The following is a 64,241-nucleotide window of genomic DNA, read 5'->3' as shown; positions in this document are numbered from 1 at the left end:
TTTTAATGGACTGTTAACATGACCCTACTCTAGACCCCTAACAAGTTTCATCATAATTTATTCAACACTTTTCAGGCTATGGTATTTACAAACAGAATAATGAGACACATCAAATGCTACCAAAATCATGACCTCCTTGACAGAGGAATTTCACTCCAGCACAGACTTCTTGAATGGTATTTACGATATAATAAACTGAGTAACTAAAATCAGTCAGATAATCTATTAAAAATGCTCCAACACAGTGAAAAGGACTACGTCAGTGACTTAAATTACCAAAGGCGAGCTTGTTCTACATGCCTTTGAATCAGCTAACTCAATTGTACGGGTGAATGAGTCATAAAAATATTAATCCCAGTCTAAGTTAGATAAGATAAGAAGATAAGATAACTCTTTATTGTCATTGCACAGTCATACATAGTACAATAGTACAATGAAATTGGAAAACTGTCCTACGTCGGCACTACATATAACACAACACGACACGATACGACACATCACAACGCAACACAAACAACACAACACAGTATAATAACTTAGTAATAAAAAAGAAGAATAAGTGTATTTGTATTGCACACTGTTATCATTGCACATTAATTATTATTGCAACTTGTTATAAATATAAATATTATTATTGTTACTGTTTGTTATGAAGTTGTTATGAAGGGAAGAAATTATCCACAGATGTCAATCCGGTTGTTCAGTGATGACGCGACGAATCCTACTTCCGGGCCTAAAGTAGTCTGCGTTTAATATGGCTTTTGTGTTGTTAACATGTTTAATGCTTTGTATTTTCTTCTATTTAATCTCAAAAAGCTCCTAAAAACATTCAGTGATCACCGTTGACCTCCCTTGGCTTTTATTACCGCTATTTAAGCTCAGTTTTAAAACCTTACGATGTAACTACAGCACAGCCCATGCAGCAGTATATGAATAACTAACCTCGTATTGTGGATGGATTATCCCACTTGTTCTCCTGGCTGAAGTTTGGTCCGTTTACAGCATCCTGCCATGCGATTACATTTGTTCCTGACCACCGAGAACACTCACGTTAACTTTTATCGAGTGGAAAAAAAGTTAGCTTGTTTATATTATGCTAACATAGCTGTGTCGCTAGCGGTCACGTAGCACATCGTTATATACCAGCTAGCCAAACTTCAGTAACCCTACAAACGTCACTGCTGTTTAGTTTTCTGTCTTCATTTATGTTGGAAGTGATAGCAGAGCTGTACGTTTGAATTTGTTTCTAAACCCCTGCAGTCAGGACATGCTATATTGTATTTAGATGGAAGCTAGCGAGCTAACTTCCTGCTAACTTCTAACTCCGTTAAATGTCATAAATTCCATTTTCATGGATGCCTGGATGTTAAACTCAATTGTTACACCTGGTAGAGAAGAACGCTGATCATTTTATTAAAGATGAAAGACTTTAGACAGTGTTTTAACTCTCAGTAATGCCACAGTGATCATTTGATATATGGACCTGCAGCGGAGTTTAGGCCCAGACACGGCCAGTGACGTCAGACTGAACAACCGGATACAGCTTTTGAACCATTCTGTAAATATGTAAATAATGGTTGGTGTTGTAAAGATGGACTCACACAAATCAGAGGGGATTGATTCCATTTTGGAGCCAGCCTAAAATGGCACCAAGAGTTTTTGCCAAATCTGCGTTGGCTTCATTTTTCTTCTTCAAAGGTTGCCTCTTAGCTTCAACATGCCAACAAAATCACATCGTGTCCTTTGTTTACACTGTAAAAACATTTCCAGTGTTTTTACAGTGCACTTTTAGTTAAACTCTCATTACACATTGCAGTTGGCAGACTTTATTTTGAAACTCTAAGAAAATGCAAAATTGAAAGGATAAAAAAAGATAAAATGAAAATGATTAAATTGATGTTTTTTAATATACATACAGATGAACAAAAAGGAGGAAAGTTGACACTTTTAAGGAATAAACTATAACGACTGCTCCAACCTTTTAGAATAAAGTTACACAACACAGGTTAACACATAATCTCTTTTTACTCATATTTGTAGATAAACAATGTAATTTAGCTTAACTACTTCAGAATTAAATAATCATCTCTCATGAAGTCCTAACTTTCAGTTACTGCCAAAAGAAGCTTTATGCACTCTCCCCTGACCGCTGACGTGATGTGTGACTTGACACCGGGCGCTAGCTGTTAATAGTTAGCTTCTATGGTAATTAAATTGGCAGCAGGCCAAATGGCAGTGACAGTGTGTCATAAATTATGGTGGCGTGGATGGTCGACGAATGTGTGCAAGAGCAGGGTGGCATGAAGAGATGAGTGGAGGGGGATGTAGATGTTTTACTGCAGGGGCAAATCAGAAAATACAGCAGTGTCTGGAGTGTTTCATCAACTTGACTTTATACCGAGGGAATAACAGCTGCTAATGTCTGGTCTGTTGGTTCTGCGTGTGTCCTGTAGAACCAAAACATACATCAGAATTGAATGCACAAAAAGTTGAAATACAATTTAAATAGGACCATTTAACCCCTCAGTTTGGCAAATAGGTTAAGCAATTAAAGGTTAAAAATGAAGTGATAGCAGAATGTGGGTGTAGGCCAGAGGAACCTGGGGAATAAGACTCAGCTGGAGGTAATGTCTCAGTGACATATTACAAAAACAGGATTTTAGGTCAAAGGGTCACGAGAATAGAAAAAGAAAAGAGAAAGTCATTTAATAGATCAAATGAGCTGATAGCGACAACTCTTGAGAACAAGAAGTGGTTTTAGATTGTACTGAAACTGAAATCCCATTTTATTCTTATTAAGATGGCAGCTGCCAGCGTGTTTTTGCATCCAAGAGTTTTGGAGCTGAGGAGAGCACTTACTGCAACAGCTTTCAAATCCAAATGTTTTCCAATTAATGTCTGATATACTCCAGGATTTTAGCATCTCAACAGTTTTGGGTCTAATATTTTAATTTCATAAAGCACTACATGTTTTTGTTAGGTGACAGGTCTGGTCAGCAGGCAGCTTAGTTTAGCACCTATTTCATCTTTATATAATACGACATGCTGTTGACATACATGCAGAATGCGGTTTGACATTGTGTTTCATCGTGTCACCTTTGGACTGGATGTTGCTCTAAAACCTGTAAATATTGTTTCATATGAACTTTACAGGTACAAAGGTTATCCATGCCATTTGGACTGGTAGTAACCTGATTGTTCCCTTTCCAGGAAAAAATAATTTTAAATTATTATCCAATAATCAGATTATTTCAGATTATTTGAGGCCCATGCAATTTTGGACCTTGTTTATGTATGTTTTTTTGCATTATAGAGCTTTATCTTATTTTGTGGCTACAAAACTGGCTTCATTGACAATGGTTTTCTGAAGCAGAAAACCAAAACAGCTGAAATGTCATTCTGTCAACTGTCATTTCATACAGGTTTTCTGTTTTCCCCCCACGATTCTCAGAATCTCTTTTAGCTTTACAATTACATAAACAGGAATCTGACTTTTTTGGGAGGGTTTTGGAATTATACCAGAAATATACCAGAAAATATTATACAAATTTTTTGCATATAAAACCTCACAAGAATTTCTGCCAGTTTACTGCACACGTGTATCCCCAACCCCTTCCCCAAAGCCCCCACCCCTTCCTGGAGGTAATTGGAGCACACAGCAGCTGGTATGGCTGGTCTGACTGACAGACAACAACAGTACAAACTGAGTACTGACCAAGTCAAAGTTTAGCTTTAGAGTTCCGGTGACCTGAACTGGTAAAGAAAGCTAAGCAGGGAAGAAGTTTGATTCATTCATTCAAGATCTATTTTCGGGGAGGAGAAGAGTTTGGTTTTGGGCCTCACCATGAAAAGCCTGGATCTGTTCCTGCTGGCATGTTGCCTATACAGCCTGAGCACATTGGGAGGTAAGTACAAGCTGACACAGTATACTAATGTAACAAAGCGTTAGTTGTCATGCAAGGCCAACATGAATACTCGTGTAGTATCTAATGAGATCATAGAATGGAAAGTACCAGAAAAGAACAAATTCATAATAGAAAACTTTACAGTAATACTTGAGAATATGATTTCTCTGTGACACAATGTCAGTTCCTATTGGAATACTGTACAATAGAAATGTTTTATTAGTAAATTTTGACGTAGGTAGGCTAGACATTAATACAAGCCCAGCAGTTTATGTGTTTTCTTCTGCTCGTGTGTTTCTAGATTATGAATCTGGTTTGAGTGTTTAATGTCTTTTCCCATGGGCTAATTTAGAAAATGGCAGAAATCACAGTGAGTCATTTATCAAGAGAGACATGTTGCATATCGTGTTGGTGTAACTGTGTAAAGAGCACAGAAAGAGCACAGAAACATGGTCATTAAACATAAAAATGAGAACCTTCAGTGGCTCTGTGAGGCTGTACCTCTTTGATCTGTTAACATTAGCATGCTAGCATTTGAAAAGCAGACAATATAAAAGATGGATGTGGCTATTGTGATGTCGCTCACTGGTTTCTGAAGTCCCAATTTGAAGCCTTGAGCTAAACATTACTTCCCTCTTGGCTGCAATAAATGATAAAATATGTAAGAGTTTATTTCCAGATTGACAACAGGAGGAGGTTAGTCTTTGGCTGATTGGTGAGGGAGGAAAACTGTGAGAAGTGTTGTGGAGCAGGGTGTAATGGAATGTACTCAGATAGCAACAAACGTTTGCAAACTTCTTTGGGCCACAACAAGTCGTGACTGACGGCATTGGCTCATTGGGTAAGTCTGACTGCCTCTAGGCACTCACAGGTCTACCTTTGGTGGGTCACATGCAGGTACTGTTGCAGGTAAGTTGTAGCTTTTGGGCCACATTATACTTCCTGTAGCCCATGTTAGGTCCCTTCAAGAACTTTGACTCATACAAGTTTACCACTACTGTACAGTAATGGCGCTGTGCGTGCTGGAAGTGGCCCTAGTTAGGTCAAGATGTGTCTGCTATTGAGACAAGTGACAAACTTATTTCATTAGTAGACAGGAGCTGATGTACAGCTAAAGTTGATGAGTTTAGATGATCGAGGTGCAGCATCCACACGAGCTCCAGAGTGAGAAACGTGGCATACAGGGACAGTTAAGCACAGGGATTATATCACGTAGGGAGCCATGACAGATTTATGATATGTACCTCTCATTCAAATTGCATCTCATGGCATCAACAAACTAATAAAACTCACTAATGAATTTATGCCGAAGACATTTTTGAAAGATAACAAGAAATGATGAAATAGCAAAACAAAATACTTGTAACACAATGACAGATTTCATCTTTAAGGACTTGTGTTCACAGCAGTTGTAAACTAAAGAAAATACGATCAGAGACACGACAGTCGCAGAGAATCACAGCCAGTTAAGTTGAACACATTTCTTCAGAGAAATCAATAACTTCATTTTTTCATACAACTTATTTGGTAAGTTGCCCAGTGGTTACTGGACAGTGTGCTCAAACCACTCTGAGAAGGATGTAGTGTATACTGAACTTTATTGCAGTCAGTTTCAATTTTAGACCATGTTCATCACTACTGAGCCACTACTCACTCGGCGAGTTTATGAGAAAAAAGCTAAATAACTGGGTCTTTTCAAGCAGATACTCACATATTCTCTCCATAAAAGAAGTTTATTTCTAACTGGTTACACAACCATCCAGTATTTTAGTTTTAACTAATGTTTTAGTCAATCTTGCTATTTACCAAGTCATCTCAGCTGGGTAGTGAGATAAAAAATGCTAAATTCTAGCCTTCAACAGTCACCTCCCGTTCCACTAGCAGCCATGCTTCCTTGTGCCTAGCTAATGGGGTGCCTTGCTGGGTGATCGTCATCATTTATTCCTGTCAGGTCAGATCCTGCTGGGGCCACAGCAATGCCAGACGTGATGAATGCTGCGTCACAAGAGCTGCTGATTATAAATGCTTCTAACCTTCCAACACCAAGGAGGAAAATGTTGCAAGTAAATCAGGGATTACGCATGAAAATGCAGTGGAATGCAAGTGTTTGAGTAGGTTTGCGATTATGCAGACCTGAAGCGAAACATTTAGCATTGCTATAAAACGGGACCTTAGAACCTCAGGAACTTATTTGAAATACATGTCTTTTACTTATTTTTATTAGAGAAAATAATGTAGGAATGCACTACTACTACACATGCTAAGCCAATCCATCTGTCAATCCTGAATTCCACTTAAAGCAGTCTCCAATAGCAGTACAGCCACGTTTTTCTGACTGAAAGGTCTGACTGATTGATTCTGGACTTGAAAGTGGTAATTGTCATCCCAGTCACGATTTTGGGGGGGCATAGTTTGGTTGCAAACTATCCCAAAACAAGCTGGCATAACAGCATAACATAATTTGCAAAAAGCAGAAAGACATAGACCTGACCTTTCACCCCTTGGCTGGACTTCGGAAATTTGTCTTTAAAAGCAGTTAACAGAATTTTTGGTATAAAACAATCAGCAACTTTACATTGAATCATTATAGTAATCATCAAAATGAATAATCAATCAATTTTTTATCAAACATCCACTTGTTGCACACTATTGACTTCGGTATTGAGATAGTCGTTGATTGATTATATTTTGATGCACAGCACAGCTTGCTCGGCGACACAGTGTCACCAGTGTGTTGGGTTTTGGGTTAGCTAGCTAAATCTGAGTGAATGACTAGCAGTTATTAAAGGACTTCAGTTTGAAGCCTGCCAATACAACTGACCTCTGTCAATGTGTATTACAGGTGCAACTGAATCAGAGAACACTCTGATGAAGAGCCTCTTCTCCAAATACAACCTTAAGGTCCGACCAGCTCGTACCCCTGAAGAGAGGGTGGTGGTCCGCGTGGGCATGATCCTCACATCCTTCGTTGGACTGGTGAGGCCCAAAACCCCAACACAAAAGTACACACAGTTAACAGCACTGCAGATTTTAAAAAATAGTCAAAGGACATTGATTATGTGTTATATCACTCATCAAAATTCTAGCACAGTAGAAAAAATTAAAACAAGGGCTGATTTTTGAAGAGAGAGAAAAAAAGACGCCTCAATTTTGGATTAAAAAAGCACAAAGAGAAGCTGTTTTTCTTTAGTCAGCTGAAGAGCCATTTCAAGACAGAAATAAAGTTACTAATAACTATTTTCCACCAATGTGCAGATGAAGCCAGGTCTCCATCGACCCCTTTCGAGAACCCAGGACTGAATGTAACCTAGCATGATGTAACAGAAGTTTTGACCAGTTTAATGCGGATTCCCATCACCAAAATGTTTGCCATTAGCTGACAATTCACAAGAACAATCGGCTTAAGGTGCTTTATGTTGTAAGGCATAGGTGACGAACTCCAGGCCTCGAAGGCCGGTGTCCTGCAGGCTTTTGATGTGTCCTTGATCCAACACAGATGATTTAAATGTCTAAATGACCTCCTCAACATGTCTTGAAGTTCTCAAGAGGCCTGGTAATGAACTAATCATCAGGTGTGTTGACCCAGGGTGAGATCTAAAACCTGCAGGACACCGGCCCTCGAGGCCTGGAGTTCGACACCCCTGTTGTAAGATAAAGACCCTACAGCATTTGGGAGAAAACCTCAACAAACTATGACCGCCTATGAACATGTGCTTTGTGACAGTGGTGAGAAAAAAACTCCCTTTTAACAGGAAGAAACCACCAGCAGAACCAGACCCTGTCTCCCAAATCCAAACTATCAGCAGGATAAGGACCAGATAGCAGAAGGCTCTGCCTCCCACTTTCAAAACACTATGAATCATAAGTAAGACTGAAGTCTGAACAAAATGAACAGAGCAAAGCACTCCATCGGCTAATACGTTATGAGGTCATGAAGATAGAATAGAATAGAATAGAATAGCTTTTTTATTGTCACTGTTACAAGAACAGTGAAAGGCAGTTTGGCATCTCTCCATGTGTGTGAAGTACACAATAGCGTAAGTATTTACACAATGACAAATTTACATTTAGTAAAAGTGAAACAAAAATACACAAAATAAAAAGAAAACCGCTAAGTTGAGGAGAGCGCCGGGCCGCTGTGACTGCTCGCGCCGCAAGATACAATGGAGCTTAATTATTCAAGGAACTTTATATGAGAAGGATTTTAACTTCTAGTCTGGATTTAGCAGAAATCCAGTGAAGAGAAGTTAATAGTACTAGATGCTGTTACTACTCTTTATGCAGTGTTCTGAATTGACTGACGGCTTTTCCAAGAGCTTGTAGAACAGCCTAATCATAACGAACTGAAACTGTCTAGCCTAGAAGCTACATTCCTTTAATATCTTTTCCGAGATCTGAAAAGATGAATCTCTCATAATCGGACACATCAAAGTCTGTGACTATGCTACAGTAACTTCACATGCTGGAACTCTTAGCCAGAGAGACGATGGTTTTCCTGCGGCTTTGCCTCTGAAATGTAAATGTAAAGCTTATCTTCCATATTCTCCACCATGAATGAATCCCAGTGCCATCTGGATTTAAATTCACAACCAGATGGCAAAAATGAGTACTACTACTGAGGTGTGGTGAACTGAAGTACTGTATTTTTATTCATTCATGCTGGGAAATAGTGTTTTAGTGGCATGCACTGACTGGGCTGCTGCCTGTGTGACTGCATTAAAGGATAAGCCGTACACACACACACACACACACACACACACCGTCACTTTATGAGTTTCTTATTTTCCCCTTTATTCTCTTCTCCACGGCAATCGAAAACCAACACACATAGTGCATCCACACCTCCACACTCCTTACACCTCCACTCAAGGTCACGCTCCCTCTTTCTCTCTCATCACGTGGACCATCTTAAGTTCTGGAGTTGACCTCTCTTGAAAACTAACCCACTTGGATTCTTATTTTGACAAGTAACTAGTCCAGCTGGGTAACTACAGGGTTATTATTAACACTGGGCCTGAGGGGTAGTGATATGTAGGCAATGACATGTGTGAGGTAGCAAGATGTGTTTGCATGAGGAAGACATCCAACGTTTGCTGCCCCCACTCCTGCTTCTGCTTTGGTCCCAGCTGTCCCAGTTGGGGTTTTAAATAGCAGGCCGAGGAGCAGAGAAGCTTAGCCAGAATTCATGACTTGACCTTCCCATCATGGGCACGACAGTCCCACAATGCAATATGTCGCATTTTGTACATGCCAATCATGCAGCAAATCCCATCATCTCTCTGTCTTTTAGTCCTTTTTGTAAAAGAGTTGTTTAGAGACTACATGTGTCCCCTGCTTGTTAAGCTAAACTAATATCCCAGTGGTTCCAAAAAATCCCAAAACATCACTGCACCATCATGTCCCCTGGCCTGTTGGAACAAATGGTTTTAACTATATAAAGGCGCTTACTACAAAGTTCACCACTGGGTGCATGTCATGGCTGTCTGATGACAGTAATGTCACAAAAACATTTCCAGAGGCAAAAAGTGACACAGGCATTAATATTTTCAAAACAACAATGAGGAAAATACTACTAAAACCTAACTTTTAACCTGTTTTTTAACCTGTATGTGTTTTTTAGATATCTTTTAGACATCAGAACAGCAGAAAGCTGAGAGCCTCAGTTCACACTGTATTTCATGTCTTTCCATCACAGGGTTTAACGCAGAAAGTGGAACAAATAATAATAAAAAAAAAATCCATGGTCAATTTAGAATCACACTGAGGTTCGATTAACCTCAGTAGAATGTATCCGGGCTGTGGGGGGAAGTCCATGCAGTATGCACACTCCACACAGAAAGACCTCAGCTGGCAGTATAGTCTAAACCAGGGGTGGGGAACTCCAGGCCTCAAGGGCCAGTGTCCTGCAGGTTTTAGATCTCACCCTGGGTCAACACACCCGAATCAAATGATTAGTTCATTACCAGGACTCTGGAGAACTTCAAGTCATGTTGAGGAGGTAATTTAGCCATTTAAATCATCTGTGTTGGATCAAGGACACATCTAAAAACTGCAGGACGCCGGCCCTTGAGGTCTGGAGATGCCCCACCCCTGGTCTAAACCAAAAACCTTCTTATTATGAAGCAACAGTGGTAACCAAGTCTTGCAATTAAATGCTTGCAACAACCTAAAAAGCTAACTTTTCATGCAAACAGAAGGCTTTTCATAGGCTGATGATTGACTAACCGGATTTGTCCATTAAACTGATGGATGGTGTTTGGTGGGAATGGTACTTACAGCACTTTTCTACTCTGGCTGAGCACTCAAAGTGCTTTCTTATTATAAGCCCCATTCACAAACCTATTTCTACATCTAAGAGCTGTTTCACACTTCATTGAATGCTTTGCAGGCAAATTAGGATTCAGTATCTTAACCACAGATATGTTGACATGCACCTTAGAGAAACTGAGGATTGAACCACTGACCTTCTGATTAGTAGACAACCTGCTCTGCCTCCTGTACCACAGCTGCCTTGAATACCATTTTTTAAACTCTCACCACCACAAAACCTGTAATGCCATTAGGGTGTTCTTTGTGCATAACTCTGTATCTGCATCCCTACAAAATGAAAAACGAGCTGAAGTAAACAGTTATGAAGTACATACTGAAATACATATTTTCGCATTTTTATCACAGAATATGAAAAATGAAGAAATGAGCACCACTGTTGTCATGAATCTGGTGAGTCTATTTGCATGCCTGCTCGTCATACTTGCAAATTGAAGTAAATCTTAAGCCGATAGAATGAATTATCCAACAGCTTTCTGAGTGTACTCTAACTGAAAAACTCTTTCACATCACACTGAGTAGCTCATCCGTGACTCCTACTCCAGTGGCAGTATGTTTATTAACACGGGGCCTCGTCTTTCGAGTACAGCTCAGTGCCAATGCACACTGTGCATATAATCAGTAGAACAGTTGGAGTAGTCATAATAGCAGTCAAAATGAAAAAATATGCAAATTGTGTTTTGTTATGCAAGGACAAATGCACAGGGAAGCCATCCCTGTGGAATCTAATTACAGAAGTGGAGAAATGAAAGATAAAGTGATACAATGACAAACTGGTTGCATTTGTTAAAGCAAAGTTTCTGCTTGCTGTCATTTTCTGCTGTAATCCCAACTCTTTTCATGGACTTGTGGATAATAACCATCCCTATGTAATAAAAAAAAAACAACCTTTTATAAAAATATTCAAACAGGAATGGACAGATTATCGGTTGTCATGGAAACCAAAGGAGCACAATGGGATTCAGGTGCTACGCATCCCCTCTGGGAAGGTTTGGCTTCCTGACATCGTCCTCATCAATAAGTAAGTATCAGCATTGCAAGTCACATTAGCATTAGCGTTAACATTAACATTAACAAAGACTTGAAAGGAGAACGTTTTTGATCTCTTTGTTCCATTTTTGTATTTGTATGCAGTGTTTACAACCTTTTGTACTTACTAATTTACCCCCTACCTGAGTGAAATAAACAAGTATTGCAATATAGTAAATATTTTCATATCAAATCCATATCCATCGTGCTCTATTGTTTTGAAATTGGACAAATTGCATACCCTTGTAGCTTATAGCTGCAGGCCACTGGAGACTAGGTGATGGGCCAGGTAAATTATAGTAGTGCTCATGTGTATTGGAAAAACTATATATCACAGCATTAAATTAAAGATTTAGATACTCAGAACAGCAAGTTTAGTCTTTTCCCCATATTGGCACACACAGACACGCTCCCATTAACACCACTGTAAATATCCCCACTGCTCCATTCATCAACACTTTATAGGCAATTAAGCAGCATGGCTCCCTAATAACTGAGCTGATAGCACCGCTCAGCTACTTCAGCTTGTGAGGCGTTCATTTGGAACCGCACGGATACACACAAATATGCACGTCCGCACAAATGCAAATTTGCGTGTGCTTCTCTTGGGTTGATCAATGCCGGCCATTTTAGCAGCAGCACTTTCACAGGGACAGATTTTTAGGAGAGCCCGGGGTAAAGACACAAACTTCTCACTGTTCAATTATCAGAGACATAAAACTCAAACACTGTACACTGGCAGAAGGCTAAATCTGTGTCTAATTGACTTGATATCTTTGTTGTGCATTGTGTTATGAGCCCGACAGCTTAGTATACAAACAACATTAGCGCTGCACTTACAGTCAAAGTGCCCCATAAAAAGTGTGCAAAGAATCTCCATTTAATGCCAATTACAATGTTTAGATGTGGGGTCTTTAAGTGTGGGAGTGAAGCTAAATGTTCATGTTCTGCACAGCCGTGGCTTTGCCTTGTCGACTAAGCTTTGTCAGAGGAACTGAGATGATAACAAAACAAAGACTACAGTTGAGATGCAAACTTTGATCGCTGCTATTTTGCAACTTTATAACTTAAGTCAGCAGCATAGAGTGTTGTTATTGCTTCAGCACACTAATAATGGCTTGGTGGTGCAGCTGCAGAAAAGAGACACCTCACTGTTTGTCACATTTTAGTTTATGCTGGCTGGATTTCCTCACCGAGCCCTCTCAGCTATCTTTGTAAAAGCAAAGTCACAATAAACCATCCATCTCCAGCACAAAATAGATTACTTCCCATAGCACGGAGAGGGGGGTCTCTGACCTTTACAGAAAAGTGAAACCAAAAAGTCATTTCTTGTTACAGTTTTACTCAATTGCTCTGTCACATTTTTGAAGTTTTCAGTCTTAAAAACACAGTTTCCAAAGCAGATCATACATGGAGCAAAACAAGACCTGTGATAAAGAAAAGAGAAAGTTTTTACAGGACTTTGTGGAGTATGTTCTTAGGGCATCTACAGAAATTAAGAGAGTAAATAGCAGCCAGATGTTACCAGCCTAATGCAATTGAGGAACTGATCATCAGCAAGTGTCACCGTGTCTCTAAAAAGTAGAAGTTTTGGCAGTTTGCAGGTCTGGAGTATTCAGCTGTGTGTTAACACAATGCCAAGGAGGTGAAACATCAGCAACAATCTTAGAGAAGCAATTGTTACAACACATATAAGTGAAACTAATGACCAATGCAGGGACTTTTCGTCTAAGAACAGTCTTATTTAACTGTTAGACAACAGAACAAATGTAATTCATTTGATACAATACAATTTGGGGTATGTTTCAAGATACGTTATGGAATTCTGTGATATGTCACCATCCATAACATACTACAGATTACCTCAAAATATGACATGACACCTTGTACAATATAGTGTACTTCAAATTTTGATTTATTAACCAAAACTGGCTAATTTGTATTTCATGTTTTGTTTTCAGTAATGATGGACAGTTTGATGTGGCCCTGCATGTCCATGTTCAGGTTTATAGTAATGGCAGGGTAACCTGGACTCCTCCTGCTCTGTACCTCAGTTCCTGTGGAGTCAAGGTAATTTACACAGATCTACTATGCACTTATCTTCCATCCAGTTTCTTCTAAGCTTGGACATTGTTTCCGACTCGTTTAAATGCCGTTTTTTTGTGTCTAGGTAACATATTTCCCGTTCGACTGGCAGAACTGCACCATGCAGTTTCGCTCTTACACATATGACTCAACAGAAATCGACCTGCAGTATGCCCTGGATTCAAAAGGCAAGGAGATTCGGGAGATCCAGCTGGATGAGTCTTTCAGTGGTGAGCACTCATGACATGACACATATTCTTAAGTACAAGTACTTCAGATGTATTTTTGTGTTATATTCAAAGCATCGCATTTTTGCATAACCCCTTCTTATGGTTTGCAAATGTGTTGCTAGTGTAATACGATTACTAAATGCGCTAAACTTAATAGAAATCTAAGCTGTGGATGTTTCTCTAGAGAGTGGTGAGTGGTACATCAGACACAAGCCAAGCAGGAAGAACACATTTGATGACGAATACGAGGAAGTGACTTTCTACCTGATCATCGAGAGGAAGCCTCTGTACTACATCATCAACATCATCATCCCCTGCATCCTGATTACTATCATCGCCATCTTCAACTTCTATCTGCCTCCTGATGCAGGTAAACACTTTACAGAAATTGCATTCAGATCACTTGATGACTTTATGAATTAAAGCTGTCTTTATGTGACCACTAGGATTGCAAACAAGCTCCACCTTGATGTAAAACTGCTAATACCATTTCCCATATGAGTTTGTGTGGTCGGTTTAAAATGGGCAATCAGACATTTAGCTAATTATAAAGGGATCCAATTTCAGATTAGATAGGTGCTTCCTGGAACACAGTTGAATTGATAACCTTTAAAATGAAGGAGGTAGAAAAACAGCTTAGAGCAATCGGCTTGACTCTGTCCTTTCCCTTATACGGTTACCTTTATGTTTGGACAAGCCTGCTCATTGGGTACATTGATTGATTAGGACACACATATGCAAAATACAGCCTGAGATATTAAAGTTTGACTTAGCACAAAACCCACAGATGTGCAAATATGCATGAGTCTCAATAAGGTACACAGATCGGAACATAACATAACATACTGCATTCCTGCATAGCTGTATTAATATTCATTGACATGATACTGTCATTATGCATTGATCTAGACATGTATTTTAGTATATAAATATATTAAACATTGATAAAGTTTTTATTTTCTTGAACAATGATGTAGGCCTATTTTTAGGAGTTTATAATAGCTATAAAAAAGTAAGTTTTTTTTACATTTTTCGGAATGTGTGGGAGAAAAAGTATTGCAGAAAATGTCTGATTAGGATAACTGCTAAACGTATCATAGTTTACTGACCAGTGTGTGCCATCTGCTTTGTTCACTGAATAAAGCAACCATGCAAGTGACCTTTAAAAACAACCACTTGCAGTCTTATTGGGATGATCAAGCAAAAGCCTCTATTTGCTGCTCCCGTATTCATAAGTGGTCGCCACCAGAGATGTATCTGCATATTTGATTGGCGGAACTTTCTGCTGAATCGCCTTTCTGATGCAACCCTCACAGGGATTAGTGTCTCCTACGAGTCTTGAACCAGGGTCATATGAAATGACTGATTTGAACACACAGTAAAGGGACACAAACAGCACAGAGAATCATAGGCTCCTCCAGTTTTACATTAATTTTCCAGTGATGCAGAAAGAGATGCTTTGCTTCTCAGTGAGAGGCCACAAACTGCTCTTTTAACCTACCAGCTCTAACCCTTCTGGGTCCTGTACTATGAAGCAAGCTCAGCATACCCAGGATGTCTTTCTGTTATCTGGATTCATTTACCCCAACACTGACAGTCAAGATAAGCCGTCACACGGAGTTGGTTAGCAACTTGCTAAATTAACCCCGGGTCTTGGTGTAAATTGTTTGCAGCCAACAGAAATAAATCCATCCATTTGCTTCCGCTTATCCTTTTCAGGGTCGCAGGGGGCGCTGGAGCCTATCCCAGCTGTCATAGGGCGAGAGGCGGGGTACACCCTGGACAGGTCGCCAGTCTGTCCAGGGCTAACACACAGATAAATAAATTAAAATTAAACAAAAAGTTGTCTCTAAGAAACACAGAGACAGTAGATCCTACTGGAAAACTTTAAATCTTCCTACTGCATGCACACAGAGGTCTGAGGGATCTACCAGGACTGGTAACACAATTCTTTTGGAGAACCAAGTTGATCTCTAATTGGGAAAGAGGTTAGGTTCGCAGCATAATTTATCATGTGATGTCATAAGAAGTGAACCACTTTTGCAGTAGAGAAAACCGAGGGTTAACCCCGAAGTTACCTTGGTGACGAAATCTTGCTTCGTAGTACAGGCCTATGGTCACTTACAAACACAGTTCGTACACAGTTTGTACGTGACCACAGAATGAACTAAAGAGCCTGTGCTGTGTCACCCAATCAGCCTCACTTAGAATGGGAGATGAATTTTTCATTAGCATCATTACTAGTAAATTACATTCACTAGATGCTCCTCGAATCTCAGTGAGTTGAAAATGGAACAAACCTTGGCCCGGTAAAGCTTAATGAGTCGTAACACAGGAACAAGAAATGCATTGTGTTTCTGACTTTCCTAAATAATTGTGTGTTTTTTTTCTTTGCAAGGTGAGAAGATGGGTTTGTCAATCAATGTGCTGCTCACCCTCACCGTGTTCCTGCTGCTGCTGGCTGATAAGATCCCCGAGACCTCGCTGGGTGTTCCCATCATCGTCAACTACATCATGTTTACCATGGTCCTGGTCACATTCTCTGTCATCCTCAGCGTGGTTGTCCTCAACCTCCACCATCGCTCCCCCAACACCCACATGATGCCGATGTGGGTCCGCAAGGTGAGCGTACATTTCAGGGTCACACAAGCTTAATTTTCGCCTGCTTGGCACATCATCACATACAAGACTTCTGAAAGGAAATAATATCTGTGTCTCTTAAGAAATAGTTTTTGTCTTTCTAGCATGTGTTGTTACAGTGTCTTGCATATATACTGTAGGTTGTTCATTTGCGCCAGAACAGCCCAGAAGCACAAGCAATCTTTCTTTCTGTTGTCAGAAGTTTTGTCAAAATACCACCTTTCATTTTATCTGCATTGTGAAAATACATTAAGGCAAGTCATTAAGTAGCCAGCATGTCTGTGAGGAGAGCTGGAAAGGACAGGGGATATTGGGAGGCTATGTGATAAATGAAAAAAACTTGTAAACATTGAATTATCTGTCAGCAAGGAAGTAGAGCAAGAGGTAGGTTAGGACCATCAACTCCAATTAGTGTGGCAGATGACCCAAGAGACCATTTATCTATCTATGCAATTCCAAGGTGAGTTTCATTTCCAACTTCAACAAGACTTCAATATGTTTTATGTTTTGTTTAAATTACAGTCAAAAAAACACCAGATAATTCCAACAAGACATTACACGAATGTTAAAGACACTTTAAAGTAATGTCCATATTTTTAGACACACATTTTTCCATATGTATTAGAAATTGGTCAAGTGTAGTGAATCATATATACAACCAAGCTACACCTACCACCTTCCTTCAAGCATATCTACTCCTGATAGTCACAGACCCAGCGATGATCTTTTTATGACACTTTGGGCACTATGGAATTATCAAGGTCAGACAAATCTTAGAAAGTAGATTCAGTCCATTTGCAGGTTGTGTCCAGATCAACAGAATTAACTTTCTGTGAATTAACTTTGTTTTGTACTCAGTCAGATGGTCGTGAAATATAAAAGGCAGAATCTCCAAACTCATCAACAGCTTCCTCACAAAAGCTGTTAAAATGTTGAACTCCTGATTATGATATGTACAGTAAATGCACTACAAGCCAAAAGTTTGGACACACCTTCTCATTTAATGTTTTTCTTTATTTTTAATACTTTCTACATTGTAGATACAAACTGAATACATGGAATATATGAAGCAAGATTTATGGAATTATGTAGCAACGACAAAGTGATATATAACTAAATATGTTTTATAGTTTAGATTCCTAAAAGTAGCCACCCTTTGCTTTGTTCACAGCGCTGCAAACCTTTGGCCTTGTCTCAGTGAGCTTGATGATGAAGCTGAAATGGTTTTCAGGGTTCATGTGTGGAATTTGTTGCCTTCTTAATGAGGTTGGGACCATCAGTTGTGTTGTCCAGAAGTCAGGCTGGTACACAGCTGACAGCCCTGTTTGACAACTGTTAAAATCCATATTATGGCAAGAACTAATCAGCTAAGTAAAGAGAAATGACAGTCCATCATTACTTTAAGAACTGAAGGTTGGTCAGTCTGGAAAATTGCTAAAACTGTGAAGTGCTACAAATAGCTGCTAAGAAGCCACTACTAATGAAAAGCAACAAGCAGAAGAGATTTGTTTGGGTCAAGAAACACAAGGAATGGACATTAGACCAGTGGAAATCTGTGCTTTGGTCTGATGAGTCCTAATCTGAGATCTTTGGTTCCACTCGCCGTGTGCGATGCAGAAAAGGTGAACGGATGGTCTCTACATGCATCGTTCCCACCATGAAGCATGGAGGAGGAGGTGTGATGGTGTAGAGGTGCTTTGCTAGGGGACACTGTTGGGGATTCATTCTAAACTGAACCCACACAGAACCAGCATGGCTACCACAGCATCCTGCAGCGACATGCCATCCCATCTGGTTTGCGTGTAGTTGGACCATCATTTATTTTTCAACAGGACAATGACCCCAAACACACCTCCAGGCTGTGTAAGGACTGTTTGACGAAGAAGGAGAGTGATGGAGTGATGCGCCAGACACCTGACTTAAACCCAATGGAGATGGTTTGGGATGAGATGGACCACAGAGTGAAGGCAAAAGGACCAACAAGTGCTCAGCATCTCTGGGAACTTCTTCAAGACTGTTGAAAAACCATTTCAGGTGACTCATCATTAAGCTCATCGAGAGAATGCCAGGAGTGTCCAAAGCCGTAATCAAAGCAAAGGGTGGCTATTTTGAAGAATCTAAAATATAAAACATCAGAGTTATTTCACACTTTTTTGTTTACTACATAATTCCATATGCGTTTATTCATAGTTTTGATGCCTTCAGTGGGAATCTAAAATGTAAGTAGTCATGAAAACAAAGAAAAACTAATTAAATGAGAAGGTGCATCCAAATGTTTGACTGGTAGCGTACATCCAGTACATCATGATTTTGATTTGATTTAATTTCCTAACCCAGATGACTGAGTGTGCATCAAGACAGGGTCAGACTGAGTTGTGGCTTAAAGAAAAAGTACTACCTCTACCCCATACTAACTTTACTTCCCCTTTAGTAAATTAATTGGGGAATAAAAGTTTAATAATTGATACAAAGAAGCTTATGAGTAACCTGAGACTTAGGAAGTACATTTCTATATTGTGAACATGCATGATTTAACACTAAAGTCAAGACTTCACCTCAAAAATTATATTTTACTAGCAGTTGTTGGCCATCTTGAAAATGGGCACTGTCTTGTATATTCAAATGGCTAATGGGTCATCATGTTAAAGACTGTGCACCTGAAATACATGAATTAAACTTTTGCATTAATTTGGCTATGAAAGCTGTGTTAGCGTGGTCGAGGCAGACTACTCAATTAGGTCCACATAGTTCTCGACACTTAAAACGTCATGTTAAACCATTAACCTCCATCAGTTGCTGTTGCCCTCAGTGTACATTGTGTGAAGCTAATTACAGGCGTGAGCAGCAGCTCTGTGCTTTGGTCCAAGTTCTGTCGTGGTTTCAGGGTACATTCACCACAGAAAGGCTCCCACACACTGGGCAGATTTCTGTGGCCTAATTGAACTGCTTGGCGCTGGATTGATGAGGAAAAGGAGGAGCATAGATTCTGTTTCACTCCTACTCGTGGGTTATTAACGAAACAATGAAATGTGAAAGGAGGAAATTTTTGGACACAAAACATTAGAGAGAAACTAATGATTATTTTTGTATTTATTGTTTCTTTGTTTCAAAAGCCTAATTTAAAGCTGGTCAATCAGCCACTAAAAGAACAGATATTTAAGTTTAAGGAAAAAAACTTCCTGTAATGGCCACTAGTCCTAAAGTGAGTGTGTCTCAGAGCAAATGGCCAAATTTACTGTAGTAGGCCTGTTAAATGGTGTTTGTTTCCATATCTGATTTCAATATTAATCCCTATTAATGACAAGTATGAAATGTACTGGGGTAATTTTTTTTTGCTTGTATTCAGACACAAAGCAGCTGGCTCTTCAGATTTCTGCTAAGTATGCTTTTTGTTTAAGCCAATTACTGCTTGCTAAAATTTGTTGCACATTTAATATCACAGTTAATTACTGATGAACCTGGTGACACAGCTAACAGTGACACTCCAAATATGGTCATATCCTATTTCAGCATTCATTGAAGACAGCAGCCAACTCAATGCTTAAGTACAATGTACAAACCATATATGCTGTTTATGTAGTCAACACAGATTAAATTAAAAGCACCTTCAGCTGTATAATCACTGTGAAGGACAGATTCAAATACCTCACTTTACTTTGGAATAGTGTAATAAATGAAACACTGATCAACACCAAGTCCTAATAATGATCATTTGAAAAATATGAACTCTGTCCATGTGCACAGTATCTGTAGCTGTGTTGTAGGTAATAACAATTTGGTGAGGATTTGAACCCATTTAGAAATGACTTTGTGTCAAATAGTCCATGCAAACTTTTAGCCCGTCTCTAGGTAGACATTAACTGTGCTGCTCTTTATTCCATCCCCATCTTGGTGGCTGAATCCAGTGTTTCATTTTCTTTCTCCAGACAGTCACCACAGATGGCTAGGACACTCTCCGCCTTCTGTTCCATCACCAGGTTGCCTTATCAGCCCCGGTGATGCTTTAGATGCTCTCGAGTGCAGAGCTTACGTCTCTCTGTGGTGTCTGCCTGAGCACCACACACACTCAACAGCAAAACTATCAAGGTTTCAGCAGCCATTGCTGAGGAATACGGTCTTTGTAGATGAAATGCTGCTCTCTGAGGTGCTGTTTCCGCTCTTATTTTCACTGCTCATTGTCAGCCAAGCTGCGGGAAATGAGACAGATGTCACACAGTATGAGTAAGAAAGAAAGTTGAGAGGCAATTGAGGATTTAAATGAATGACAAAGCGCCCCTTTCTGACATTTCTCTGCATGATCGATGATAATTACTAACAATATTTTGAATGTCTAATTGATAGTACCATTGTATTATTTCTATGGAAAATGTTCATAAATGTCCCAGTCTGTGTTTCTTTCAGCATTTCTGACTTGAAATCTCACACATTCCACTTCCACTCTGGCCTGAACAAACTCCTGAGAGAAAGATTTTTCTATAAATGCTCCATTTTCTTCACCAACGACTCTGTCTGTGACCATCTACTCTTTACTGCTGCTGTGGGAGTGAACAAAAATAATAAAGTTGCAGGACATTATAAAAGGACCCTCCATCATGTCTCAGAGCTCTCAGTCAAGTCTATCAGGCTGCTGTGAGTGACTCACTGATGTGCTGCCTCGCACTGAGAGCGAGGAAACATGGCAGAAACAGCAGGTGAAACAGACTCATACTGGAAGTTGTATAAAGGCGTGGACGTTTGGTTGTAAATGAACTCAAAATCACTATTAAATTCGCTATTGAGTTTTTGCCAGTTTATGTTCCTCTCCAGGGGGCTATTATTGACATCCATCTGTCAATACTGGCAAGCCAGGAGTTCTTTCACAAAAAGAATATGAAAGCACTTCAAAGAGCAGATAGAGCAGCCATTTACAGCATTTATGATATTGATCAAGGCTAAAGTTCAACCCTGACGTGCTGTTTTATCATTGACTCCCTTGATATTGATATGAAAGGAGCTCCAAGTCCGACAGCTCCAGATGAAGACTCAACGCACTTAATTTTTATCATGTCCTATCAAACACTTTTTTCTGTTTTAATTACACTCCCTTGTGCCCAGGACAGCCTGAATCCTTTACTGAAGTGCTCCACTGAAGCACACAGACTTATGTACTGTGTTCGAAGAAAACCTCGAAAGGAGACTTTGAAGAACTGGAAAGCATTACCCATTTAGTTTCTCCACCCACATCATTCAGCAACAACTGCTTTCAAAGGTTATCTTACTGCAAAATTCAATATGTAGAACTATTTGTCATCCCTAATAGGCAAATACAGGGCAAGTGCACTCCAGCTGTCCCCTAAATCATAAAACAAGAATCCAAACAAATGGACTTTTAATGCCAGCAAAGATGATGGATCCATGAGGTGTGAGTGCCAACAAGCTATTGACTGAAAATGTACAGTTAAATAACCTTCTGTGGTCTTTTTTCAGCAAAGGAAATACACATCTACACATTCATAAATGAAAGTGCTATGAAATGTCTTTTTTAACATCTCGAAACTGCTAAATTCTGAAGATGAGCACAGAGTTTGTTCAGACAGGCCACAAAGTCAAGCTTAGCTACAATTCCAGCAAATGAACCAATCTCAGAGCCAGTCCACAGCATTTGAAGGCAAGCTGATCTTATATAGGGTGCACTATTTAATTGGGGGGGGATCACCAGATATGCCACAGTATGATATTACTATAATACTTCATTCATGATACGGTATTGTTGTGACTTTTACGACACTTTGTGATTTGCTGAAATAGCATATCTCGCAATTTATCAACTTGTGTCCTCAAATTTAGACATGTTAATGTCTACATAGACAGAAATTCAAATTTAAGTAACTTTCTGCTCAATAGGAATAGGAAATCCCAGTATCGATACAAAATCAACACCTGAAGTTTTTCCAGCCCAGCTATGTAATGTCTTCCCTCGTTTGGTTCACATTTATAAACTGCTTTGCCACCGCCTCCACCCCAGCAACTGCTTCTACATTTACCACTTTATACTTTCCATGTATGTGTGGAAGAGCAGGAAAACCCTAGAACAGAGCCATGCTGACAAATATAAATGACTGCACATGGAAACATGGTGTTTCGGCAACCCTGGTGAAGGCCACAAGCCGAAACGCATTGGTCTGCAAATAAAGCTGTTCCCTAGTGTTTTAAATGTTGCTGGAGTCTTCACCTCACCAGATCATTGTCCCCCTCTATGCTGTCTTGGAAGCAGGTGAAGTTATTCCCAAAACCTGGGGATCTCTCCACATGGAAACAGTCTTCTGGCCGAACTGTCTTTAATGGGAATTGTAAAAGTATCTCTGTTTTTCTTCACCTTTACTCTCCACCTAGATCTTCATCCACATGCTCCCTCCTTACCTGGGCATGCTGCGGCCAAAGGTGGAGACCCCCCTGTCTCTGGAGACCCTACCCCGCCGGGAAAAAAAAGTCACTGCAATCAGCATAGTTTCTGATGAATACTTCATCCGGAAACCTGACTCTTCCATTTTATTTCCTAAACCCAACAGGTAAGACCAGGCGTATACGTGCACATGTTTGCTCTCGTTGTTGTGAGTGTGCCTGGATTTGGTTTTGGTTCCCATGTATGTGAGAGCCTGCATGTTTGAAGAAAAAGCAAATGAACCCAGAAACAACATGTGTGAAGTGGAGCGGGTGAACAGTTGTTGATTCAGGCAAAACCCGGACAGATGGGTTCATCATTAGTAGGATGAGAAGCAATCAACTGCTCTTATCTCTGTTATGTCGCATGGGATTCTTGAAGTGAATCACATACTGGTATATAAATTTAATTCCATTAAACATGTATGTCCAAATATGACTTTAGAAACAATACTTTTTCAGTAAAATAACATCAAATACATTAAGATTAACCAAATTTGATTTGATGTCATGTTGAAATGGATTCAAATATATATCACTTTAGTGTCTACACAACCTTGCACTCATAGAAGTTCAGGTTTCCTCCTTAACGCTTACCACCACAACTTAGGACTAATTAAAATTCTGTTATATTTTAGGTGCTTTTTTCACTCTGAATTAAATTCAACAGTGTTTAAAAGCACAGAGCCTCTTCAACAGACAAACACCATATTTAAAGATACCAAAATCTACCATAACAATAGAAGCAGCTGCAGCACAAGAGCATCCGCAGCAAAGAAGTAATTTCTCTCCTCTTCTGTCACCTATACCTGCACACATTTATTACATTACTTTGTGCTGCATAATATATTCTCTCAGTGAGGCCAACGGAATCCATCCAATGTTTTTTGGCTCACAATAAGGAAAAAGAAGAAGAAGAAGAAAGAAGTTCATTAGGTATAGGGCTTTTCTACACTACCTGAGAACATTTATTCAGAATATGAGAACCATCTCCACATTCTCACATATTTAGAGTCATGTGAAAACGAAGGTACACCCCCTTTCAATTCTAAGGTTCTATATATCAGGATATGATTATAAAAATAAATTGTTCTAAAAAGATTTAAATACAAGCTCAGATGAAAAAGATACAACATATTACACAGTGTCATTATTTATTTAACAAAATCAAAACCAAAATATGTGTAAAGGAAAGTTGTGGATGAACTTTAATCCGTTTCGTTTTTTATAAAAATACTTCATTTTTTTGTGGCAGTTTTCCTGATGAGAGAATTGAAAAGACAACATAAACACAAGTGAAACGCCTGTATCATATTTTCAGGTTTCTCTAATCCACACAGGGTCAGAAGTATGCATACAGACTCAAATATATACATACACTCACTTAAATTGTTTAATACATGGAGATGGAGGTTCCACATTGTCTTTTCACTTAACAAGGCTCGACTAAAATTTGCAGCTGTTCATTTGGACAAGCCGAGCCAGAAAGGTTTTATGGTCCAATGAGACAAACACTGAGCTATTTGGTACAATGACAGGAGGCATGTTTAGAATAAAGGTGAGGATTTAAAGGTAACACTGTACCAGCTGTGAGGCATGGTAGTGGTAGCATCATGCTCTGGGGCTGGTTTGCTGCCAGCGTTACTGGTCGATTCCACACTAAATGTATTAATTAAGGCTCAAGTTCATATAGTAGGTTATGTCTGAAGCCCTTACTGGTTTCACCAGCCTCCATCTGTCATTGCTCTTAATAAACTTTTATCACATCACATCTGTTCCTTCTCCTCCTACATCTCCATTTTCATCTACACTGAGAGATCCAGGCAGTTTGTGTGTGTTTGTATTTAAATGCACTTTACTTCATCCACTATACTTTATGTACTTTAGCTATGCCAAAATATTTTACTAAATGCACTAAAATATCTTTTTTGAAGTCTCATATTGTCACATATTGTATCGATGCCCTTTCGACTGAAGCTTAAACTGTCAAATCATCATTTATGGAGCTGTTGTAAAGAAGGAACAGATTGGCTGTTTAAGATCTCCTTCTGTGAGGTCTTTCTGACCTTTGTTTTATTCAGTGACAGATGTCTGAGCCTCAGTAATGACTACTGCCAAAGTCTTATTTTTATTTAAAGTGCTCTGAGATGTTACAATATATATATTTAGCTTTAGAACCCAAACACCTCCACTGAAACACAGTTTGCAGGTTTACATTAAAGGTTCCACAGAGGGCTGCCGATGATGTTGAGTAAAGCGCTGGATGCAGGCCAGTGTTGCCTCACAATTTGGCAACAAATTGAATTACAGTAACCCCAGTCTCCATCCTTTGTGCATGAAAAAATTTTGACCTTCCTTAAGTAGTTACATAGGGTAGGGACCTGTATGTCTTCCCAATCAGCCATACGACACTGATAACCGACCTGCATTCCTGCTGCTCTCATAATACACCCTGAAGTTTGCTTCACAGTGTGTAGCTGTCCCTCTCTCCTCTACTCCTGGGAGAAATTAGATATGTCTAGAGGGAAAGAATCTTTGCTAAAACAATAATGACCCACCCAAATGGACTCTGACACATTAGAGTCACTGTCTAGGTGAATGAACAGTGATGGGGGAGGGGCTCTGTTAGAGGAATTTGATGAGACAGCAGTATCTCTCCTGGGTCCACACGTACATTGGCGTGCCTCTCTTAATTGGGTTTAGTGCATGTCTTGGCACCAGACGCAGCCAGTTTTAGTTGAATTAGTCTCCTGAATACTCATTTACTTCTCGCTGATGAAGTGCTGCTTTGAGCCGTACATGAGGGAAAAGGGAGGAGGGGGTTAAGAGGCCACACTGTGTCTCCCCCTCCCTTTTTCCTTTCTCTCTCAACCTGATAGGACTTCATCCTTCTTAGGTCACAGATTCTTCACCTGCCACACTCGCAGGAGGAGCTGCGGTGGCAGTGCTGCGTTGTAAACCTCCAATTTCATGCAAAGAATACCAAGCAGCTGTCTCCTCTGTCCTGCCTGAGAGGTTACCACTTCTAACGTTGTGCTACACTGCCCTCTGGTGGATACCTGCCTATCCTGTCAATCTTTTTGCTTTGTTTTTTTTTTAAACGTTTTCTGAAAGAGGTGTTTAATATTTGAGGTGTTTCATAAGAAAAGCAGCTGCTCTGCAAAGAAGTGTTGTCTTTGTAGAGGTCATTGACGTCAGGTGAAAATCCATAAACTTTTAGGGTGGAACTTAAGCAATGTTACTTCTCAGAAAAGCACTTCAGCTGTGATGTGCTACAAAGAGAACCATGATGTATGACTTAGTAAGTTCAGAGAAGTATAGGAGGTCTTAGTGTGTCTTTCTGCTGAAGGCAACAAGGACATAATTAATGTGCCATTGTTGAAGGACATGCTGCATGATACCGTGCAAGAATTATTACCGAAAAATTATAGAATGAGTTATGTAATGTAAATTATCAACTGTGTCATAAAGCAACACTGTATCAGTGTTCACACAAGAAGTCAGAATTCCATCCTCATGATGATAACAAGTTGAATTCATACGAAACTGTCTGATCTCACGGAAGTTTGTGAAATAGCCACGAAAAAGTAAAATGGTTTTATGTTCATGAGAATGAATTGTTAAGATATGTTTTTTTTGTTTGTTTCATGGTATTGAGCACAAATTTAAAAGTAATGCATTCCAGGAGCACATTTTTTTTTTTTTGTAGAAAAAGAAGGAAAGTGTCAACATGGCAAACCAAACCAAAAGATAATATATCTTTTAAATCTAATCAAGTACTGTTTAATGTCTAACACAGTCAAGAATAATACTTTGACAATATAATAACTGTGACAAGTATGACTCAGACTTGTGTTGCTAGTGCGAGAGTGTGCCGACTAACTTCCAAACACGGTCTTTCTCTTGCTTTTAAATCCAGACACATGAGAGCGGACTGATGGAAATAATGCCACAATGCCCATTTTAGTACATTTTTGATACTAGACTGACATACTTGCTGTGGTTTGACCAGATATTAAAGCTGGCTAACATTTATAATTATAGTGGTAGTAGTAACAGGGGATTCACACGTGTACGTTACTTCTTGGCTGGATGGTGGGAGCTCTTGATTTTTAGTTGAGTACATTTGCTACCAGATTGTCATAGCAATGGCAACTCATCAATGACAAGGCAGGCCTCAGTTAGCAGTTAGCATGAACTAATCTAACTATATATTTCAAATTTTGGTCATATTTAATGAATTGTTTGATCATATTGTTATGGTGCTGATGAAGAATCAACTTCTAATAACAGGCTAGTCTGAGGTTGTTGGTCATAAAAGTCATACAATTTCATTCATTATTCATTCAAAACAATTTTAAATACCCTTTAACAATAAATTACTCACATTGTTTTCCTAAACACATGTATTTAAATATGTAAACTACATATGTATTAATTTGCACAAATATAAAATAGTCAATGTTTTGTAAATGTAAACAATTGTAAAAAAGCATTTTGGATATTTTCTTTTAACTTGTCTGAAAGCAGACATGATAATAATAATAATAAAATAAAATAATAATTGCAAATTATAAAGTCCAACAATAGTGCCTTCGAACAACAGTGTAACTAACTGACGTAACACATTTTTTGCTCTTGACTTTATACATTTTGAAAATGAGGAAATAAAAAATAACTTGACCTCTAAAGTTAGAACTGTCACGTTAATACAGTATTTATGGCTGACAGCAGAGTCACACAGGTACACACAGCACCTTTCTACTAGCTTCTCCCAGTAACTCCTGGCACCCAGTAGCAGCTGATAGTTGGTAACTAAGGGCAACAACTAAACACAGAAACATGCACGCACACACATCACCCAGAGCAGCTTGGTCAGCATGTGAAGGGCAGCGCCTTGTACAAACTCGCAGAGGGGGACCCGGGGAGCTCCTCTGACCTTCTCTTTATTCCTCTGTGGTTGACAGCAGAATGCAAAGGAGACGTGCAGCCCAGCTCATAAAAGCTGAGCTATTTTACAGCTTTTAATTAGCGTGGGCTGACACCTGCTCACACATCGCTACATTCTGCACGCTCGTGTGCATTTGTTGTCTTTGGGTGTTGACACTCTGTCTTTTTCCTGAATCCGTCCAGACATATATATTTACCATCACAATATTTTGTTTATTATTGATACTTTTCTGTAACATTATTATATTTGTGCTGTCATAAAGGTACCAGCCGGATGGCATATGCACAGACCTGAGGAAGTTCATTGATGGCCCCAGTAGCTACCTTACACTACCTGATGAGCTCAAGTCAGCCATAGAGGCCATCACATACATAGCTGAGGCTCTGCAGGCTGAAAAAGACTATGAAGCAGTAAGTTTGAATGTCTGAGCACGTTTAACCTTCTTAGATCCACAAGGTCACATCTGGAGTGAAGGGTAGGGTTTGATAATTTCGAGCATTCAACAGATAAAGTTTAATAACTGAATATCTAAGTTGTCTTTAGTGATGACCCCTAACCCTAAGCCCTAAACATAAACCAAGCAAAAGTATTTTTTTATGCATATCACTTAGAATGGCAGTTTTCTTTGTCACCTAATTGTCAAGATTTGAGATGACATTTTTGAGTAGAACAAACATATTATCACAGGGTTAGGGTGTAGAGCTATCATTTACTTAAACCTTAGAGCATTAATATGTTTATTGTCTTTCCATTTTTTTCTTTCTCTCTACTGTTTATCTGGACAACATGGTTTTATTTCTAACCTTTGTACTGTTGTCTTTTTGTCTCTTGTGTCTGTCTGCCTTTTGCCATTTTCCCACTATTTTCCTTTCCTCATATTCATTTTCTTTCTATTGTACCCGTTCTTTCTCTTTTTAATCTCTTGTCTTTCACTGGTCTCTTTTAGCTGAAAGAAGATTGGCAATATGTGGCAATGGTTGTGGACCGGATGTTCCTGTGGATTTTCGTCGTTTTCACCACTGTGGGCACCCTGGCCATCTTTGCCGATGCTAGCTTCAACCATACCCCTACGGACCCCTTCAAACCCTTCTGAAGGACAGGGGTGTCTGATTTTCTTGAACCACATTGCTGGAAGTTGTGAATCCCTTGCTGTACATGTGGAGGAAGACAATTGTAACTGTTAACTGTTACTTAAAATAAGTACAGTTTCCAATGCATTGCCTCATCACAAATCACACAATGCATATGTCCCAGTCTTTTTAAATTATAGCTGTACTAGTACTTAAAGGGCCAGTAACTGACAAACCATATGGATTTTATGGTGTTCTTTTTAGATTTGTAGAATTTGAAACTTTTACTGTGTTTGTTACTTAAAGTATTTAAGGTCCCAATTGCCGACATTTGGGAGAAAAGCTTTCAAAACCCCAAATTCATATAGCCTACTTTGCAAGCCTACGATTAGGGTTATAATTTAGGGCTAAATAAGGTCTATGGTCTAGATAACCCCAACCCTAGCTCCATTCATAGGCAATTACAATATGCAATTTCTGTGTTTATATAATTGCTTTCCAAGTTTTCTCATTATAGAAACAAAGACAATAATCTGACACACAGAAATCAAAAACAGCCGAAAAAAAACCCCCAAACAGTTTTGGCTTCAACCAAAATAAATGGTTAGGTTTCCACTGTAAGGACTTGGATACCAGAAAGTTAACAGGCTTACACTGTGTTGCAGACATGGACACACCCATCATCCTATGGTGGTAGTTAATTTCGGCTTTAGCAGACTCAAAGATGTGACTATAAATTGGCGATAATTTTCATTGATGCCGACCCTAAACCTGAATCAATCAGTCTTGGCAATCAGGAAACAAGGAAAATAACAATTCTGATGTACATCACATGAAAAACTATTCACAAGTCTTCAAAATATTTAGTCAGGGTAGGTTTACCACCTCAGAAGATTAATCTAGCCCAATCCCTTCTCCTAATTCCAGATGTGTTTCCAGTGACAGTTTGTATGTTAAAATTTTAAAATAATTAAAACATAATTAATAAATGCATTGATGAAATTGCATGAAATATAACTACTAAGCCAATGTTAGCATACCTTACATGCATATAAATGCTATGATATAAACTACCAGCGTGGGATTTTTTTATTTTGTTATTAGCTGTAGTAGGGTTTGAAGTGTGGCTCCAGGACTGGGTGTTCATATGTGGTGTTAACACATAAACACCAAGACAAACCAGGCCCTATAACGAGCGTGCTGCAAGCCTATGTCAGAATGTGCTGGAGAGTGGCACATGCTTTGCGGTATATTTCTACAGACACAGTAATCCTCTGTATTTCAGGCACTGGTGTATGTAATGGAGCAGCACACCAACTCCATTCATCTGCTGCACCAACAGCCAATGGAATTCCCAATAATAGAGAAGACCCGTACCTCTCGGTGCCTCGTTTTGTCTGGACACACGCATGCTGCATGTCCCTTTTACCACACCTGTCCTCTTGGTCTTGTGCTTTCATTTTGCTTTTGTCTTTTAAATAGAGATCTGAGGGGAGAATATCAAAGGCTCCATCTGTTCTCAGAATGCTATCACCTGCCCACCCTGCTATTAATATCCCCACATGTTGGCACTGGTTACCGGACACTACTGCATGGGCTTCCCTGTTATTTCTCTGTGTAAATACACTCTCTCACTGAGATCTATTAGCGCAAGTATTTGGGGGCTGAAATTCTGCCAGTCATCCACGGCAGCCCACCTTGGCGACAGCACTGATAGCCCCTCAGTATTATAGACCACCATATGTGATGTTATCACTACACTAGTGGTTGAATTGCACTTGTTCCCCTTCCCGTCTAACACGTAACCTTCTATGAAAGAGTAGCTTTCAGAAGCCAGGCTGCACAAAAACAAACACAGAGGTCATTCTGAATGATGTATTCACGCTGAGAATGGCAGCTCACAGGAGGTCAAGTCAGAGGCATTTTTCCCTCACTTAAGTCTCAGTCTGGTGTTGATTTATAGTTTTATGTTTTCACACTGGAAAGGCTCACCAGCATGAGGGAGAGAGGATGGAATGACCCAACTGAGAGAAGAGAAATTTAAAGGCAGAGACAGAGAGTAGGGGATGGAGGAAAGATGAACTTTATGAGGCCTGAAATATAGACATCAGCTTCATAAAAAGCAACACGAAGGATCAGAGATAGAGCAGAATCCGGAGTTCACTCGGGGGCCTTTGCTTCATCGATCATTGCGCTTGTAGTCCTCGCAGCCCTCTATGGCAAAAAACATCCATCTCCATTTTTATACTTTCATCCACATCTTTTCTTGCCTCGAGCTCACATCTAACTCAGAATCAGCAACGCTGAGGTGCTTTTTCTAAGACCTCTCCATCAGTATTGGCATCACCTCCCTGCTCCTGCCAAGAAGTTTGGTAATTCGAGATTTCATCACGCCACAGTATCTGTGAAGCAGAGCCTTTCATTTCAGCTCCTTAAATCAAAGTGTGACTAAAGCCATAGTTTTTATGGGAATGTGTACCTAAAGAACAAACAAACCCCATCACTTGTGCTGTTTACAAAGATTCTCAAAAGAAGTTTATTTCATGATTTCATAAATTTAGGTTTCTTTTACCAGAACATCAACATTGTTGTAAACAGTAAAAAAATATATTTCACTATTTCTATGAAGTAAATATAAATAAGCATAGCATTAACTAACGGAGGTCACAAAGTCAAACCCAGTCTACAATCCCTGCAGATCAGCTGATACTGTTCTACACACCCAACTTTGCAAATCTCATATATTGTAGGGATTAAACTTTAGCCTGTCTACGGTTGCTGTGCCACTGCAAGCTGCTTTGCAGCCCCCCTCCACTCCTGCTATTCCTCTTTTGTCTGTATTCCTGTGCCACTTCCTTCCTTCTGTGTGGAGATGACCTTTCTAAATGTTGAAGGGTTTGTACGCCATGTCACTCAAAAAAAGTTGATGCACATGGAAATAACAATCGTCTTTGACAGGCACGGTCTTGAAATATTGTTTTGGTTTAAAATAATTTCTTATTTTTAAATTCTGTTGATTGCATAATCAATTTTGCTACTTTTGATTTGTAGAAAAATCAGACAATAAATTCAGTGTTTGTGGTGGTTCGTCGCTGTATCTCTCTTTATATGCAGGATTACTCGAAAAATGGTGGATCTGCGTAAAAGATGGGCTTGGAAGGATTCTATATCAATGCAAGGACACAGAGACAATATTAAGCTGAAATTAAAACCACTGACCAAATGATCAGAATCCTTCTGGAGCCTGGGGCTCATTTCCTGCTTGACATGGATGAAGTTTTGAGTCTTGGTGGATATAAATGGTTCTTATTGGTGTCAGACCACTAGGGGGCAGCAGCTGGGAAGTCAAAATTCCACACATAGTGCCTTTAAATCACTGCATTTTCCCCCCCAGGACACATTTGCACACCTGTTTAAAGGACATAAAATAAAACTTTGATGACAAGCTATTCCTGTAAAACTAATGAGCTTAATATTTTTTTATGGCCAACTTTTTCAGTAAAACTGCTTGATATTTGAAAACCAATTTAGCTCAGGGATATAATGGCCAGATGATACCACACACAGCACAGTGCAGTGGGTATGACTGCAACAGCCCCGAAGGAGGGAGGCTGAAAATGAATATTTAAAGCCTTGAAGGAGGTAGAGAAGATTTGATTTACCAGGGAAGATGAATAGCTGAAGGGATCAAGCAGGCATTAAAAGTTAAGAGAGCCAGAGAAGCCACCTACAGCATGACCCACGTCAGCTTTACAGCACCACCAATCATCCTTCGCCTACCGACAACCCCCCAATCAACTTCCCAAAAATATCTCCATTGTCATAACCCACAGCACATAGCCATACCACCCCCTCCACTTCCTCTTACTCCCACACACAATCCCCGCAGTGCTAACCTCAGATTGGTGAGCACCAACAGGTGCCTGCCCCTCAGAGTTCCTAGTACAAGCGCACCCCCCCCAGCACATCCATCCAATCAGATCATGGTTTCACCCAGAGAGTCATGGCCACAAAAGAGACGAAAGGACAGGAGACAGGGTCGTTAGCTGAAGAGCGCGTGCCGTTCGGGGTGTTAACTAGCTGTAACCCAGCTGGAGCAGCGCATTGATTTTCCTGAACTTTTAGGGGGTGACCATTCATCTTGTATCCAGGTGAAGGTGGGACGTGACTGGCTGTGGCCGCTAGAAGAGCCTTTGGTTGGCTAACAAAGAGTCCAGAAGATGTCATGATTGCCATTATTGGACAAATGAAGATGTACCTGAGCACTAGTACGAGGATGAATACCTTTCTCTTCGTGTGTGGCTGCTTTTACCTGACTCTCACTGGTAAGGACGTTTTTAGGAATGCCAGTGTGTGCCATTAGTTTTTATGGTTTGAGGATGTTTAAAAATAGATTTTAAGATGAATCATGCTATGCTGATTAAATGTCACATAACCTGGTCACATAAGTCTGACTAATGAGCATCCCTGGAACTAATAGCAGCATGATTACTAATAAGTATTTTCAGAAGAGAGACATGATGTTTCTCTTCCATCTAAATCAAAACCTACATAGTGAAATGTTCATTATACTAAAAAAACGAAGGAAGAACATAAAAAATGGAAAACTGCAGTTAACTTTTAACCTCAACTAAAAACAAACAGCCATGGTTGCTGGTGACCTGCGGTGCAGTGTTCCTATTCGTCTATGTGTCCTAACTGCTACCTATTTCCTGGTGGGATCGAAGGGAATCTGTTTTCATGTGAAGGAATTGAGGCATGTTTTGAATCAGGCAGCTCCAGTCAGATCAGATAACACACAAGTATCTCACATCCACAACTTCACCCTGTCACGCCAGTTAAATTGCTATTGATTCCATCTGCTGTTTTTTTTCTTGATGTTCTTTTTTAAATTCCCCCATTCATTTTTGAATGGGAAAGGCTAGGCATTAAAATCATGATTAAAATTGATTTAACCAGGTTCAGCTCAAGGTCAGTTTTATTTATATAGTGCCAATTCACAGCAGCAGTTCCCTCAAGGCGCTTTCTATAGTAAGGTAAAGACCCTACAATAACCTTTACCTCCTGAACCCATAATGTGAGTGGAAAGCAAAAGAAATAAATGAATGAAAAAAAAAAAGCTGCACTGGTGAATTCCACCATGATTGTGGCAATTTCTTGAACTTTTGTCCTACAGCCAGTGTGGATTTACAGGTATGTTTCACCAGCGATAAAACTGCAGTCCCAGGGGAACAAAGCCTGTATTTTACGTCCTTTCACAGATGTTGTCCACTTGAAAACCAGAGTGGCCTCCTTCTTCTCCTCTGGAACAAATAATGAATCACATTAACACATCACTGTTCGTTAATCAGAATCTAATTTTGTCCCCGATGGAGCTGGTATCTCAGCCATCCCTTTGATCCCATTCCCTTACTACATATCAATTACATTAGCTCAGTCACCTTTGCTACCCATCGTACACCACCAGCACCTGCCCTGCTTCTTTTGCCTGTCCCGTCTGTCCTCTGTCTTTTCCACTTGCTGTTTAATCACATATTCCGAAAGAAAGAGTCCCTAATGCTGAGCTTCCTGTGATACATGACTTCTATGACATTGTCTTTTTAAAATGTATTAATTTGACAGAGATTATATGACAATAATAATAATAATGTCCAAGTACAATTCAACTGATGCAGTTAATTTACAGTAGTGCGCAAAAGTTTTGAGCTGCCCCTAATTTCTTTATATCTTTGGTTTCAAGAACCAGACCTTCTCATAACTTTTTAAAAAGTGGTCTTAACTTAAAGCTCTCAGGGAATTCTGAGTCCTATGGAAACTTTATTTTTTACATGACTATATGTTCTTCTTTTTAGTGGAAAGTTTGACATGGCTTTCTCTGTTCTTATTTTGGTTTGGTTTGTTTTTTCCCTCCGAACAATTCTTTTGGCATTTAAGAAACTGATGTTGATTAATATTTCTTCATTTTTATCATAATTGTCTCCTCATGGACACAAACTAAGAACAAAACAGCTTTGGGTTGAGCAAAATCTCTTTTATCTGTGTTAATCTGACACATGCATTCATTTCTTGGTTTGAGCTCCAGCATAGGCTGATTTCCAGTTTTCAAATATTCTTTCTTTTCAACAGATGTTGAATACAGTATAACAGTAAAACAGTAAATAAATTAAGTATATTACAAATTTTTATTTATGCCTCAGTTCATTAAGTAATCAGTATTTGTAAAACTTGTGTAATGTGTTTGTATAATGACATTATAGATTTCATTACTAATTTAGGTGCCTGGGCACAAGTATACAAGAAGTACACATCATGGCATGCATATACAAATCAACATCCTACATCTTCAGCTTAGATTTGCGTTGACAGTTTTAGACACTTTCTGCAAACTTTACCTGGAAATCCATGACGGCATTGAAATGTTTGAACAAATCAATGTATTTCTTTTAGTTACTTAGTTTTAAGTCGTGCCATGTTTGTCCTACACATTATTGAAAAGAACAACACAAGTAGAAGGATGGATTTCCTAAAAAGCACAGTTAATAATATGATTGTCACGGTCCTGGGTCTCTGACCCAGCGTTTGTGCTGCCTACCTGTGGAGTCTATCGTGTCTCGTTATGTATGTTCAGTTCTATTCAATTCAATTCAATTCAATTCAATTTTATTTATATAGCGCCAAATCACAACTAAAGTCGCCTCAAGGCGCTTTAATTTGTACAGTAGATCGCACAATAATAAATACAGAGAAAACCCCAACAATCATATCATATGACCCCCTATGAGCAAGCACTTTGGCGACAGTGGGAAGGAAAAACTCCCTTTTAACAGGAAGAAACCTCCGGCAGAACCAGGCTCAGGGAGGGGCGGGGCCATCTGCTGCGACCGGTTGGGGTGAGAGAAGGAAAACAGGATGAAAGACATGCTGTGGAAGAGAGACAGAGATTAATAACAGATATGATTCGATGCAGAGAGGTCTATTAACACATAGTGAGTGAGAAAGGTGACTGGAAAGGAAAAACTCAATGCATCATGGGAATCCCCGGCAGTTTCGTCTATTGCAGCATAACTAAGGGAGGATTCAGGGTCACCTGGTCCAGCCCTAACTATATGCTTTAGCAAAAAGGAAAGTTTTAAGCCTAATCTTGAAAGTAGAGATAGTGTCTGTCTCCTGAATCCAAACTGGAAGTTGGTTCCACAGAAGAGGGGCCTGAAAACTGAAGGCTCTGCCTCCCATTCTACTTTTAAATACTCTAGGAACAACAAGTAAGCCTGCAGAGCGAGAGCGAAGTGCTCTAATAGGGTGATATGGTACTACAAGGTCATTAAGATAAGATGGGGCCTGATTATTTAAGACCTTGTATGTGAGGAGCAGGATTTTGAATTCAATTCTGGATTTAACAGGAAGCCAATGAAGGAAGCCAAAACAGGAGAAAAATATCTCTCTTTCTAGTCCCTGTCAGTACTCTTGCTGCAGCATTTTGGATCAGCTGAAGGCTTTTCAGCGAGTTTTTAGGACATCCTGATAATAAAGAATTACAGTAGTCCAGCCTGGAAGTAATAAATGCATGAACTAGTTTTTCAGCGTCACTCTGAGACAGGATATTTCTAATTTTAGAGATGTTGCGCAAATGGAAGAAAGCAGTCTTACATATTTGTTTAATATGTGCGTTGAAGGACATGTCCTGGTCAAAATGACTCAAGGTTCCTCACAGCATTACTGGAGGCCAAGGTAATGCCATCCAGAGTAAGAATCTGCTTAGATACCATATTTCTAAGATTTTCAGGGCCGAGTACAATAACCTCAGTTTTATCTGAATTAAGAAACAGAAAGTTAGCGGCCATCCAGGTCTTTATGTCTTTAAGACATTCCTGCAGTTTAACTAATTGGTCTGTGATACCTGGCTTCATGGATAGATAGAGCTGCGTGTCATCTGCATAGCAGTGAAAATTTATGCTATGTCTTCTAATGATGCTGCCTAGGGGAAGCATGTATAATGTAAATAGAATTGGTCCTAGCACTGAACCCTGTGGAACTCCATAATTGACCTTAGTGTGTGAAGAGGACTCTCCATTTACTTGAACAAATTGGAGTCTATTAGATAGATATGATACAAACCACTGCAGTGCAGTACCTGTAATACCTACAGCATGTTCTAATCGCTCTAATAGGATATTATGATCAACAGTATCGAATGCAGCACTGAGGTCTAGCAGGACAAGCACAGAGATGAGTCCACTGTCAGAGGCCATAAGAAGATCATTTGTAACCTTCACTAAAGCTGTTTCTGTGCTGTGCTGAGCTCTGAAACCTGACTGAAACGCTTCAAATAAGCCATTCCTCTGCAGATGATCTGTTAGCTGTTTGACAACTACTCTTTCAAGGATTTTTGATATGAAAGGAAGGTTGGAGATTTGCCTATAATTAGCTAAGACAGCTGGGTCTAGAGATGGCTTTTTAAGTAAAGGTTTAACTACAGCCAGCTTGAAGGCCTGTGGTACATAGCTGATTATTAGAGATAGGTTGATCATATTTAAGATCGAAGAATTAATTAATGGCAGGACTTCTTTGAGCAGTTTTGTAGGAATGGGGTCTAAAAGACACGTTGATGGTTTGGAGGAATTAATTATTGAAGTTAACTCAGAAAGATAAAGATAGAGAAAAAGAGTCTAACTTAACATCAGTGGTACTAAGAGTAGCTGTAGATAATATTACATCTGTGGGATGATTATTGGTAATTTTTTCTCTAATGATAAAAATTTTATTTCTGAAGAAGTTCATGAAGTCATTACTAGTTAACGTTAAAGGGATTGTTGGCTCAGTAGAGCTCTGACTTTTTGTCAGCCTGGCTACAGTGCTGAAGAGAAACCTGGGGTTGTTCTTATTTTCTTCAATCAGTGACGAATAGTTCTGTCCCTCGTTCTCTTGCCCTCACTCTTTGTCTCCATGTCTTGTCTTGTTCCCTCGTTCCCCAGTCATGTCTCTGTGTGTTTCTCTCGCTCGCTCTGTTCCCTGTAGTTAGTCAGTCTGAATCTCAGTGTGTGTTTCTCATGCTTCATGTTTTATTTTGACAGTGTGCTTCATGGTCATGAAGCAAAACTGATGGTTCATGGTTTGCTTCACTCGCCTGTTAGATTATTGTCCAGCTGTGTTTCCCAGGTGTTTCCACTCTGCCTTGATTCCCTGTGTATATACTGTCTGCATTTCCTTGTGTGTTTTGTCGTGCTCTCCCTCATTCCCTGCCTGTGTGTTCTGCCTGTGTGTTAGTTTGACTTCTAGCATATTCCCAGTTTAAGTTTGTATTCTGTAATTCCAGCAATAAAGTTGTGTTTTGGGTCCCATCCTGCCTTATCTCACACTGCTGTTACGTCTTTTGCCCCTTTATAATCATAAACTTTAGATCTATCACTTTTATTTGCTCATGTAAATCGACCATATCTCACAAATGCAGTATTCATATTCAGAATGATTATAAATTCTAAATAATAATAAGTAGCCTGCTGATACGTGTTTGAGTATGAACAACATAACAGAACAGCGGTCTGTCCACATGTCCACAATATAGATTAGATGATATTTTTAGCGTAGCTAATCTCAGTGGGAACTGAACCTCAAACCACTGCAGGCCTGACTCAATGATTCCTGAAGAGCAAACATGCTGTGGTTTGGTGTCAGTGACTCAAATCCACAAATCAACATGTGACTTGCTTGTGTTGTGAACTCTATCTCACTCACATACACTAAGACTTATTCAAGCCTTTCTCTTTGTGCTTTTTTTTAGTCAATTAAACTTTATTTCTATAACACCTTTGAACATGCCAAAAGTATGCAAGTGACTGACAATCTAACAAAAGTAAAACTTTTAAGTGGTAATAGATCTAAGATCAATGTTTTATTTTCATTTGTAATAAAATAGGCCATAGAACATTTACATGCATTTATAGACGTTATACTAATTCCCAGCTCTGCCTTTTTGTAAGATTCACATTTGAAACAAGTGGATGAGAGACAGAGCTGTTGGCTCACACACACTGACATTATTTGAGACTTGTCCAGGTTTGATATGAGGATCTATCACTGTAATATTTTATGTGACAGAACAGAAAACAGAAAAATGTTATAGGTTCACTTCACTTCATGTGCTTTTAAGACAACTATGCAATGAATTTGCGTATCACAGTAAATATTAACTATTTATATCAAACACATCATTGCATATTTACCAGTTGGTTTACACTGAAAATTTAGCATCTCTCCCTCAAAATCTGTCAGTGCCATCCATGGATGCCTCATTTTTTAACCCGTCGTCCACCCCAGCATCCACTTTTAGCTCCATTAGTGTATTTTTTTACTTCTCAATTTCACATTTGCGGTCATTGATATTTGTGAGGAATGATAACTTTAGAACCTAGATGAAAAAGTCCAGTCATCTTCTTCTAATGTAAAGTAAACAGCTCAGATTTCTGCATCTTCTGTTTGCTAATACTAGAGTAAAACACAAACCTGGAAGACACAAAAACATGGATGAGGCATTTCTAATTTTCTAGCATTTAACATTTTACCATTTTACAATACTTACCTGCACAGTTACTACAGTTACAAAGTTAGATATAAAACAACAGGCCTGATGACGGACTCTTTAGAGGTATCGGTGAGAGATTTGCCATTGATACCATTACAGGATTTTTTTTGTCACCCTTTTTTTGTGATTTTATGTGTAAAAGGTAAAATTTCACATTAAAAGATCTATTTGTTTTATAGGATCTCTAATGCCTTGCTGTCTCTCCAGTTATTTTACTTTCATCACTTTTTCCCTTCACCAGGTTTTCATCCTTCATATTTCTTTGTTGCTTTTTTGTTCTTAATATCACTGCTGCTCCTTTTACAGATGGTTTGTTTTTTATCATTTTCTCTTCATTATCCTATATCTCTGCATTTATGCCGTCATGCAGGGGCCTCTGAAACAGAGAGAAGGCTTCATCAGAAGCTATTTGAAAACTACAACATGAAAGTAAGACCAGCTCATTACTGGGAGGAGAAGGTGACGGTGCGGGTGGGGATGACCCTCTCTCAGCTTGTCAGCTTGGTAAATGAACAACATAAACAATGTGCAAATATGTGCCCACACATGCAAACAAAATATTCTACATCCTACCAGTTAAGGATTCAGGATAGGCCTAGCTTTATATCTACCAGTTTAAACTGAATTTTTAGCTATTTCAAAATCCAAAAATATTACAGGACAATAAATGAAATGTCAAACCTGTTTCTCAATCTGCAACAAGACTATCCAAACTTACTTGGCCCTACGTGATCTCTCAAATGAAGAAATCACTTAAATGGAAACTCTGACAAAGTGAAGTAAGCTAAAAGATCTCAAACAGCAGGACAACATGCCAGGATCTAATGAAACCATTGACATACAAAGTCGTTGACATCAAAGCCATTTCTAACTGGTTGGCCTAATAAAATTACTCCAAGACCATATTGACAACTCATCAAAGAGATCACAAAAGAACCCAGAACAGTATCTAAAGACCTGCAGGCCTGACTTGTCATAGTTAAGTTCAGTGTTCATGTTTCAACAATAAGAAAGTGAATGAGCAAAAATGGCATCCACGGAGAGTTCTGAGACGACAACCACTGCTGACCAAAAACAACAACAACAACAACAACAACAACAACAACACAGGCTCATCTCACATTGTCTTTGAAACATATTTATGACTTTTGGGAAAATATTCTGTAGACTGACGAGATAAAAATTGAACTTTCTGGAAGGCCTGCCTGAGTCTAGTTACATCTATTTTAAAATTAACAGAATTCATGAAAAGAATCATACCAATAGTCAAACATGGTGGCGGTAAAGTGATGGTCCAGGGCTGCTTCAGGACCTGGATGACTTGCTGTAATTGGTGGAACAATATCCAATGTCCAATGCTAAAGCATATTTGAGGATAATGATCCAGAATACATCCAAGTCCAACTCTGACTGGCTCAAAGAACGCAGTCTGAACTTATTTCCAATTGAGATGCTTTGGCAAGACTTTAAACTTGCCATGCATTGTTTGAAAACCCTCTACTGTGACCAAATTAAAACAATTCTGCAAAGAAGAGTGGTTTAAATTCCTACACAGTGTTGTGAAAGACTCTTTGCCAGTTATCACACACGCTTGATTGCAGTTCATGCTGCTGAGGAGGGCATAACCAGTTATTAGATTTAAGGGGCAATTACTTTTCTTTACATAGCACCAGGTAAAACTGTAATTTGTATTTATTTTCTTTGTCTAATATTAAAATTAGTTTAATGATTGGAAATATGTAACTGTGAAAAAATATGCTAAAGAAAGGAAGGAAGCAAATACTTCATAGCATTGCATGCTTCTACACCATGTCTAAAATGCATTCCCACCCTATCTTTTACCTAAAATGTAATTTGATTGCTGAGTTTGAATAGAACCAGGATCACCACTCATCTGTCTCGATTAGTTTCAATAGAGGAGGTCTGAAAGTAATGGTACTGTCATACACAACAAGATATGGTGGCATCACTAATGTACGTACGTCCACTCCTCTCTCTGTTATTATCCCACTGCAGAATGAGAAGAACGGCGAGATGACGACTAACGTGTTCATGAATCTGGTATGAGCATGAAAACATTCATCTTCATCAGTGAGCCTTGCTCTGACTCCTCTCTCCTGTGCTCCTTCGCTCTGCCCTCAAATGGACTTGTCACTTTTCATAACTCCAAATTATTTCATGTTTTATCTCTCTTATTCTCTGACTCACTCTCTCAGTTCGCTCCCTTGCCCTCGCTGATTAGAATTCAGGATGGCTGCTCTGTTTGTGACAGTATGTGTGCTTGATTGTGAATGTTTATGTCAGTGGGATTAAATGACTTGCCAAAGGCTGGAGAATCAAAGATGGGAATGACAGGAACATCACCTGTTGTTTGTTCGGTTGTTTACTCTTTTGCTTTTTCGTGATTCACTTTGCCTTTCTCCTTCTGTTCATCCCTGCAGGCGTGGACAGACTACAGGCTGTCCTGGAACCCAGCTGAGTATGACCACATTAATGTTCTGAGAATTCCTCCCAACAAGGTGTGGCGACCTGACATCTACCTCATAAACAAGTGAGTGTCCTGACTGCGCTCACACTTACAACATCTTGTGTCATGGCTAACGGAGTGCCTGCCCTAAAGACGAGGTTGATCCATCACATTTGGCCAAGACTTAGCATATCTCAAGTACTGAGTAGTACTGCCAATTCATGTTTCTTCCTGGATGATTTATAATAAGTTCAATGATCCCCTGACTTTCTGTCAAGATGAACGTTTTAATTTGTCTGTCTGGATTATAATCAAACCAATCATAGTATTTGTTTGGACACGCCACAAAGTGTCAGATTGATCAACACCAACATTGGTATTGGTATTGATACTGTGATAGGATAGATACTTTGTCTCAATAAATGTCACGTTTCTCTTCCTTCAGTAATGACGGCCAATTTGATGTGGCTCTGTACGTCAATGTCTTGGTCTACAGTGACGGCACTGTTAACTGGCTTCCACCCGCCATCTACCGCAGTTCCTGCTCTATAGAGGTACAGTCTTAGCTTTCATCTTTTACAACCTCGTTTAAACTGAAACAGTACCAGCGCATAGACTGTTCCTCCTTGGAGCTGTTTTGAGAGTCATCTTCAAAATGATATGGTGACTTTCATTTAACAATCTATAGGTGGCGTACTTCCCGTTTGACTGGCAAAACTGCAGCATGATTTTCCGCTCATACACCTATGATTCCTCTGAGGTTGACCTGCAATACTTTCTGGATGATGACGGCAAAGAGATCCATGAGATTGTAATAGATGAGAACGCTTTCACTGGTTGGTGCACGTAGTGACGATATTCAGTATTTGTCCTGTTTTTGTGAACCTTTACATGTTCTATACGTACATTTCTTATTTAGAATGTGTCTGAGTTAGAATAAATCATCTTAACACTTAACTTCTTCTCCGTGCGCCTTACCTTGGACAGAGAATGGTGAATGGGCCATTTGTCACAAACCAACAAGAAAGAACGTTAAGGAGGACCTCTATGAGGACATCACATTCTATCTCATCATAGAGAGGAAGCCTCTTTTCTACATCATCAACATCATTGTGCCCTGTATCCTCACCAGCGTGTTGGCTATATTTGTCTTCTACCTGCCTCCTGGAGCAGGTCAGCACATGTGACATGTTGTGACATAATGACTACAAATCATTGCCAAGAGCGAGCATAGGAAGTGAAACACTGCCTAATCTCATGACAAGAAGCATGTGTCTAATTTGAGCTGCTTTGTAAGTCAGGGCGACCTTTAAAGAATTGTATTGATCTACTACACACTGAAGGAGAATGACTTGGAGAATGAGGGATCATTGTTACTCACTGACCTTTTGCAGACACATTTCATAATAATGCTTCACTGCCAAAAAGCAGAACATATTCAATGGAAAGCTTCAGGGTTTTTACAAGCGTATAACGAACCTGCTGCTCGGCCTAAGATGCCACTAACTAAAAAACAGCAGTTTGATATAGTACCTCAATGTATAACCAGATTAGAGATTGATTGCTAAACCCTGAAATTGATGGAAATCAGTCTGAGTCTGATAAATATCAGCAAGTTCCTTGATGTCTTGAATTCTGCCCTTGTTAGCATAAAACATCCCTACAGAAAAAATGTTTTCTACCTTACTGTCATAATTAATTTGTCAACTTGTCCCTTTTCTTTGCAGGAGAGAAAATGACTCTTTCCATTTCTGTCCTCATTGCTCTGACTGTCTTCATGTTGCTGCTGGCTGACAAGGTCCCAGAGACTTCCCTCGGCATCCCAATTATTGTCAACTATGTCATGTTCACTATGATCTTGGTGACCTTCTCTGTCATCCTAAGTGTGGTAGTCCTCAACCTGCATCACCGAACACCCAGCACTCACATCATGCCAAACTGGGTCCGAAAGGTATTTAATAATCATCTAAAATGTTTATGTAAGAACTCGAAATCACGGATCACATATAAAAAAATTCTATGAATATTGTTAAACTTTGAGGATATCTTAAAGGTTACTTTATATGTAGTTTAACTGTCCTGTAATGTCAGCTTCTCAGGTGCAGCAACGTGTTTTGTGTTCCTGACCCAGGGCATGTTTAGATACGGTTTTCTCTCATAGATCATGGTTCAATGAGGATATATGAGGAAATACTTTTACAAAAAAAGTCAATTAAAATTTTTTTATGTACATTGGAAAGACCTATATATAAAATATAACAGTTTTTCATGATGCTGATTTAAAAAAATCATTGAATATTTTTATTTTTTTATGGAGTAATAATAGCTGTCAACTTATCTGCCTCCCATCTGACAGCACTCGTTATCAAATAGGAGACAATATTAAGTCTCCAGAGACGTTGTTACACAATACATGTCTCTGCATCCCACAAACAGGCTGCTGATTTATCCTCTGACTGAGCATGAGGACCCCCAAACATCCATGTATATCCATGTAAATGAATTTTATCCAGCTAATTCTAATTGTCCCCCCAACATACACTCCCCTTTTAGATAAGCCATTTTGAGAATGATTTCCTGCATTGAGTTGGGGATGACCAACTCAAAAGCTGACTTGATGTCTGTCACACGTCACTGCCATTCTAGTGGGTCCTGGCACGACTATATTTCATCATTTTTTAATGTGATTGTCTTGCTTGGATGGATAAGAATAGCAGTTTCTTCATTTGGTTCATAATTAGTATCATCAGACTCTGAATTGACCTCAACATGGTCTTTATCTTCACACATCCTCCTCTTCTATGATCAAAGATGAGTTCCAGGGTTGTCAACTGTTTACTTGCTGCTCATTTTGTAAAACTCTGAAAGGCGAGTGTGTCATATGTAGTTGCAGAGTGTAACATTGTTACGACTCCCTTGCAGAGAATCTTTATATGTTTTGTTCCGTTCCTGCTGATTGTCCATGAAACAAATGGTGTTTGACACTTTTGACCCCTTTTAACCTTCACTTTCAGTGCCTGGCCAAATCGACCCAAACAGTATCTATGTAATATAAACATGCAGAATACGAATATGTGAAATGAACCATTTTCATTTTGTATGTTGATTACACTTATTAAGTTTCACATTTTAAAAAAAAACTTTTAACTATTTATTGTAGATCATTTCACACTAGGTCAATTTCACAGCCAACATAACAGGAGGGTTAAGAAGACTTTGCCTTTATTTTTCTCTAACTGTAAGCTCACATTTACACTGCTGGGCCATCTGTGACTACTCTAGCCCCGCCCCTGAAAGTATGTAAGCATATGATAAAAATACAAAGTTTAGTATGAATTTTTGTTGCATAGGACAGAAAAATGCAGCACTTGCAGATGGAAAAAAATGAATGAGTGTTGACATTCAAAATTAACAATCTAATAGCAATTTGCTTCTGATTTTTTGCTGACTCTTATTTTTAGGCATGTTGCAAAAGTATGTTAACTTAACGCAGAAAGAGTTGCTGATTGTAGTTCGTCTGAATTAATTGTTTGAAAAGTGAGGGTTAAGTTGGGTCAACAAGACACAAAAATACAAACCTCTGTGAATTCACTCAATTCCTCACTTTAATTTTTCAGGTGTTCATACACTTCCTGCCTAAATACATCGGCATGATGAGGCCAAAACCAGAAGAACCCTTGTTCGAAGAGGAATCTGCTGATGACACACCTATTCAAAGCTACAATGGGCGACAGCCGGGAGGAGAGTATTTCATTCGCAAGATCAACCCAGATCTTGTCTTACCTTGGCGAGGCAGGTATGACAAAGAAAAAAAGCAATCTATTAGAGGTGTGATCGTGTCTAAATGAAATTGTATGAGTATCCACAAATATCTACTTCATTTTCTTCTTATTAATAACTAGCAAAAGCTTTGCCACTGATTTGTGACCTTCCTTGACAATCGCTGAGCCAATCTACTTCAAACTTCTTTGGTTTATTGCCAGGAAACAGCAGTTGGCTTGTTGTCATTTTGATTAGCTTATCTCAGATTTTGTGCAGAAGTCATGTGGATACTGCCTGCTCTGGTGTTTGTGGAAGAAGCTTAACTCTAACCCACATATATATATATATATATATACACATGTACAGGTATGGCTGTAAGGCTCTCTCTGAATCAAAATGTATTGACAATGATCCTCAGAGGTAAACTCAACCCCAACCCCATTCTGACAGCAACCAAAAAGTACTTTTGGGAAGAATATGAACAGATTTTGATGGGTGCCAGTTAGAATTAATATTTTCTATTTCCCTGAAACCAACATTTAAGTGAATCATTTTTAATATAAGTTAAAAAAAAATGACATACTGCACCAGAATAGGGTTAGGGTTGAATGCCACAGGTTGAGCACCAATGATGACTTTGACCTTTAAGGATTAAAGGCTGAGAAGTTTTAGTTTTAACATTCTCAAACCTATTAAAACAAAAACCATCACAACTATAAAGGTAAAACCTTTCCCCCAACCCTAAGCTAAATTCTAACTTTAACTATTAAAAAAAGTCTTAACCAGCACATAGGTCTGTGAGTGGTTGTGAAAAAAATGAGAGGGCATTTTTTTTTCAAGGCATTAAATAACTAAGAAATAGAAAAAAGTAGAGTTTGTGTTATGCACATCAGCAAAGTTGGTAAGAAGTTTTTCCACAGCAGAAAACTTTTACAAATATTCATTTTTCTTCAGGCAAAAATGCTACATGTTTGATGGGATTAAATGTATTGGTTTGTATTATCAAATAAAGATAGACTGCCAAAAAGTTCTAGCGCCTGTCAAGAATATTAAGAACCACAGAGCTGAAGTATTGACCCCGAGGCTAATTCATCCTGATTCAGCCTCTTTCTAAGCTGAGATGTGCAGATCCTGATGGGGAAAGCTATTTCTATTAACATTAATAAAAGCCAGTGTGGGCATGAATCTCCTTTGTAGAGTGTGCCAAAGTGTGAATGTTGGATCTGGTGCCAGATCAGCTATTATAGTAAAGTACACTGTGTGCTGGAGTTGGCAGAATTATAGCCATCATTGCAGGAGCTCAGAGGATCTGTCAAGACTGCAACAGTAAACACATCTCCTTGAGCCTTTTGATATCATGTCTAATAAGATTGTGTTAAAGGTGTTTTTTCAAAAAGACACCATTTTGAATTGTCGTACTAATTCACAATGTATTGGATGCTTCAAAGGCATGCCCGAAATGCAGAATGTATATTCATATGTCCACAAGTTGGATTATAACATATAACATTAATTAGTGCTGTCGGCGTTAATCTCGTTAAAATGATGTTAACGCCATAACCGCATTAACGCGACAAATCTCCGTTAGCGAGATCGCAGATCGCCCTGTGCGTGGGGCTGCACAGCGTTAACGTGTTAACGAGATTAACGCTGACAGCACTAAACCTTATATGTTATGTTATATGTTACAGAATCAAAATACAAATTTGTTTTTTTATTGATGCTGCAGGGGTGATATAGGGTAGTATTGTAGTATTGTAGGGTTAAACTTACAACATAAAGCACCTTGAGGCAACTGTTGTTGTGATTTGATGCTATACAAACGAGTTGAGATTGGGATTCCAGTAATCTGGTCCACTTCTTCAGTCCTGACTGAAACATTATAATACCTATTACCACTGATGAACTGCGGAACGTGCAATGATAATCACGGTCAGATGATGAATTAGAGCAAGTTTTGGTAATTATTTTATATGTTTTGTGAAATGCATCAACAATTCAATTCAGATGCTCGGCTTACTGTTTTAATAAAATGACTAGAATGTGCGTGTGCATGTTAAAGCCCTGTGTCATAATGTAGTTTTAGGATTGTTTGTGTTTTGCTTCATACTGTCATTGGTAGTAGTTAAGAATGGGTGAGATAAGCTACTCACCCAGAAAGAGTGTAGTTGCTTAGAAACATGATGTCTTTATGTTACCCGCTTCATTCTGGCTAATCAGCTGGTACCTTGCCTCATGGGTCTTGCCTTATAACCAGCTTCACAGTCCCCTGAATGAGATCTTGTACTGGACATCTCTCATCCTGTTCCAAAGGCATCACATTCAGCCCCAGCTAAGCCCCACACCCACATCCACAGTCGCCAGCCACTAAGCCTCTGTTTAGGTTTGGCATTAGGGGGTAATCCCACAGAAAGGAGCTCGAGGGACAGTGAAGAATAGATGAGTGGAAGGGAAAGCTGGTGCTGAGTGATAGAGGCATAGGAGGCTTTTGTCATGTTAGATGTGGGAGAGATGGTGGCTGTGCTATCATAGAAATACAGACATGATTCATCTATATGTCTGTTGTCTCATCCAGTTCTGTGAAAAATGAAGCAACGCACTGTAACTTGATTGTACCTATCAGTTGACTATCAGACTTACTGCTTATTGAATAAGAATTTTGTGGATGTTTGGTGATATGAGACGACTTTATACAATTCCAAACTCTGGGTGCTTGTTATAAAGTGCATACATGTTCTATTCCCACATCTTGAAGCAAGCATGCAGTTTGGGGAGATTTTTTTAAATATATTTTTTATGTTTTTTCCCCTCTAATAAGAGTTAAACTCAATATAGATGTATTTACATGATGGTATAGTTACAGTCCCAATGTACAGTATATACATGTGCCTGTGTGTGTGTTTGTCACAGTGAGGACTCCATGAATCTGTGGTAATGAATACAAGCTGTGGAATGTGGGTGGCGTGTGGACCACTACTTACCTTTGAACTGAGCTGCGGGCACACAAATAACACACACACACACACACACACACACACACACACACACACACACACACACACACACACACACACACACACACACACACACACACACACGGATGCATACACCAGCACCAGCCTTCCTATGGGAGTTGGTTCATTTTTACTGTCCTATCCATCTGTTGTCATGCTGTCTTTCTGTAACACGTCCTGCTTCCTTACTGACGCCGTCCTCATTCTGGTGCTAGTTATCGACTCTCACGCTGAACAACTATAGACCATATACATAGACTGCAGATATGTAGTGATGGTGCCAGTGTGACAGGTGGACTGTAGTGCCCAGCCAGCCTGTTACATCATATGCATCCATGATATCTACATGTTTTCATATAATGAAGAATGAAAACTATGTGAATCTAGTGGGTGCAAAGAAAAGTTCGAGTACAATGTAACTGTTCTCAAAAGAAACATATGAACTCTCTCCACCATTTTCCATCCCCAAATTCAATAAGTGGGATAAAAGGCATGGATACATCACACTCAAATAGAAATGCTTTATTTAATACAAAAGATGTGGCAAATACAGGTGACAATCTTAATTTTATAGACATAGATAGATTGCATAAATCCCTCAAATTTGCCATTTTATAATCTAGACTTTTGGTTTTTTATGAAGTTTAGTTTGTTACGAAGCAAGTGAGATACGCAGCAGAAGAAAGAAGAAAGATCCTGCCTGGGTCTCAGTATAATTTGGTGGTTTGACCCTTATGCCGAATGGCTGTAACAGCGGTTTGACTCTTCCCTGGTCCATTTCCTGCATGTTATTCCGTCTGTGTGTTCGACCGTCCTATAAAAGAGCATAAAAGAGGCCTAATATAACTATAAAGATTGTGTCAGCCCATGTGTTTTGCTTCATGGAACAGCTGTGTGAGATGAAGAATGAAGAAGTCAAATGTTACTGCATCACGTAAACGTTAACCCCTCTGCTTGGAGTTTGCTGCTGTCACTCAGTGTTAAGAGGGGCTGCAGGAAGCCTGCCTGGGTCAAGGACACACAAAGACACATTCTGTATGTTATAAAGAGACAAGACAGATATCTCTGTGTCTAAACAGAGTCATGCTTTGTTTTAGCAGAGATTAACCACGCTACACAGTGACTCATGACATACGCAACATAAATCTCAGGTTTTGAAACATTTGTGAGGTTGTTACTGCAGTTTTTAACTTCTCGCAGAGGACATGTGTCTAAGTGTTTTTGTGACAGGCTTGAGCGGCAAGATATCCTCCAGGTTTGAATGGGCTTTCTTTGGAAAACACATTGTTCTTTGTCTTATATTATAAAGTAAGAGGGGTTTTGAGTTCAATCTCATATTGTAATTGCTATAATAAATATTAAACCATGCATGGGGTTAGGTTGATTAGGGATTCTAAATTGGGACACCAGTCAAAAGCACACAACTCCACCTAGGACATGCAATCAATGCTTACTTAAAATGACTCAAAATTCAGTGTTAAAGAAGCTTTTAAGTAATAATGTAATAAAACAACAATATTTTTATAAGACGCTAAATACATAATGAATAATACTTTGAGAAGAAATACGTTTTAAGATTATTATGTAGCTACTGTTATGATTGTTGAGATCTACACAGAGCCCAGTCGGTAGTCTGTGTATGTTAAATATGTTGGGAGGATGAGGGTTAATGCTTTGTGCTATAATTACCAAATATTATCACATTAACATGCTAAACTAAGACAGTGTGAAGGGTCAAAAAAAGCTCTAGCTGCTACACATTAGCGTGTTAGCATTGTCAGTGTGAGCATGTTAGCAGAAACTAGCAAACACGAAGGCAACTACGAGCATGACTGCAGACTCTTGGTATTGCTTTTTAAGTTGCGTAACATATAGCATATAAAAGCTAGTTAAAGATGTTGAAATGGTCGTGTGTTTCCTTGAGAAATAAAATGATTATTGTCTCATCTTTCAATAATAAAGTCTTCTAATGGAGAAGTTCCTTTGGGGGTTATGAGAAAAGGTCCACAAAGTTGCAGTGACTTTACTTTTATTCTGAGCATTTTTGTTTTCACATGCTACTTTCCATCTTCTATGCTGACGTTCTCCCTCTCTGTGTTTCAGGTGTGAGAGCACAGTGCAGCTCCAGAGAGTCCCCAACACTGACAGTTTCTGTCTGATCCTCCCTCCCAATCTGAAGTCAGCCATCGCTGCTGTGACATACATGGCCGAGCAGCTGAAGAAGCAAGACACAGATGACTCGGTGAGTGTCAGGCAGCTTGTTATTCACTCTGCCTACAGTTCCTGCGTACAGACTGTTCCAGACCTGCCCTAGCGATGTTCTTGTGTCATTACCTACGTACGGTACATTGCTGACTCAGTTTTGTGTCTGCGTGTGTGCGTTCTCTGCAGCTGACAGGAGACTGGCAGTTCATCGCCCTGGTGGTGGACCGTCTCTTCTTGTGGTTGTTTGTCATCATCACCACCCTGGGAACTCTGGCTATGTTCCTGGATGCCAGTTTCAATTACACACCTGACAACCCCTTCCCATAGTGGATTCCATATGCAGAGCAGCTGGAGTTTGATTCATTGTTGCTACTTTACTTCTACTTCTTGTTGGTGCTTTCCGAGATCCCCAGATCTGACTTTCCATAATATCTATTCCATAGGTGTGTGGTCAGCCTCTGAAATGCTTTGTAATTAACTTAACAAGTAGAAGCTTGCCTGTGATTTCATGCCACAGAAATCGTGTAAAACTGATTTCTCTAAATGATCCAAATAACTCTATTTAACAATGTGTGATTGGTTTTTTTTCCCTTTTTTATTAGTCTAACACTTGAAATACTTGATTGTTTGTTTGGTTTTTTGTAACACTCATGATGTTTAATGTAATTTAAAATACAGTAGTTAACTTTTAACTCTGTTGCCCTTTGACATGTAACTGTGGTCAGATTCTGGGACTGTAATGTTGAACTTTTGGCAGTAGAGGGCAGTGACATAATGTTCAAAGATAGAGTCACTGCTGAGGAAAGAAAGGTATTTTTAAAGAGGCGTGTGTTTGTGTATGCCTTTGCATGTATAATTTAAGAATATTTAATTTTTAACTACAACTAAATATATGTATATATATATATATATATATATATATGCTCTGTATTTATGAATGGTGTAAACTATGCTTTTAACACAGTGCAACTTTTCTAAAACCCAAATAACCTAAAACCCAAATAAGTACATTTGACTCTGTAGTGTTTAAATCATTTATCTAGCATTAATGATCATTTATGTATTTTTTATTTACCTTAACCAAAAAAGTAAGACTAGTTTATATTGGTGAAGAGAAAGAGTGTATCACTTTGATACTTTTAATATTTTAAAGGTTCATAAGATTAGATAAAAAAGGAAAACATATTTATAGAAAAAACAGAATGCCCACTTTATTAATATTCACTGTGGGAGGAAGGGTTAGATGCAAAGAGTTTAACTGTTTTATCATATTTCTTTATCCCTAATCCGAATCACTGGGGTCCATACACCCCAAACCCTGCAGGTATATTTTTGTAATATCTCACACGTGTTTTTTTTCTATCATTCCGATTTTTATGACTTTGTCAGTGCTGTGAAATCGTTGTTTTCTATTCCTGCTTTGCTTAGTGCTTTTTACAAATTCAAATGTTTTGAGGTGCCAGGGGACCCCAGTCCAAAGCACCCAATTCCACCTCTGCAGTTTTAATAAACGGAAGTATATGTTTACTTAATATTTGCCATGGGCCCTGAACGAACACACAGTGCCCGGGGGACTAGGTGCACACTGACAGTCATTTTTAAAAAAGAAAGACTTCATTGGTGACTTCATTACCTGGATGGGAAGTGGGAGACAATGCTGGATCTACTGTACCTGTGAGAGCTGCAGCATGCCTCGGTCATTCCACACATGAAAAGGAGAGCTGATACTGCTACACGACATGTTCTACTCTGAGCAGCAATGACCTTTCCAGAAGTTAGGAAATCTCCACTTGCTGACTGACAAGTACTCAGTTGGAAGATCTAGTCAACAGAGTTTCCTTTGCTCCTGATTCACAGACAGGAAGGTTCAAACTATTTGCTCCTTTTTTTCATTGCTAGCATAGCATGAGGTAAATACTACAACTGCCCATTCCGTCTGGCTAACTTTAGTCTAATTTAGTTGTTTCTTGTCCCTTTTCAGCCACAGAAAATAAAAACTCTGTTCATAATATTTGCAGACAAATGTGTCTGATCTGATTTGTCAAATCTGTCAGAGAAGGTTTGGAGGGTTTGGTGGTCTCAGGATCTAATCTCTGTTTTTTCTGCCATGATGTGGTTCTGTTGGCTTTGTCAAGTCATGACTTCTAGCTTGCACTGGGGCGAGGGTGAGGGTGAGGGTTAGGGGTTTGGTCGTTTGGGACTCAGAGTAGAGTAGAGCCACTACTACTCCACATAGAAAGGAGCCAGTTGAGGTGGTATGGCCATCTGCACAGGATGCGTCCTGGGTGAGATGTTTTGGCCATGTCCCAGGAGGAGGTGAGGCAGCTCCAGGAAAGACCCAGGACCAAGACTACATATTTGCGCTGCCTGGTGTTTATTTTGCTAATTTCTTTGATTATTTTAGTTATTTTATATTGGGGTCAAAATGAACTCGACTGCTTCATCATATAAACCACAAATATATTTAAAATGACAGAAAACAAAGTGGTAACATTGCCTGAAAAAAGCTGCAAGTTGCATTCTGTAAAATGGGCAAAACTAATGACATTTATGGAATTATCTATAATTCTTTGGTAAGAAATAAGTTTTGCTATTGTTATTATTTTGCTTCTGACAGCAAACGACCCCATGGACCTCACACATATATACATATGTATGACAGTTGGATGAGGGTTAAACCAACAACTAATGATTATTGTTGATATAATGTCAGTTAAGCAGTTTTCTAATGCATGTCTCCTTAGAGATGTCCTACTAATTCAGTTTTCTAAGGTCAGACTCAGTTTATTCAGCATGAACTGTATCATGTAGTAGAAACAGAGAAAGGATTCTTTACAACCCAGTGACAGATTGTTTGATAATCAAGTTTTACTTACTTTCAAGTTTAACTACTGTAATTATATTCAATAAGACTGTACCTTTAAAAAAACCTTTTAAAACTGAGATTCATCTCCACAGTCAACAAGACATATTGTGTAAGGGAATAAAGTGAAGTGTAGAGTCTATAAACATGACTTGAGTATAGAGTTAGTTCCACTTTAACAGGAGAGTTAGCTCAGTCCACAGTCCCAACTCAGCAAAGCTTTTTTTGTTGTTGTACTGGTGCCAATATGACCTCAACTAAAAATATGTTAGAGTTTTAAATTCATGGTCGTGCTGACTAAGAAAGCTGTAGATTTGGCAGTTGAGAAGGTTTTAGCCTCTGTGGATTCAGTTTTAGTATCAGAATGCTCTTCAGTTTACTTCTCCTGAAATTTGTTGTAGTATTTTTGTTCTATAAAAATGAGGGCAAAACCACTGGAAACACAGCTTACAGCTCTCATATAGCAGTGTGTACTTTTAGAAAATCAGCACATTCTGGATCTTGCGAGTACAGTTTAAAAACACTAAAAGTTAAGGACCTGTGAGTCTGACTCTGTTGTGTTTCTTTCATCAGCAGTGCTAACATAACTGGAAAAGGAGTTTTCCGATGATCTGTTTGTTCGAGTTTTAGATTTATTTACTTTTTTAGATCATGAACTTAAAGGTGATTTGCTGTTGGAGGGGTGATGAAATTATAAAAGATTTATGAGGAATGATTTTCTTTTATCATTAACTGGCAAACTTATCTAGCTTTCTAATCATTCAATTGTCATTCATTGTCAAGAACTTTTCAAAACCTTAGTGCACACATTGCACAATTAACAGCGACCACATACATACACCACACCACATACACCTAAAATACAAAGGATGCCCTTCTTCAAATGCTCCTGCTGGTAAGGCTCTCAGATAACTGTCTGAAAATGTTTCTGTTAAGAATGCAGCTCTTGCCAAAGCTCCTAAGGGAAAACAGTGTCTCTTTCATGTCGTGCTACCTACAAGGGAAGACAAAAAGAAGTCCACAAGACCAAGAACACAATCTATTTGTCCTGTCCTGCTGTTGCACAAAAGCCGAGACTTCTTGTATAAGGAAACTGAAGGTGGAGAAGAGAGGGGACATGGAGAGACAGGCGCCATCCACTCATTTATGCACTGAGAGCCTTTCAGGGAAAAGCTGTGGGCCCACTGTGTTTTATTGCTAATGCCTCAGTGACTTCCAAGGGCACTTAGAGTTTAATCATTGGATTTGCACTCCACTTGCTCACTTCAGACCCAAGCAAGGCCTCAGTAACAGGAGGGAGGGCCCCTGAGAGAATGTTGTTAGTGCCCCTCGTTGGTCTGATTTAGCTGTTTTCTTCTTCACCTCCTATTGAGCTTTGAGCAACGGCTAAACCGGCAAGACGAATGTGTGTTTACGCTTTTAAAAAAAGAAAGTAGTAAAAGAGAAAGGAGGAGATAGAGAAGAGGGGTGGAAAGAGCAATGTTCTTCTTTTTATTTTTTGTTCTTTGCAGTGCAGGACCTGGGTGGAAAAGCAGCCAAGAGGACATCATATAAATCAGGTTACCAATAGCAACAGCACTGCTAATGCTCAGACCGGCCCCTAACCTTCTTCCCGCTCATCTTCCTCATCCACGTATCACCCAGCGCTCACCTTTTCAGATGTTTGTCTTCTATCTAATTCATTCCCTTTCCACCTTGTTTCACAACCGCCACCCCCAAAACCTCCTGCCTCATCCTCCTCCTCATCATCAGCTTCTACTGTATAGGAGAGAGAAAAAGAGAGATTCCTTATGGGTTCATTGCTCCCAAGCAACAGTGAAGCATTTGGTGGTCTTAACAGCAGAGCCCTGAGGCCGGGATACAGTAGAGAAGAAAAGAGTTATGGTGAGAGAAGAGGTGGTTTAAAGTGGGCAGAAAGGGCGAGAACGTGACAAAATGTAAAGTTCAGAGGAAGGCCGAGTAAGGGGGGTAACAGAGCTGTGAGAGCAATCTGAAAAGCCTCATTACATCTTAAATAGGTAATCCAACCAGTAGGTGAGCACATTCCCATTAACCTGGCAGTGGGAATAACTTCCTCCAGGCTTATGGGTTATTACTTCCTCTCCCTTTACTGTAGGGCTATTGTTTATCCCCAGCTTGAAGTCATACACACTGCAGTGCTGACCCTGACATCTGACCTGGACAATGCATGCTATTGTCTCTTGGTTTCTGTCCATTCACAAAAGGAAGTGGCTAAAACTGGTATGGACCTAAGAGAAGAAATATATTAGATATAAATATATTATGATATATTATTAAGAACCCCCATGAAAAAAATGGTGGAATTTAGTAAATGTACATTTCTGACATTATTTGAGTCCAACGCTTTACTTCTACTCTTTACTACACCGAACATCTAAGGCTAAAAAAGTTCTGAGAAGTTCTCTAAACATGAAGAAGTGCATGCTCTTCTGCTAACTTTTCTCATTAGATTTTCCTCTGTTTCGATAAACAGGGATTTCCCTTTTTTTGTATGAAACTGTCTCTTGTGGACTTTCTTCTTTTTGGATTCTTAACCTACTGGTTATTCCTCCTTTTTAGCTTCTTTTCAATCCTGATCTCATTAGTGTGGTGTTGCACACATTAGTTTAACAAGTGAAAGGTCATTGGTTTGATTCCAGCAGGAAACACAAATCCCTTTGGGGTCGTGTCAGTGAGGACATCTGGGGCAATCATGTACAGCTACCTGCTATGGTAAGCTTCTATCTCACTGTAAGTAGGAAAGAAGTTCATTTAGAAATTAAAGCTGTTCATGGAGAAGAGAATTGCACTTAGTGTTATTGCACAAGTGTGGATCTGTATGTTTGGGCTGCTGTGAAGTCCTTGTTGTGGGGTCTGACAGCAGCAGGAAGGAAAGACCTGATAAATACAGCGAGATGGGAAATGCTCATCAATAAAGAAACGTAATTTTCTCTTGTCATCAGACTAAGGTCACACATTTCTCAAGGCTTCCTTTTTTCAGACATAGCAGATGCTGCTATAAAGCTTTAATTGCTTTGTTGAGTGAGAGCAAGGTTCCTCTTTGGGTATGTTTCTGTACTTCTTGCATGCTCTGCATACTTCTGTAAAGAATTCACTAAAAACATTGTGTTAAATAAAGCAAGGCCAAGACACCTGCAAGTACAACAGCTACACAACGGTACATTTAACTCTAACAGTTAAACTTACTGTAGGTTTGAGTCATATCATCAAATTGTGTCTCTAACATACACCTGCACACACTGAGAGCACATTCAGCAGCCTGTCACATATGTATTCCTGTTTTGATCTTTAATAACTTTCACGGATCTTTAGAAAATGTTCAACAGTGTTTTTTTTTATGTTATTTGACACTTCAATATGTCCTTTCAGTCGCATACGTTACCACAGAAAAACTTTTGAGAAGTTAGGTTTAAACCCCCCCCCCCAAAAAAAAACTAACGTTGACTTCAGACTGCTCATCCTGAGTGATGGCAGCTGAACAGCGCAGGAATTCACAGAGACGAATTGTCGGGGGGAAAGACGACCTGTGGCTTTGCTGGAAGCGGTGGGGGCATTTCCCAGCAGAGCACAGAAAACTGCGACTCCATGCATCAGCGGGCACGATAATTACACACCCACTTCCATCATCACCAGCAACTTAGATGCCCATCCCCAACTAAAGACCCCCCGGCACACACTTCTGCACGGACACGGACACCACCTGCGACTTTTGCATCTTTACCTGACTAATAAGAACAGACACTTTAGAAGTTCTGTAATTCGAGCAAGGTGAAACGAAACCCGGATCCTGTTAGAGGTTCATTGAGAGGATGGCCAACTCCGGGATCCAGCTGCTGGGATTTTTCCTGTCATTAATAGGTATTGTCGGTCTGATCATCGGGACTATCCTGCCGCAATGGAAGATGTCCGCGTACATCGGAGACAACATCATCACAGCTGTAGCCATGTACCAGGGACTCTGGATGTCCTGCGCTTTCCAAAGTACCGGGCAGCTCCAGTGTAAAATCTACGACTCCATCCTGCAGCTCGACAGTAAGTGGCGCATTTTTACCCCCTTGGTTTAAAAAACGTCAGTTCTGTTAACTCAAGTACACGATTTAAAAGCAAAAAAGTAAACCCTGCAGGTTGTGACTGAGAAAACTCTCTTTGTTATCTCATTTCAAGCGATCTTACCGCGATGATTTGGATAACGTGCCGTCGGGCTTTAAACAGTCTGCTATTCATAAACCCCACCTGGAGACACACCTGCTCCTTCCGATGCTCAGTTGAACACACTGTCACCACTGAACAGGTTTAGCTCCTGCAGGTACAACCTGCTCATCACAAATCATTATTAAGTAGTCCTGTTGTTTCTTGTCATCATTTTATATGGAAAGTTTAAAAAAGAAGAAAATGACTTTAACTTTTAAAAGGAAACAAACCTCTCCAACACACTGGCACATTCTAGGAAAACCTTTTTAACCACATGCCATTTGATCCAGGAATGAACCTGAGCCGTGCGTCACCACAGAGATCCTTTAGAACACATGTGGTCAAACTCAAGGCCTGGGGGCCAAATCCAGCCCGCTGCTAATTTTAAGCAAATCTTCCAGCTGGTTTAAGTCATAAAACAATAAAATAAAAGGTTTTTCACACCAAAAGGCATGTGCTATGATACATGTAAAATACATGATCCAATTTCTATTTTATTTTTGAATATAGTTGTCATATCATGTTGATATAATGAAGGTATTTTTTTTAATTTTTTATTCATTTATTACAGTTATGAATTAAATTTTTAATTCCCAGTGTGTCTCTTTGTTCAACACCCCAGCTGTAGAATATCAGGTATGGTGCAAACAGTGCAGGAGTGGCTGCTGCCAAAATAATCTCTTTCATACATTAACTGTAACTTCACAAGAACAAGTACAGAAAAAATACTCGATATCTTCAAACTCACAGGAAGTGACCTGTGTTTGTAAGCTGGCTGCAAAACAAACAAACAAACAAACAAACAAATTGACAGACAGTGCTACTTCTTTAGTGATGATGATGAAAAATGTAAACTTTTTCACAACTGCTGTTATAGTTGGTACAGGACACATTCTTAAATGAAGGATAACTCACTGTGGATACTAAAGCTGTACGTGGTGGGTGTGTGTTGGCCCATTGCAGTGGTTTGTAGTAATGCTGTCATGCTGTATTAGCTGAAATGATGATGGCCTCAGGCTGTCCTCTGTATCTGTCTCCGAATCTGTTTTTGAGGTTGCAACCCCCCAAAACAACAACAACAAAAAAGAAAGAAAAATGATTTGACTAATTATACCAACACTGAGAAAAGTGGCCTGAATTGGTTTACTAAGTAATTAAAATGTTATTTCTAAGACACCTTTCAGGATGAACACCCTACACAATGACATACCAGAGGATACATTCTCTGATTCTTATATAGCACTTTTCTACTCTCCTGGAGCACTCAAAGTGCTTAATACAAGATTCACTGTTTTCTATACTCTTATGTGCATAGAAAACATATGTGCATCTTATGAGAGCACTCTGACAGAGAACAACTTGGGGTTAGTGGCCTTCACTGGCATGCAGGCTGGGGGAGTCAGGGATCAAACCATGAACCTTCCAATCAGCAGAGCACCTGCTCTACCTCCTGAGCTACAACCACCCACCGCAACCTATAAGATAAAAACAGAGCTAACCAAATGCATAATGGCCTTATACACCGTGTGTCATTGCACATGGTGTATATAAAGTATACAACTAAAGAAGCTGTATACTAGAGAAGCTACAGTGTCCTACAAGCGTCCCATTGTAGAGCGTAATCACACGACCAAACATTATTAGCATATGTAAAACAGCAAAAACACTCCAAGCCAGGATACAGTGTATCCTTCTCTGCTCTCATTTTACTGTATAATCACCCTGTTGCTTGGCATTTCCCACTGTTTTATATTCTGTTTCTGCATCCTCCTCTCCCCTGCCTCTCTCCACCCATCCCTCCCTCACTGCAAAAGGTTTTGTTTGTTTGGGCAGAGCAGGGATGGCCTAGACTGGCACAGACTGGTTCTACCATAGGTGGACAGTGGGGGGAGAGACAAAAGGGGTCTCACCCTGTGATAGATTTATAGTGTGAGGAGGGGAGGCACTGACAGATGAGAATCATGACAGCAATGTTTCCACGGGCCTCCTCAAAGTGAAGACATTCGAGGGCGTAAGATGTGTTCCTTCGTACTGTTTGTGTGTGCTCATGTGTATCCCATGGTTTCCCTTCCAGGAAAAGCTCACATTAAAATGTCTTCACAGGGTAATGCGAATGTAATTCACAACCTGGACAGCCACATAAAGCCTCCTTGATATGTTGGAGCCTGTTTGTTAGTCTTTATTATTTTCTGTTTTGTGACTCCACATTTGCACTTTAACAACAGGATTATTATAAATGGTCTCATTTTAGTTTAGTTTTTCTTTTTAGACATTACTGTATAAAACAAAATAAATTATTTTCTCAAGATGCACTCCCACATTCCACAACACAAAAGGTCATTTATTCTCAGGCTCCCAGCAACACACTGTTCCCTTACATTTCCTCTGCTTCATCGTTTTCTGTTGCCTTTCTTTCTCTTCCTCTGCTCCAGGTTCGCTCCAGGCCACTCGTGCCCTGATGATAGTTGGCATCATTGTTTCCATTGCAGGTCTGGGTGTAGCCTGCATGGGAATGAAGTGCACCACCTGTGGAGGAAGTGACAGACTACGCAAGGCCCGCATTGCCATGACAGGAGGCATCATCCTGTTAGTGGGAGGTGAGGGAGCATACCAAAGAACCTAATTTGGCAAAGACCAGTGACTGATTGGTGTAAAATTTGCACTGTCAAAATGTTATATCATCCAAAGGTTTTCACATAGGGTCGTGTATGGTAATACAATGATGTTGTGCGGGCTAATTTAGCTTTGAAAAATATCTTGTTACATTATAAGATTACCTCCAATAAAAAGTAATCTGTCATGCTACAGCATTACCTACTGAGAAAAATAAATCCTCAGAGTACTTTGGCATTACCAGTAATGCAGAAGACTTGCTAATTTTACTCAGAAACCTTTATCTTAAAAGCTTGCTGTTGTGCTTTCTGAGCTTTAGTACATGTGTCAGTTATTAAAACCATTTACAGAACCTTGTGAAACACGTCTGATCATATTTTACCCCCCAGGAAAAAGTGTACTTTTTACAACTTTTAAATATGGCAGTACTTTGTTACTTTAAGCAAAAATGCTAATAACCGCAATGCTACCATGCTGATGTTGGGTAGAGTCTTTACCATATTAACTATCTTGGTTTAGCCAGTTAGCATGCTAATATTTGTGAAGAGCATGCTAATATTTGTGAAGACAGTTGTTAGATGTTTGGTGAAGAATTAGCTTTGAATTAGCTTTCCAGATAACTTACTGCCAGTGTTGCCAAGTCCTCAGTAAGGAAAATCACTATTGGCTGTCCTAAAAGTCGCTAGAAGTCGCCAAATGCACAATCGGTCATGCTAATGTAATTGTAACCTACGTTGTAGGAGAGAAAAATAACATCTTGGAAGAGACATAAAGTGAGTAAAAAACATCCTAAATCCATTTAGAATTTATTTAGAACTACAAATTAAATTAATTTTAGCAATTATTGTTTTTTTTAATGTCACAATTCCAACCCTGCTCCTTTGTCCAGGCTTGGACCGGCAAAAGTGACCCGAAATAGGCACTCTGGTGGAGTTACTTTGTGTGTGTGTGTGTGTGTGTGTGTTTATAAGTAGTTTTAAACCTTGTGATCCACAAAACAACATAACAGTAAAAGAAGAACTGACTGCGTTACAGTCGGTGCGGGAGCAGCGGCTTCGCTCATGCGTGATTCATTTGCAGTTTGGACACACAGGTTCGAACTTCGAACTTCTCCTGCCCTGATAGCAGCTGGGGGAGGACTATCCTCAACCCGTGTGAGCGCTTTGGCACGGGCGAGGTGACCACAGCAGCACCTGCTGCTTGTTGAGAAGAGCGATACGTGCTTTCACGTCAAAAAGTCGTCATAAATAAGTCTCCAATAAAACCAGAAAAAGTCGCCAGATTTGTTGCTAGTCGCTTTTTAGAAAAAAAGTCGCTAAGGGGGTCTGAAAACTCGCTAAATATATAAAGTTGCTAAGTTGGCAACACTGCTTACTGCAGCTTTGCTAGCTAGCATATTGTAAAATAGCCATTTTGAACCCAAATGTTTGTTTTTACACCAGGAAATGAATCAAACTATTATAGTTAATGTTCCAGGGAAAAATGACATTTTAACATTTACCTTTCCATCCATGTCCTGGTTGACGGGAAGCATTACAAACAGTAGATATGTTACAATAACTCCAAGCTACACTCAACACGAGCTTGCTGGAGGAATATGCTAATATTGTTGTTTTCCTCTCCAAATATATTTCAAAAGGATGATTTTCACTGGTTTGTGTTTGTCAGTATTTCATCACTATATTGTATAAAACATACACATTCAGTGTAGTAGCTTCCTGTGATCCAATAAATAATGCAATCCAGTTATGTAATTCCATCAAAGCACAATTCCCTAGATGTCCTGCACATCATACAGTAGGTGGGAGGAGGTTTGATCCCCACTCCAAAAAGCTTTCTACCCACTCATCTTCTCTGGCCCTCCAGAGGTCATTAGAATGAATGAATCCTGGCACTGAATCTAAGATCAGAGCTCTAACTGGCTCTGAAGAGAACAGAAACACTAAAAGCTAATTGTTCTGGAGTCAATAGCTAGCCGCCTGGTGACTATATAAAGGGAATAAAAGCCTGGCTGGTCTTTCTCTGGCTTTGACGATGTGTTGATCGACTTTTGATCTTGCAGGGCTGTGTGCCATCGTAGCGTGCTCCTGGTTTGCTCACAATGTCATCAGGGCTTTCTATAATCCCTACACTCCAGTCAACACCAAGTAAGCAATCTAAAAGCACCCATTTCTTTCCTTTTTTTCTGTTTTACTGTTATTGTGATTTAAATGCATTTATGTATTATTATCCATAAAAATTGTGTTTTTTCTTTAGTACTGTAGCTAAAACTGTTGTGGGAGAACAGTGCATTTTGTTCTTTTACAGCAGTGATAAGCTAGTTATGTGACATAAAAATCTGGATGTCATCTGATCAGCTCAAACTAAATCTGTGTTTATGCTACTGGGTGAATTAGGCTCATGGTAAATGGACTGGTTCTTATCTAGCGCTTTTCTACCCTTCTGAGCACTCAACACAACTTGTGCATTCAAACAAGCACATTTTCTTAGTGTTTTCTAACTAACATTCACACCTACTCCGATGGATGCAATGGAGAGCAATTTGGGGTTAGTATCTTGCCCAAGAATATTTGGCATGCAGACTAGAGGAAGCCAGGAATCGAACCACCAACCCTCCGATCAGTAGATGACCTGCTCTACCGCCTGAGCTACAGCCACAGCTCATAGTAGAAAAGGTTTTTTTTTATCTCTCACACCAGCCTATAGAGCTCTGGGGACAGTCCATGTCTACTATCCCTTAAAAAAACATTAAAAAGGCCAGTCTTGTGATTTAATGCTATTTTCATGCTATATGTTCTCTCTCTTACTCTCTTTGTGTTGATGCACTACTTGCTTTTGAAACATAACAACTGCATAAATGACACCAGTGCAGGTTACCTTATTAACACATCAGTTTTGCCTTTGTGCATAAGCTGAGGATTTTGGTTGCCTTGTCTTTCCAGGTTTGAGTTTGGTGCGGCCATCTTCATCGCGTGGGGCGGTTCTCTCCTAGATGTCTTAGGTGGGGCCATGTTGGCTGCTTCCTGTCCAAGGAAGAAGCAAGTGTCCAAGTACCCAGCCATCGGCAGTTCCCGCTCAGGCCCTCCAAGCAGCACTAAGGAATATGTCTGAGATTCCCCAACCATGTAGCCAGGAACTTTAAAAGAAGCTGAGGAGAATGATCTTCTTCACCATCAGCGAGGCGCAAAACCGAAGATGTGTGGATGATTGTGAATCACATGGAGGCAGGAAGTATTGAAAAAGGACTTTCTTTACTTTGTGTTCAGGCCTTTGATGACCCTTTGATTATTAAGTAGCACCCTCAATTGTTTAAATACGGATGTCTCTCACCCAATCCATACATTCCTCAATTGTTTACAAGTAGTCTTCACAAATACATTATAATTGGATGTCCTGACCTAATAGACAAACCCTCTTGGGCTAGCTCTTGAATTGCAGCCTAAATGGTGGATTATAGCCAATACTTGCACCCTCATGTTAGAACCAGCATTTATTAGCATTTGCCATGTAATTGAAAGTAATCAATTACAGTTTGGTGAGTAGTCTGCAAGTCAACAGGCTGTCCAACACAGGAACACGGTGACAATACAGCGTTTTATATCAACTGTTGGTACCAAAATAGATGTCACAATGAGCAGGGTGTGATTTCACACACTGCGATGACACAGGCCTTTTGCTGCAGGACTCCCCACAGCTTTTCGTACCAGCATGTTACAAAGCCTGTTCAGATATAAAATATCTGATGTTGTAGTCATCATGCCATTATCGCTCTATTGGCCTTTCTATCAGCCACTGAGGCTAAACTGCAACTATTTATTTTGTCAACTGTAGGTCTTTACTGTAGATTTGCATGATTGTTAGTTCACTGT

At 39.4% G+C, this 64,241-nt stretch overlaps 3 protein-coding genes across 3 annotated transcripts in view; all 3 read left to right on the top strand.

The window, feature by feature from the left end:
* The first annotated feature begins 3,709 nt into the window (after nt 1–3,709).
* chrnb1 (cholinergic receptor, nicotinic, beta 1 (muscle)) lies at nt 3,710–31,679 on the top strand. Its single transcript, XM_031735008.2, has 11 exons — nt 3,710–3,905; nt 6,748–6,881; nt 10,581–10,625; nt 11,144–11,253; nt 13,223–13,331; nt 13,432–13,576; nt 13,761–13,946; nt 15,975–16,198; nt 22,589–22,764; nt 27,850–27,997; nt 28,534–31,679. The coding sequence occupies exons 1-11, from the start codon at nt 3,845–3,847 to the stop codon at nt 28,678–28,680; spliced, it is 1,485 nt and encodes a 494-aa protein (XP_031590868.1). The 5' UTR covers nt 3,710–3,844; the 3' UTR covers nt 28,681–31,679.
* A 1,239-nt stretch (nt 31,680–32,918) lies between these two features.
* On the top strand, nt 32,919–51,462 carry chrnb1l (cholinergic receptor, nicotinic, beta 1 (muscle) like). The gene is made up of 11 exons (XM_039609708.1): nt 32,919–32,982; nt 39,607–39,740; nt 41,253–41,297; nt 41,678–41,787; nt 42,149–42,257; nt 42,392–42,539; nt 42,691–42,876; nt 43,431–43,654; nt 45,321–45,499; nt 50,583–50,721; nt 50,871–51,462. The coding sequence occupies exons 1-11, from the start codon at nt 32,934–32,936 to the stop codon at nt 51,009–51,011; spliced, it is 1,464 nt and encodes a 487-aa protein (XP_039465642.1). The 5' UTR covers nt 32,919–32,933; the 3' UTR covers nt 51,012–51,462.
* Nucleotides 51,463–57,046: 5,584 nt separating this feature from the next.
* cldn7a (claudin 7a) overlaps nt 57,047–64,241 on the top strand; it is a 7,376-nt gene continuing 181 nt past the window's right edge. The window contains exons 1-4 of the mRNA XM_031735043.2: nt 57,047–57,600; nt 60,192–60,356; nt 62,435–62,519; nt 63,315–64,241. The exon at nt 63,315–64,241 is cut by the window's right edge and continues 181 nt beyond it. Of these exons, the coding sequence (XP_031590903.1) occupies nt 57,378–57,600; nt 60,192–60,356; nt 62,435–62,519; nt 63,315–63,483 (642 nt within the window). The 5' untranslated portion in view covers nt 57,047–57,377 and the 3' untranslated portion in view covers nt 63,484–64,241. The remainder of the gene's footprint in view (nt 57,601–60,191; nt 60,357–62,434; nt 62,520–63,314) is intronic.

The sequence above is a fragment of the Oreochromis aureus genome, linkage group 3 (assembly GCF_013358895.1).
Source record: "Oreochromis aureus strain Israel breed Guangdong linkage group 3, ZZ_aureus, whole genome shotgun sequence".
Classification (NCBI taxonomy): domain Eukaryota; kingdom Metazoa; phylum Chordata; class Actinopteri; order Cichliformes; family Cichlidae; genus Oreochromis; species Oreochromis aureus.
The sequence above is the reverse complement of the archived record's forward strand: the minus strand, read 5'-3'. Positions and strand labels throughout refer to the sequence as shown.

Bases quoted from the DNA above. Each gene is read 5' to 3' on its own strand.
- chrnb1 (XM_031735008.2), top strand. From the start codon at position 3,845: ATGAAAAGCCTGGATCTGTTCCTGCTGGCATGTTGCCTATACAGCCTG. The intron at 3,906-6,747 runs GTAAGTACAAGC...TGTGTATTACAG, and splicing joins CAGCCTGAGCACATTGGGAG to GTGCAACTGAATCAGAGAAC. The intron at 13,332-13,431 runs GTAATTTACACA...TTTTGTGTCTAG, and splicing joins TCAGTTCCTGTGGAGTCAAG to GTAACATATTTCCCGTTCGA.
- chrnb1l (XM_039609708.1), top strand. From the start codon at position 32,934: ATGAATACCTTTCTCTTCGTGTGTGGCTGCTTTTACCTGACTCTCACT. The intron at 41,788-42,148 runs GTGAGTGTCCTG...CTCTTCCTTCAG, and splicing joins GACATCTACCTCATAAACAA to TAATGACGGCCAATTTGATG. The intron at 43,655-45,320 runs GTATTTAATAAT...TTAATTTTTCAG, and splicing joins TGCCAAACTGGGTCCGAAAG to GTGTTCATACACTTCCTGCC.